Source organism: Nicotiana sylvestris, chromosome 10, assembly GCF_000393655.2.
Source record: "Nicotiana sylvestris chromosome 10, ASM39365v2, whole genome shotgun sequence".
NCBI lineage: Eukaryota > Viridiplantae > Streptophyta > Magnoliopsida > Solanales > Solanaceae > Nicotiana > Nicotiana sylvestris.
In genome coordinates this window covers 108,414,372-108,486,460 of record NC_091066.1, presented here as the reverse complement: position 1 = coordinate 108,486,460, position 72,089 = coordinate 108,414,372, and the positions used below count along the sequence as shown (strand labels likewise).

General features: G+C 40.8%; 1 protein-coding gene across 2 annotated transcripts; it reads left to right on the top strand.

Annotated features, from left to right (window-relative positions):
* Positions 1–51,808: 51,808 nt before the first annotated feature.
* On the top strand, positions 51,809–58,170 carry LOC104226814 (polyadenylate-binding protein-interacting protein 12-like). Of its 2 annotated transcripts, none has more exons than XM_009778890.2 (10): positions 51,809–52,836; positions 53,541–53,651; positions 53,750–53,794; positions 53,953–54,025; positions 54,237–54,349; positions 54,467–54,526; positions 54,621–54,668; positions 54,757–54,825; positions 57,675–57,736; positions 57,821–58,170. In XM_009778890.2, exons 1-10 carry the CDS (start codon positions 52,396–52,398, stop codon positions 57,876–57,878), a joined length of 1,080 nt encoding a protein of 359 aa, XP_009777192.1. In that variant the 5' UTR covers positions 51,809–52,395; the 3' UTR covers positions 57,879–58,170. The 2 variants fall into 2 exon arrangements, with proteins under 2 accessions (XP_009777192.1, XP_009777191.1); XM_009778889.2 differs by having other exon boundaries at positions 54,618–54,668.
* Positions 58,171–72,089: the final 13,919 nt, after the last annotated feature.

Here is a 72,089-nt window from a genome sequence, read left to right as displayed (position 1 = left end):
CATAATAAAATTGGCTCCAAGCACCGATCATTAGAGATCCTGCCTATAGGGTATAACTATTCGCTCTAAATTGTTAATGTTGAATTTCTCAAACGATATTTACTGCTTATTCATGCCACTATCAGAAAACATGGGTAATTCTGGGGTTTTCCAATAAATTTCATTGCTCCCTCTATTGCGTAAATAACTTAGACACAGTATCCCTATGGTTTAGAAACATGTAATCTCAAAAATCAGCATGTAACAACTGTGTAATCTAGTCTATAAGATGGCACCTTACATCTGAAACTGCCTACACGAGCTCACATAGAAACCATATCTATAGGGCTTAATGGATTTAATTTGACCCAATAATGAAACTGTTTAATGCTTAATGTGACAATTTGTTCGCGTGCATTTGTTGTCTAAGTGTGGAGGATAACTTGAGCCCATAATTACTTTTATATGAAGTTCAACTTGTTTTGTATGTCGCCTAGTTTTATTATTTTTGAGTAGCCTAAGTTAAGTCTACAACTATCCAAAATAGAGGTCCAAACGCCTCCTGGGCCATAGGCATAGGACTGGTAGTTCACGCATAAGGCACGGTTTAGAATCAACTAGTGGGCTTTAGGTAACAACTTAAAGATAGTAATCAGGTAGCAGGAGATGATAGTCTGTGCCTGCTGAATTAATACCCCATCTTGAGGGAGTTAGTATTATTTATTTTGCATGGGGTGATCCTTTAGGCTAAAAAATTTAGGATCCCCCCATCTTGTCTTTAAATTAATTATTTGTGTTTAATAAAACTTCCCAAACTTCTTGCTTTCTTTGTATTTGTTTGTCTGACTAATTCACATAATTCGGGTTCGGCCGGGACCCACAGTTGCGGACCTCGAAGAGTGCCTAACACCTTCTCTTCGAGGTAATTTGATCTCTTACCCGATCTTTAGTAATGTAAACTGGTAAACCAAAGTTATTTGCAAATAGGTGCCCTAACGCACCTAAAAGCTGTTATGTGGTGACTCTCTCTTTTAACACCTTCTTCTAAAAGAGTTATCACATGTCGAAACCTTATTTCGCGAGAAAAAGAGGCGTGACACATACTAGTAATATTCCTTATGTACTAACATCCCTTTTGCCAGGGACGCTGCATCTTTAATGGATGCAGGTGGTTCCAAAATAGGCGACATCGATCAGTGATAGCGGTACACCCTCTTCTCAGCTGACTTGGTGAGCCCCACTTCATTTCGGGGTCCTGTACCTTTTGTCCCTTATGTATAATATTTTGAGGTATAGCCGGGGCTTTATTGCCAGCACTATCATAGTACTCTTCTACATCCGTTAGAGGCTCCGTACATAGTGTCGGTTGTATATGGGAAAGTCAAACTAGAAATGTTGTATTTGTATCACATGTTCCACTTCAAACTATGAATGTGTAATGTATTTTGAGAATTATAAATGAAGTAACCAATGGTAATGAAATTGTCTTGTTCATATGATCTTCTTATTGTCTAATTAATGGAAATGCAACTTCACTTTATTCAAGGGTAAGTTTTGGTAGTAGGCATTGAATATGCTTGCTTGACTGGGATATCTCAATTGAGCACCGGTCACTCTCCCCAAGGTCGGGGCATGACATATTCCCTTATTTGATATTCTACACATCTATATTTATGGTTACGTAATTTTTTGGGGTGATTGGTTTGGTTTCGGGTGAGTTTTGAATTGATTTGGGACACTTAATCACTTGGTTGAAGGACTTAGTTGAGTGTTGACCGGAGTTTTACTTTTGTGTAGACAACTCTGGAATGGTGTTTTGATGGCTCTAATAGCTTTGTATGATGATTTTAGACTTAGGTATCTGTTTGGAAGTGAATTGGAGGTCCATAGCTTGTTTTGGTGTGAATTGGCGGAAGTTGGAAAGTTGAAGGATTGGAAGGTTGATAGGTTTGACCGAGGGTTGACTTTATTGATATCGGGAGATTGTGATTCCGAGAGATGGTATAGGTCTGTTGTATCATTTGGGAGTTGTGTGCAAAATTTGAGGTCATTCAGAGTTGTTTAGGCTTGTTCGGCACAAGTTTTGAATTTGGAAATGTTAATTAATTCATTAGACTTGAACTGGGGTGTGATTCATAGTTTTGATGTGTTTTGGTGTGATTTAAGGCCTAGAGTATGTTCATGTTTTCGCAAGTTACTTTCATGGTTTTACTGAAAATTTTGGTTTAATGTTTCTAGGCTTTTCTCTCAGGGTGCCTAGATTTACGGGGTTATCCTCCCACAAAATTTAAGACCTACGAGTCTAGTTTTCAATGCATTAAACTGTTCATCAATACGATATCGGAGTAGAGAGATGTTTGCTTTTTTTTTCCGAGACTATGCAGGTAGCCCCTATGGGAGCCACCTAGGTGGTGGAAGCTTATCCTTTTGTTGTATAAAGCTTATCTCTCTTATTTTCGACCAGAGCACACCCATATCTCCAAAGGCTCTCTAAGATCTCTCAAAGGCTTAAGTGTTATTTCTAAGATAAACTACCTATTTCTAAAATCAAGAACCTCGTAAAGGTATAGTGGAAAGTGCTTTTATGATGTTTTAATGACATTAAGGATTGTTGTTAGATAAGAGAAGCTTGTATTTAGAGTTGCAGTTGTTGTATAAGATAATTATATTATCTCTTTGCCTGTGATAAAGCTTTTACAAGTGTTTAAGGTTGTTTGAAGCAAAACACTACAAGATAGCACTTAAATACTCTAAGATGTGGCTATTGTTTTGTTGGGCTGTTTTAAGGTAATAAATATGATTTGTGACGGCTGGAAATTAAGGAATATAACATGATTATGTTGTGGCTGCTTTTTTAAAAATTATTCAGGTATCCCCAAACCCCACGGTGGGGGATAATACTGGGCATGTTATTGTTGTTGTATCAATTAAGTGAAATGAAGAAGAAAACATGTAAAAACTATGAGTTGAAAGTGAAGGTGGAAGTGTAAGCTTATGGACTGTTTTGGACGGATTTTTATCTAGGTTTCGGCTGGTTCTTTATATAGTTTCTTTGTTTTGTTATTGTTGATGTTGTCTTTATTGTTTTTATGCTGATTTGAGTTGGATGTCAATGGTATTTTATAGAGGAAATGCTGTCTAATTTTCTATGCGTGACCTACTAGCCTAGAAACATGTTTGTAAGTCCTTCAATGGCATTAACTACAAGTTTTACTATCTTAATGTATATTGAAGTCTTCGGGAAGATATACTATGAGTCGTTAGGCAAACATTAAAGGTATGTTAAGGCTCACTCCTTCTTTATTTTGGCATGATCTACAAAGATCGTAACCATAACGTTGTTACTTCAAAATGAACTCTATTCTCAAGATTAAAGCATTTGAACCTCATTGTTTCACATTGTTATAGTTCATGACTCCTACTGCTCTTTGTCGGGATCACTTCCGACCTTGATATCCTTTGAATCTTATGTCTTCGTATGATCCTTATTAGCTCTCGGATAATTGATACAGAAACAATTACATAATGATAATCGGAGGATAACAACCTTGAGTCACTCCGATCAAATCCATAAGTCCCTTCAGAGTTATTTCTTGCATTATATGTATCTATTTTCTTATCGATGTACTCTATACTTGATGGTGTACTGCACTTATATGTGCACACCATTGCAATTGGTTTTGACATTATCGAGTCCTATTAATGTTGGGTAAAACAGAGTCCTCGTCGAGGTTGGATATCGTATGATATGACATGAGACATTACCAAGTACTCTTCGAGGCCGGATACGGTATCATATGACATGATTTTCCCCAAATAGTGGCTTGATACTATATTATATGTTCCAGTTTAATGGCTTGATTTTTACAGACATGTATATAGATATATCCATGATTGTGACAGTGTATTGTTATGAGTTTCATATTGACTTATGTACTTTTCCTTCACATTCTATATTTTATTGATGTGTGTTACCTACCTTGTATATTCAGTACATATTTTGTATTGGTGACCCCTTGCTGAGGCACTATGTTTCATGCACAGAGGTACAGGTGGAGATTCAGACGATAACTCGTAGTAGGTGACTCGACTTAGCTAAAGGTTGTCATGCTCTCTTCTTCTGGAACTGTTTAGTGAGTTGATAGGTATGCTGGTCATATGTATATACATAGTTGGTTATGTCAGGGTCTTTCCCCTACAAGATGTTGTTTTTGTACTCTCTAGAGGCTTGTAGATAGTCGTTTTGTATATGTATTCTTGCGTGACTTTGTCGACCTTCTTAGTGGACTTGTTATGATTATATTGGCCTTGTCGGCCTTGTGGCATATATAAGTATGTTGGGCCTTTTCAGCATTTAGGTGGTTCTATCTTTTGATCAGCTAATCAGTAGTCAGAGGCCTTGTCGGCCCATGTATGGTTGAGTACATTACATGTATCAAGATTGGTACGCTCAGGCCTTAGGGCACCGGGTGATGGATACACCTCCTAAGGTTTGGGTGTGACAGTATGAGCCAACTGAGGTAGGATTACTTGGCCCCAATCGTGTGCATGATGCCTTGGAGAAGGTGGATTTGATTCAACAATGACTTAAGACCGCTCAAAGCAGACAAAAATGTTATATTGATGTACATCGACATAAGTTGGAGTTCCAAGAGGTTGATCAAGTATTCTTGAAGGTGTCTCTAATGAATGGTGTTATTAGGTTTGGGAAAAGGGCAAGCTAAGTCCTAAATTCATTGGTCCGTATCAAATATTGGAAAGGATTAGTGAAGTGGCCTACATGCTAGAATTACCTGCATCAATGGCTTTAATTCACCTATTTTTCATGTATCAATGCTACGAGGATACAAGATCGATCCCTCTCATATCATCTCAATGGAGGTGGTACAAATAAATGATTGTTTGACTTAGGAGGAAGAACCACTTGAAAATCCTGATAAACAAATTTGAAGGTGGAGGACTAAAGACATAGTTTCAATTAAAGTGTTATGACATAACCATGATGTTTAGGAGGCAACTTGAAAGGCCGAAGAGAATATGAAAATTTGATACTGGCACTTGTTCGTGACCACATGTATGACTATTTCTAGAATTCTCTTCTAGTTTGGTGCGCATCATATTTTCTCCATGGAGCGAATGAGTAACATTTTATCCTTAATATGAGTTAAGATTCGACGAGACCTAGTGTTTTAGTTGATTCATTTATTGCTTTGGTTGCTAGACTTCTCTTATTATAATTGACTTTATTCTTGTAATGTCGAGAGTGGCTATATGGTAACGATTTAGGTCATATGAGATTGTGGAGGAATTTATTGCTATAGTTATAATAAGTAGAGTTGTGTTGGGCCTTTTATATTGTATTCTTGCATCTTGCTGGCAGCTAAAAAATTTGGATAGGCCTAAAAATAAAGGAAACTTTATCAATTGTTTTTGAAAATTTGGGGAGTTGGTCAAAATTTGAGGCTTAAGGAATTGTAAGAGAAAAAAGGCTTCAGTATTAAACTTTTGGACTCGAATAAGATCAAGGAATGTCATTTGAGGATAAATGATTCTAAGTGGGGAGAATGTAGCGCTCCGAAGTTTTTTAATTTAGCGAACACTTTGATGCGCACTATGAATATAGGAAATATCATTTTTGCATGATGAAAGAGGTTATGGACTAGTAAAACATCATGTGAATATGATAAAGAGTGTAAAAGGTGTATTTAAGGTAATGTAGGGTCTAAGGAGAGACCTTGGGCCGAGCCAAGTTGGAAACTCTACGATGGACTAAAGTCAAACTAGTGCATACAAGACCTAACTTTAAACTAATATAAATCTAAATCTATAAAGAATTATGTTGTGAAATTGTAATGACCTGGCGGGTCATTTTGTGTATTTGAGCCCCGTTTCCTCATTTTAATGCTTTCTTGTCATGATCCAAAATTTAACTTATCACGATGGCGCCTATCCTAACCCGCTAGGTAAGCCAAACAATAATCAATACAACTCTACTAAGCATAGAAAGAATCAATAAATTAAATAACTAAATTTTTATACATCAACCCATGATTGGTAGTATGAGTCATGAGCCACTGAAACTTAGACAAAGCTGGTATAAAAATAAATACAACATCTGTTAGAAATATACATAAACAGATTACAAATCTAAGGCTACCAAGGATAAGAGGTAGAGATATTCGGAAAGCATGTACATCTTCAATGCTATGTCCCCACATACCCAGCAACATCAGCTCCAAGATCTGCACTCAAGATGCAGAAGTGTAGTATGAGTACAACCGACCCCATATACTCAATAAGCAACAAATCTAATCTCATATCGAAAGTAGTGACGAGCTCGGAAGATGGTCATATTCCAATGCCAGTAGCCAATAATATAATGAAGATATTAAGAGTGAATACTTAAAAGATATCATGCTCAGCTCGTTCACAATTACGGAAAAGTACACATGCTTTTCAAGTATAATAATCAACGTCCAAATCTTACCACTAAAATCAATTAAACATGAGTTTAAAAAAAAGGACTGTGTTTTAAAATTCACAACATCAGATAAGATTTTTTGCTTACTAGTTAGCAGGAGAAAAATACATCTCTATGCCCACATGTCAATATACATGTCAAGTCATCAAATGTCATATTACCATCTAGCATGAGGAAATACATCGCTATGCCTATATGTGAAATATACATGTCAAGTAAATAATTTCATAGTGATACCATCAAGAATAACCACACTTAGCACGCCCAATGTTCCTAGCTCAAATGCCCCGCCTTAATCACACACACAATCACTCGGCATTGTACGTGTACCTGGCATAAATTTTCCTCACCAAAGCATGTGTGTATTAATCACTATGTATGCCATCACTATAAATATCAGACTCCGTAGGGGCAGATCCTGACCCAAGTGCTAATCAATATCACATAGCCCAATCGGGGGGCCAGATGTACGCGTATCCTTAAAATCAGTACTATTTAGCCCAAAGTGGGGCCTGGCATAAGCGTCACCTCAATACCAATATAACTGTTGCAGTATGCAACCCAATCCAACATAACTCAGAATATGGCTTTACGGCCCACCTCAGTCATCAATCCACTCAAGTCTCCATATGCCAACATCTCACAGAAACGTAATCCAAGTATATAACACAGAATATCACAATGTGCCTCAAATACAACTCAAACTCGTGTCGCATACAATGACACCAATAACATGTGACACATTATATCAAAAGTGTATAGATACAAATATATAACATGCAGATGCAACTATCATAACTGTAGAGTATGACTACGGTTAAGGTAAATAGCTCAACATGGCGAAAATAGCCCTATCATATCATATCTCAACCAATTAAGTAGGTGGCCTAGACATGATTTCTAGCATGAATAATATCTCAAGTAGTCATATAAATGGAGAAAGTATGATATCAAAATAGCATGCTAGCAAAACAAGGCACATAATATCCTAAGAACTACATGAATCATGAATACCTCAATGCACGCACACACGCCTGCCACATAGCACGTGCGTCACCCCCAACCCATCTCAAATATCATAGTTCTTAGGGATAATTCCCTCCAAATTCAAATTTAGATATTCTACTTACCTCGAACAAGCACAACCATTACCGATAAAGCCAAAACAATACTCTAGAAATTCCGTCTCAAGCGAACAGACTTCCGAACGGACAAAACTAGCCAAAAGCAACTCAAAACATCAAATAATGCCATAGAAAACAAACCCAAACCATAAAGGTTGAATATTTAATCAAATACTAAAACTAAACCCGGGCCTGCAACCTAGAACTCAATAAATTCACAATTTCTGACAACCCATTAGAATACAAGTCCAACCATACTCATTTCACTCAAATCAGACTCTGAATCGATGTTCCAATCTCAAATATTCACGTTAGAAAAGTTTAGACAAAATGCCCAATTTATCTTTTAAATTCACCAATCAATTGCCAAATATGAAGATGAAATTACATAATATAATCAAATTCGAGTAAAAAATACTTACCCCAATCCAAATCGTGAAAATCGCCTCCAAAATTCCCAAATCCGAGCTTTATAACTCAAATGTGATAAAATAACCAAAACCTTCAAAATAGAGTACTTTATAACACTACTTCAGGGGTACCTATCGTGATCGTGGGAAGAGCTTCGAGATTACGAAGCACAAAAAGTCACTGCCACAAAATCCCTTCGCGTTTGCATCCCACACCTCGCGAATACGATGCACAACTCAGTTCACAATACGCGAACACGGACTCCAAGTCGCAAACGTAAAGCTTAAAGCACCCAGTCCATAAACAGCCTTCGCGAACGCGGTCCCTCTACCACGAATGCATAGAAAAAAACTCATCCGGCTCATTTGCCACTTCGCGAATGCGCTCGCCTGCTCGTGGTCACAATGTCTTACCTGATACCAGCAAACCAAGAACACAAAACCCATATGAAATTATCTGACGCCACCCTGAAACTCACCTGAGCCCTACAAGGCCCTGTCTGAATATACCAACAAGTCCCAAAACATAACACAGACCTGCTAGAGGCCTCAAATCACACATAATAACATCAAAATTTCAAATCGCACCTCAAATCAAACTTAATAAACTTTTGAAATTTCAACTTCCAAAACTCATGCTGAACCATATCAAACCAACTAAGAATGACCTCAAATTTTACACACAAGTTTTAAATAACATAACAAACCTATTCCAACTCCTAGAACAACAATCCGAAATCGATATCATCAAAGTCAACTCCTTGTCAAACTTATGGCTCTTCCAAACCTTCAAGTTGCCAACTTTCACCAATTATGTCCAAAACCTTCTAGAAGCCTTCAAATGCAAATTCGGGGATTATTTTTATGCAAATCTGAAGCCCTAATAATTGAAGTGAAATTGTCCCCGTCTTGATTTTTATTATTCGTATTTGTATTGTTGCTTGGTGAGGAAGAGAGAAAAGAACGATGGGTGTTTCCGTGCATTATGTGCATTCATTATCATATATTGAGAGATTTGAAAGTAAGAGTACGAAGGGTGATGCCGTATCGATAAGTAAAAGTACGAAGGGTAATTCCTTGCCATTATATTCATGATATTATATGGTGGGGAAGCGAGTAAAATTACGAAGGGCGATTCCATTTTCATTTCATTACCTCGTTCGATTTTCGACTTTGGTGATTTACTTAGTTACATTGTTCTTTATTTCGGAGGATGACATTCAGTGATTTCGTACTTGTAGTTTCTATGTTATCTCCCCTTCGCATGTTCCCTCCTAGTTAATATTTTATTATTTTTCTTGTTATTTTTGCTGCTTTATATATATATATATATATATATATATATATATATATATATGTGTGTGTGTGTGTGTGTGTGTGTATGTGTGTGTGTGTGTATATACCTGTACAGGGTTTTTACGTAGGTGTCTTGTCATAGCTTCATCACTGCCTCGTCAAGGTTAGGTTCAATACTTACGAAGTATATTGGGTCGATTGTACTCATACTACACTTTTGCACCCTTGTGCAAATATTGGTATTGGTGCCAGCAGTTCTTAGAGGTGTGTCGGCTTGGATCACTTTCACTTCAGAGACTTGAGGTAGATCTGCTGGCATTCGCAGACCTTGAAGTCCCCTTGCATTTCCTATTTTTACTGCTTATCTAGCTTCAAACAATTGTATTTGCTTCAGACAATGTATGTAGTATTCTAGTAGCTCATGTAATTGTGACTTCAGATTTGTGGGAGTAATTAGTATCACATTGCTTATATTTACACTGTATTAAATTCGGAATTTATTTCTCGTCAATTATCATTACTATGTTTTAGCTGTTAAAATTGGTTAATTACATTATTCACGTTTGCTTTTCTAGCAAGTGGATGTTAGGCGCCATCATGGCCACGATTTTGAGATTCTAGGCTGTGACAATTTCATTTTGAGTCATAGAGATTCCATAGATAATGGTAGTATTTAATTTTGGATTCTAATCTACGGTTACTCATATGGTATGCATTAATGAAACTCTTTAGCTTTATATAGTTTTCATTAAAAAAAAGGTTGACTCAAGACGATATTCAAGTATTTCCATTATTGCATAAATGTTGAGGTTTTGAAAAGCCTCCACATGCATCTATTAAGCATATAAATAGGCATTTTATATGGATTGGTTCACTTGGATCAGGTAGGATGCCGAATGCAGTTACATGATTTTAGGGCATGACAAGTATCATCATAGTTGAGGACAAATATATTGTATTATACCAATACTCAGTCAATGGTAACATCGACACTCATTGGTGGGAGCATCAACAACAATATAGCAAAGGTATTGCTCCAAGCAGTTCAGTGCTTTAGATTAATCTAAATGAGGATGGTATTTTGTACTCATAGCCAAAGTGGTGCCTTGAAACTGATTCAACTTTTTCTAGAAAATGTGTAAGAAGAGATGATCAAAATCAGTTACAACAAATCTTAGGGCTCCATGGAGATGAATGATCCCTGCCACAAAAGCTTCTGCTACTGATTGGGAGAGAAGAATGAAGGTGGGACAATAAAGTGCATGTACTTGGATAGTCTATCTACTATAGTCATAATGGTGGACTTTCCGTTCGACCTGGACAAGCACTTGATGAAATTCATTGAAATATCCTCGAATACCATGTTACTGGTAGTATTGACACTATTCTTGTATTTTCCTATTCCTAGATCTTTGTTATTACATGGCCATATACTTTTGTTGTCCTATTATCTTGATGATGTTATTATTTGTTTATTGCTTCCATTTTTGTCCCTAAGCCAGTGATAATATTCAATGTTCAATAATGAAGTGATAATGAAGAGATAATATTGAATGTTCAACCTTCCATGAGGAGACCCAGTGAATTTGCAAATTGCTCACTAGTGGAGGCTGTAATTGTAATACTACAAGAGGAGGATGGGACTATTAATGTCAGGGATCTGTTGGAAGACTACTTGATGAATCTAGAAAATGTGGATGGTAAGGAGTTGACAGAGTGGGTCATGGCTCTTGAAGGTCAAGGGTTCTAGAAAAGGGAACCCAAGTTCGAGCCCCTAAACATAGAAAAAAAGAACATCACCACTTGCGAAACCATCGATAGAGGAGCCACCACAGTTGGACCTGAAACCGCTTCCAGCACATCTCAGGTACGCTTTCTTAGGGACTAATTCTACTTTACTTATTATTATATCATCCGGTTTGCTAGTTGTACAGGTAGAGCAACTCCTACAGGTGTTACAAGAATGGAAGACTGCTATTGGTTGGACCATGGCATACATAAAGGGTATCAACCCAACTTTTTGTATGCACAAGATTCTCTTAGAAGAAGGGCACAAACCTTCTAGATAACATCAATGAAGGCTAAACCTGAATATGAAAGAGGTGGTGAAGAAGGAAGTGATAAAATGGTTAGATGCGGGTATCATCTTCCCCATCTTTGACAGCAATTGGGTCAGCCCTGTTCAGTGTGTGCCGAAAAAGGGAGGAATGACGGTCGTACAAAATGAGAAGAACGAGTTGATCTCGACTCGTACTATCACGGGATGGCGAATTTGCATGGATTATTGGAAATTGAACATAGCCACCTGGAAGGACCATTTTCCCTTGCCATTCATTGACCAAATGTTGGACATGTTGGTTGGGCGATCTCACTTCTGTTTCTTGGATGGATATTCGGGGTATAATTACATCTATATAGCCCCTAAAGACAGAGAGAAAACATCATTCACCTACCCATATGGCATCTTTTCCTTTCATAGAATGCCTTTTGGGCTTTGTAATGCCCCGGCTATATTCCAACGGTGTATGCTAGCCATTTTTACGGACATGGTGGAAGACATTATGGAGGTATTTATGGATGATTTTTCCGTGGTGGGGAATTCATTCGAGGACTGTCTTCACAATTTAAGAAGAGTACTCAGAAGATATATGGAGACAAATTTAGTGCTAAATTGGGAGAAATATCATTTTATGGTACAAGAAGGGATAGTCTTGGGGCATCGAGTGTCCAACAAAGGAATTGAGGTTGATCATGCTAAGGTTGACGTGATTGAGAATTTATCACCGCCCACTTCGATCAAGGCAGTGAGAAGTTTCCTTGGGCACGCTGGGTTTTACTAGCAATTCATAAAAGATTTCTCTAATATTGACTACCTCTTATGTAAACTCCTTGAAAAGGATCAGCCCTTTGTGTTTTCTAACGATTGCAGGTTGGCATTTGAGGAGCTAAAGAAGAGATTGGTAACTGCACCTATCATTGTTGCACCCAACTGGGAGCAACCGTTCGAGCTCATGTGCGACGCAAGTGACTATGCTATAGGAGCAGTTTTGGGGCAGCAAAAGGATAAGCTGATGCACCCAATTTATTATGCAAGAAGAACACTAAGCGGTGCATAGCTCAATTACACCGTGACCGAAAAGGAGATGTTGGCTGTAGTTTTTGCATTCAACAAATTCAGGTCATACTTGATTGGTTAAAAAGTTATTATTTATACGGACCATGCATCAATTAGGTACTTGATAGCAAAGAAGGAGTCAAAGCCATGCTTGATCCGTTGGATTCTTTTGCTACAAGAATTTGATCTGAAGATTTGTGACAGAAAAGGGACAGAGAACCAGGTAGCAGACCATCTCTCAAGGTTGGAAGGAGCTGAAAAGAAGGTAGAGGTTGAACAACCATTGCCATAGAACATCTATGGTAACGGTTACAACCGTTACAATAGCATTTAGGTGATATCAGCACACTTAAGCTATACAACCGTCGCAATTGTAAAACAATCGTTGTTATAGATGCATCTGGCGCAACTGTTATATAAACCGTCCCAATAAAACTATCTACGGGAATGCTTTTATTGTAAAAAATCTATTGAAACGGTTATTTTTTCCCTCCTTATTTCCCCCCCTGAATTTTGTTAAACCCTTCAAAACAACCCCTATTTATTTTATTTTTGAGTAATTTTAATAATCAAATGTATTAAGTAAAAAGACTTTTTTTGCCCTTTCCCCATTAAAACCTACAATATCCCCAATGCTATACCCCCAAATTAAGAACCCTCAGACAATTTCTTCAATTGCAAACACCTCTCTCTCTCCAAAAATCTTCTTCTCTCGTTCACTCTAAGAAATCTGTTGAATCTTCCTCTCTATCGTATTCCTTTCTTTCACTCTGTGAACTTGTTTTAATAGGTTTTTACAAATAAGTTTTGCTGATTTAGTGGGGGTGGCAAAATTTTGGGTATCCTAAAGGGGTTGGCAAAATTTTGAGGCGTCTGAGCAAACTTCCTCAAAATAGGTGCTCTCCCCAAATCCCTAAATCCAACACCAGTGATTTTAGCCATGTAAGTTATTTTGATATCTTTTTTTAACTCTTCAATCTATCCATAAAGGTTGTAGAATTGCTCTAGGACTGGTGTATTTTTATTTATATTGATTGCTTTAGGGATGTGAATCTGAATATTTTCTTGCTTTTTTTTAATTTTGTGGTGTCAAACCAGTTATTTTTTGGTGAAACAGTATTTGCTCTCCTTTTTTCTTCTCTCTTTTGCTCTAACAAATCCAAACATGCAAAGGTTAGAGTTAATTCTGAAATGTTGCTTGTTTGTTGCATCTGCAAGTGTGGATGAATTGAGATTTGCGTTTTAGCAGACATTTCAAATTAATTAAATTGTCAAGTTTTCTCTTTTTCTTCTTGCTCATCTTCTTTTAATTATAAAAGTGATATATGAAGCAGAAGGAAAGAGATGAACATGAATTAAGCCAAAGCAGAAAGATATAAACCTTAAATTAATTAAATTTATCAGACCCAACTTTGTGGGATTTTACTGGATAGTTGTTGTAATGCGCAAATAGTTAATTATGTTTGTTTCTTCTAGATTCAATTTAAACAAGAACCTAATCCTAATAGGTTGAGAATTGAGATATTAACTTTTGTAGTGGAGAAACTGTGTAGGAATTGTCTAGAAAACTACAAAACACTATCCATAAATTTGGAAATACTGAGCCGAAAGTGCAGTTATTGTGCAGAATTATTTCTGGCCAGATTTAAATGCTTGACAAGCTTTGTAAGTTCCTTAAAATTTGAATTCAATGGTTCATTCAAATGTGTGAGCTTTGTTTACCGTGAAAATGGTAATAACAATTAAATTTGTAATGAAATTCTAAAAATACGTGATCTATTCCCGAACTAGTTGTTAGAGCAGTTGATACTAATAATATGGAGTTTAATGATGAAATGCAAGATAAAACAAGATAGTAATCGAATCGAAGGGCCTGCTGCCCGGGTATAGGTCTGGTGGATGGGGGACCTCGGGGTCGATGTCAGGGTCGAGTTCGAGCTATCAGAGATAATCGAGAATGGGGCAACAATTTAGGATATAATTAAACAAGGCTCTTTACGTACAATACTAAGCTATATGATGAAGAACAAGTAAGAGAACGATGGATATAAAGGTGGCCTCGGGCCAGTGAGAGCAAGTAAGCTAGAAAGAAAAGAGAGAGAGAGAGAGAGAGAGAGATTATTGCACTCATGGAGAAAATGGAGCAACATCAGCCTTTTACAAGGTAGGGCGAGTCCCCTTTATATAAGAGGGGAACTCGGCTACAAGTACGTGGGCATTAATTACAAAGTATGGAGATGAGTTGGCTTGAAGTGATGCCTCATCATAGGCTCTGGATAGGCCGCCCCTGTCAGACTTAGTCGTGTGCCTTGGGAGCTTCCCCCTCTGTCCTAGCTTTGATCTCCGTCTTCTCTAAGTCGGGCCTCGATGAGCCCGGAGGTCGGGAACTCAGCCGTGGCTTCCTATCCTCGAGGTCTCAAGGCATTCTTCCGAAATGACTTGAGAGCGGGAAATCAAGTCCTCTAATTTTTCCGCGTACAGATTGTCTCCGCGTTTCCCAGAGCAAAGTGATGGAAAATGATTTTAACATTTGACTCCTTGAGCTCCTTACGGCGACGTCATACCGATGATGCGACTCCTGGTGCGAGCTTTGTGGTAATTGGGGCATCCACGGGCTTGTGTATTTTCGACTTCATTCAATGCACTCCTGATTCCCGCTCTCTAAGGCGAAGGTACCGCCATCGATTCAGTTTTCCAAGGATGCATTAACTGCGTCCGTCGGTCAATATTTCAAAGCCTCAACGACCGTGTTGTAACCCCCTATGAATGGGGGTGATTTGGCGTTGTTTTTCCTATCCCAGTACTATCATTGGCTTATTTGCCCATTCCCTCTTATCATCTTCTTCTATCCTTGAACATCATACTTGAGGCTCATGGCCTCAAGCCCGCTTGGCGGAGCTTCTTTAGATCGTATTGCAGCCCTCTGTCGGGGCTGCCTTTTGTCGAGCATAATCATGCTATCCTGTTAATGCTGTGGTCGTTGAGATGCTTGCCTTTGCCTGCTGCTGCTGGCCCGAGATGATGATGGATGGGGAATCAGTTTCCCCCCTATATAGACAGTTGTTCGGACTGTGCACCGCTGCTCACTCTCCTACCCAGGCATGGTGTGGCACTTCATCCCCTGGGTTTTTTCTTTTCCAAAGGATAAATTGGCACTACTGGGCCGTTGAGGCTAGGGCCTGCCGAATCTTCAACCTTTGGCTTCGGGGGGGCATGTCTCTTTTCTCTACCTCCTTTGCATCCCCTCCTTTTCATCTTCTTCATATCCTCCGGTGGGAATCCCTTGGGGGATTGAGCTGGGAACCTAGAGGAGGTGGAAGTAGATGGAATCGCCCGCAAGGATGCGTGCTCAAGGTGGAGGCGCTCAAGGATGCTGATACCGGAGATGGATCTTCGAGGGTGGATTGGGCCCTCGGGTTTCATCACATGTACATCCTTCCGTTCCTCCGCTTTAGGCGTAGATCTTTGTAGGCTTTTGTAATTGTATGTAAGGACCCCTCGAGGGCTGTTTGTACATGGATTTTTATGAATATGAATATACTTTATTGACTTCTGCTTTTGATCTTCGCCTTATTTCTGTATGCTCTCCTACCCTTTGAGGCCTTTTGAATGTCTTCTTTTATTGTCAACCGCTAATATCTAATTTGGGTGCGAGCATTTTTTCCGATCCTCTACCGATCGACATGGCTCTCTTCCAAACCCATCGTCGTACCGTGGACCAATCATGAATTACTCTGATAGGCTTGGGCTGTCGGGGCCCTCCGAGTTGTATGGAGATAATACACCGAATTTCGGGGCCTTCGAGGATGTTATCCTGCATGAAGGTCATCTTTGGGTACCTGGGGGTCTCTTTTGATCTTGATGCAGATAGCCTTTTTTTAAAACGTATAAGATAGACTTCTGCTAAGGAGTTGCATGTACTTAGGCACTGCCTCGGACCTTTGTGGAGCTTTTGTGATCGGAGGTTCCTGTGCTTATTCCTCTTTCTAAAAAAAGGGAACCATGAGACCAAGTACTGCCTCGCGTCGCGTGATGGCATGGAAAGCTTCCCGAAGTCCGACTTCTTTTTAGCGGCGATCCTCGAGGTAGAATGTTGTCTCGAGATTAGAGATAATACGGACGATTCCTCGAGTCCTGGCTTCTCGTCGAAGGATGCTTTCAGGATCGGGTATCACCCTGTTGATATGTATCGAGGCTATTGGCTTCTTGGGGCTCACTCCGGGTAGGCGAGTCGTCGCTGCTCCTCGCATATATATGTGGAGGCTTCGGCTTCTTCGCAAGACCTCACTATTTTTAGATAGTTGCCCTTCCGCTTTGGCATAGGGTTCTTCATTTCTACAGGAGAAAAAGGTGTTGGCGCATGCCCTTGCTCTGATCTGTCAGTTTTACCATAATCATGGCAACCACTTCGGGGTCGGCCCGACAAGGAGTGTGGAGTGCTGCTCCTGGCACTTAGGAACTATGGGAGTTCGCTCTGAAGACGGTGTCTTTGATAAAAGGGGAACTTCTGGAGATAGTAAGCAGGTACTGTGGATGGAGCGAGGGGATAGCGTTCCAGGTGCTTTCCCCGTATGAGAGCACTACGGAATCTACTGATGGATTTTTGAGCGTATACCTATATCCTTTCGCATTTGGTCCCCTTAATAGGGTCGAGCTTGATTTTTGCTTGAAGTATCCGGTTACTTTGGCGCAGATACATCCGTCGTTTTGGCGAGTGGTGTTGATGATGAGGTTCTTTGCGGAAAAGGCTAGGCTTGAATTTATGCTTAACCACCTCGTCAGGCTTTACCGGCCATTTCAACACCAGGGCCTGCTAACCCTGAGGTGCCGTTCGTCCACGCCCTTTGTAGTTGATGACGAAGAGGACGGGGATCGAGAGTGGGCCAGTTGGTTTATCCGGGTCCGAATGGTCGACATTATCCGTGTGGAGCTTTTGCCATTTCCCGAAGGGTGGAATTATGCACATGAGTAGAGTGTCTGGTGCTTTTTTAGATTTTGCCTATAGCAAAAATCAATTGAATAATAGTGTTTTCTCCCTTGTTGCAGCAACTTCATGGACGCCGGGCGAAGTCTTTGACTTGACCGGCTGGGTTCGGAGGCTGGTGACCCATTCGACCTGCGATGAGCGTCGGTGACGAGCTGTATTCCGTGCCAGATGGGGGGCAAAATACCAAGGTATGCGCGCACGCTGCCTTTGCCTTGGCCTTTGTATATTTGAGGTAACATTTCCCTCCTTTCTTTTGTACTAGCTTTGCTGTTTGTAGGTATTGGGCGTTTTTTCGGGATGACGCAGTGCTCTTCCAAAGGGGAGAAAGGGGCATTTGCCTCTGAGCCGAGGGACGACGGCGATAAACGGGATTGGCACCCGCAGTGTGATGGAGATTTTAGTGGTGCTGAACGGGCCTGTGTTTTCGAGGAGAGGGCATCGTTCGAGTCAGTTGTTCCCGGAGTATCCGATTCCTAGGCGGTGGTTCCTCCGAGTGAATATGCTTTTGCCGAGGTCGGTTCTTCTGGGGCCGAAGAGGCAGGATTAACAGGAGTGTGTTCTGACTTTGAGGAATTCCGTCGGCTTCACTTTGTGGTGAGTTTAGGCACAGTTTTCCTATATTTTGCGTCCTCCTCCCCCTATTCAGCTTTTCTTGTGCAGGCCTGTGATAGGCTTATGTCTGAGCTGCTCCGTCAAGGGGCCAGGCTTCAAAAAATTTTGGATGAGGGTGAGTCCCTTAGGCTCCTTAGCAAGGAGAAGGAGGTTGAGTTGCTGCATTGGCGATATGAGGCGTGCCGGAGCTCGAATTACGAGAGCTATTTGATGGAGCATGTAACTTTTTGTAGCTCGTGCTTTGCTCTCTTTGAACTTTAAGGTTAAGCCCCTTTTTGTTATATTAGCTGCAGAAAAAGACGGAGGCCTTAGAGTACCTCAAGGCGACATCGGCCGCGTTAGAACTATTTGTGGCGAGCTAAGGGCTCAGGTGCAAGCTCAATCTTTAAAGGGGACAGGCGCCTCGGCCAAGGTCCCTACCTTCGAAGCCCAACTCTGCTTGGCTCGTGACAATGCCAAAGTTCAAGCGGATATGATCGAGAAACTTGAATCTGATCTCTCGAAGATCAGGGCTAAGATAATTGATGCCCGGGCTGAAGCGGCACTAAGCCAAACCAAGGCTGATCAGGAGATGGCGATTCGTATGGAAGATGTTGCAGATGCTTAAGCTGAGCTAAAGAGAGACCTCGACTGGGAGAAAAGGATCAAGGAATATGTTCGTTGTAGATCCTGAAGAGAGGTACTCAAGGATATCGGTGCAAGGGGCTTTGTTCTCTCGGAGGAATTGGCTCGAGCAAGGGCGGACGAGCGTGACGCGTGGTCACTCTTTGCTGACGATGTGAGGAGCAAACCCGACAAGCTGTAGCCCTTTGAAGCGGAGTGTAAGTTTCGTCGTTTTCTCGCTTTGTATCTGATATATGTAGAGCATTTTTGTAGATGGATAGTGCGCTTTTTGCGTATGTCAGATAAGAGGAAACTTGAAGCTTTATTTCTTCTGCATCTCTTTCTGTATTGCTTTTGACCAGGCGAGCTGCTTTCGGTGTTTGGTGGGATCCTCGTAGGTCCGGAACTGATCGGGCAAGCCCGGAGGCTCTTAAGCATGATCATTGACGTGAGCAGGCGTTGGGGCCTCCGTGCTTTACCCAGTTGTTTAGGCTTAGTCTCCAAGTCAGGCCTTGACTCAAGCTTGCATGCCCTTAAATCATCTATGCCCGTGCGGGCAAGTAGTAATTGTTCCCATTTCTTGCCCTTGGGTATTTGCCATTTTGACTATTTTGGGTCCAGTCTCCGAGTCGCATTGCGATTCGAGCTTCACTTGACCCTTAAGTTCTTTTCTACCTTCATGGGCGGACGACGATGGCCTTTTGTGCTTTGGGTCAAAGTGACCTTACAGGTGGGTGGCCCGGAGGCTCACTCGGCTAGAGATAGTGGCATTTATGCCGTGTCCTTAGGCATATCGTAGTTTAACCATTTCAGGTCCAGTCTCTAAGTCGCGTTGCGACTTGAGCTTTAATTGACCCATATGTACTTTCAATTTTTAGACCGGTGATAGTGCCTCTTACGTTGTTTTGGTCATTGAAACCTTTTAATATGTGGCCTGAAGGCTTGCATGGTTAACTATTTTGGATCCGATCTCCGAATCGGGTTACGATTCGAGCTCATTTTAATCCTCAAGTTGTCAATTTTCAAGCTGGCGACAATGGCTCTTACATTGTTTGGTCGTAGAGACCTTTAAGTGTGCGGCTCGGAGGCTCGTTTGGCTGGCGACAATGGCTCTTATCCTGTTTTGCCTGTGGGCTTTTTGTAGGCTTTATTTTCCGCTTGTTAAGGTCTTTTGAAATAGTTTTGCCTGACCTATCGTCGGTTCTGGAAGAACCTCGATTTCAAGTCGTTATCGGCGATATTTTAAGCACCTCGGAAGGTTCATAGCTCGTAGGCTGAGTAGGTCGAAGCCTTGTGATTTGGAGCTGACATGGTCGAAGCTCATTTTTGCCTGTTGAGGGAAACTTGTTTTAACTGGTTCTTTCCGAAGTATATTCGAAGTAGTGGCTTGTGATTTTTGTTTAGCGACGGTCGGGCGTCCCCGAGTCACGTTAGTTTGGTTGTATCAGCCATTTTGACCATAGTCATATGTGTTTGGCCGGAGCCATTTTTGATCTCGAGTTATAGTTTAGGCGTCTACACCGAGGGTATACACTTTTGGGATTTTTACAAATGCGACGTATAGCCTAAACTTCGGAATTTTCATGCCTGTTAAGGTCTTACAGTTTATCATGCCTGTTGAGGTCTTACAGTTTGTCATGCCTATTGAGGTCTTACAGTTTGTCATGCCTGTTGATGTCTTACACTTTTCGTTGTAATGTAGAATAGATCTGGTTACACTGAGTCTGCCTGCTAGGGGTCTTACAGTTTTGGGTTTTCCAGCGCATGGCGATTAATGACAGTCTCCGAGTCATCGAGTTTGTTTAAGCTTGAAGACCGCTTATCGTGAGCTCGGAGTTGCCTTGTAGGGGATATATGAGCCCGGAGTTCCGACCCTAGGGTCGTGCGAGATGCATTTGGTGGAGGGGTCCCTATCGGGAGTATACTTTAGATTTCCTTGTCTAGAGAATAAGATGCTGAAAAGATATCTTTTTATTGCTTGGTGCAAACATACATTTTTTCATTGTCGTGGGCTTGGTCCGCACGGGCGTGGCTCCCCGGACCATTCGATCCGATACATAATTCCCAATTGAGACTTAGTTTGCCGTTTCCCGGCCCACCCGAGGGGACGGTGCCTTTAGAAGAAGATCATTGCTCGTCATTGGACTGTAGAAGAAGGCCTGCGACCTTATCGGATCCTCCTCTAGGGGGTACATTGCCCCGCTAATAACCTTGCTGACGAGGCCCTCCTCAGGGCGAAAGCCCGATTGAGGGGAAAGAGTGCGGTGGGCCCTTTTTAAGGCCTAGGGATCTCAGGGTAGAGTTAGAACTTCCGAATGTCCTAGCCAGCTGTCTGTATACAGGTTAGTGAAAAGATAACAAGGGAGTAAAGCAGTTCTTCCTCACCGCGGGATGCGTAGGCGACGTTTTGAGATCTGGTATGTTCTTACCCTTTCGACTGTGAGCCCTGATATAGCCCTCCGTTGTGTCTTATCAGGCTTGGCCGAAGATGTGGTTTGCTTACCCTTTAATCCTTCTGAGGATTGGGGTATTGATGCAGGCGATGCGCCATATGGTGAAGAATTTCCTCTCGTCGCGTATTGCTCTCTGCCAACTTATTTTAGTTCTACCCTTTGTGAGGGATTTCATTCTTCTGGCGAAATGGGGCCGACTCTATCCCAGGGTGGTGTGTTGGCGGTCGTCTGAATAAGACATCCGTGCTTTGCGCCTCCTTTGATGGTACAGAGCTCGACGTCCCGGCCCGAGCTTAGACGGGCCGTATCAAGAGAACGGTCTTTGTGGCAATTGTCATTTGGAATTCGCCAGGGATTCGGGATGTGGGAGCAATTTGGTCCGTTAGTCTGGACCGCCCCATTGACTTTGGTCCGACATTGTTGTTGTATGTGATCGAACCACCTGAATTCATGAAAACATGTTTTATTTGAAATAGATCAAATGACGGAGAGGGTTACCAATGCGTCAGTGTGATGCCGAGGCGGAGTCTCGGTGTCCTTTTCCCCGGATGTAAGGGTGTCCTCCGGAATATATCCCTGGACCCGTTTTTCCCTGACGGCGAACATTTTCACTTTCCATTTTAGGAGTCCTCGGAGGCTCTCATCGCTCATTCACTATTGTGGTAATATGTCATTGCTTGTTTTCTTTATCCTTCCCGGTTGCCTTCCTCCCTTGGGGCTGGACTCGAGCCTGACCGTTCGATGATACTCGGCAGTGATGTTTATTTAGTAGCACAGCTATCGTCCTTTTGAGATAGTGGCCATTTTTGACCTCATGGTCGCGTGCGCCCTGCGGTTCCCACGCCGTGTTATGGTTCTTTTGAAGGGGTCTTGGTCGAATGGGCCTTAGTCGTTCAGCGTCCCTGGTTTCTCTTATGGTGATAACGATGCTTGGTATAGAAATGTTGAAATCGTACTCTGTTGGGCAGGGTTTCTCTGTCGTCTATGCCTCGTCAAATCTGGTTCCACTGAAGGTTCCTCGAGGATGTTGCCCTCGAGCTATTTCCCTACCGTTGCGAGGTAGGTTGCATCTTGCGACGTTCTTCCCATCTACGGCGCATGGATGGTATCTCCATCTGTTTGGCATTAGTTTCTTTTCCGGGAGCCCCCTTGGGTATACCGAGCTCGTAGAAGTTCCCGGACGGTTGTCCATGGCCCTGATTCGTGGTTGGTGCCGGGTACGAGCATCCGACCAGATCTCGGCTGGGTATCTGATCAAGCTTCATTTGAAATGACCTGGAGTCGTCGGGCATGCTTCGTTTAAACTTCGGGCGAAGGCCTGTATTGCTTAGTCATCCAAAATCGGGAGCGATCTCATTCGTCCTATTAGGGAATGAGGCATGACTTCCTGTGGTATTTCATTCTCTCTTCGTTCGGCCTCAGATGTGTCGGGCTCTTCTGTTACTGCTTTAATGGCATTGACATGTGCTTCTGCGGAGGATTATACTGGTATGGTAGTGAGGTCAGGTGCTAGGCTGCGGTGCCATATCATGGTTTCTTTCAAGAGTGTTTCCCCAAACTTCTTCATCGAGACAGGCTCGAAATCATCATCTTGAGGGTCATTGCCTTTTTCCAAGCACGTGTAAGCGGTGGTGTGCTCGTCGGGGTCTGAGGTCCTGTCATACCTTGGGAGTTCCGGCGTTCCGGCGTTCTGGATTTCCATGAAACGGGTTCCGGGACCGCTTCCCCGGGGGACAACTATTACATGAACCCCCACGAACCTGACTCGATCCTCTTGGAGAGATTCCAAGCATCTTCGCTATGGTAGGGTCTATTATCGATCCGTTGTTGCTTGATATTTCGGGTACTCGTTCGGTGCAAGGAGCTGTTTCTGGTGCCGTTGTGCTGGGAGTCTTCGGATTGTTTTGCATCTGGGCAATGGCCATTTGCTGTGCCTGCAACATTTCAAAAATAACATGAAGACTAACTTCCTGTTCTTCCCAGGTCGGGGTTATTTAAGCTTCGTGTTGGTCGTTGTATCGTATGCTCTTGTCGGTGTGAGAAGTTTCGTCGACTTGCTGTGCGTCCTGTGAATCTGCATCAACTAGAATCGGTCCGGGCGCGTTATTGGGATTTTGTATTGGTGCTCCAGTGGCCGGGACAGCCATGCCATTTTCCCCATGATTTTCGAGGTTGTCGTTCTCGACTCCGTTTATCGAGCCAAACATTTTGACCTGAAATCAAAGGATCTTGGACAAGAAAAAGTATGAAAGATAATGTGCATTTGTGCAATGAAACCAGCAAGAAAATAATCACTATTATTTTTATCCCCACGGTGGGTGCCAAACTGTTTATCGTGAAAATGGTAATAACAATTAAATTTGTAAATGGGATTCTAAAAATACGTGATATATTCCCGAGCTACTTGTTGGAGCAGTTGATGCTAATAATATGGAGTTTAATGATGAAATGCAAGCTAAAACGAGATAGTAATTGAACCGAAGGGCCTGCTACCCGGGTATAGGTCCGGTCGATGGGGGACCTTGGGGTCGACGTCAGGGTCGAGTTCGAGCTATCGGGGATAATCAGGAATGGGATAACAGTTGAGGATATAATTAAACAAGGCTCTTTACAGCCAGTACTAAGCTATATGATGAAGAACAAGTAAGAGAACAATGGATATAAAGGTGGCCTCGGGCCAATGAGAGAAAGCAAGCTAGAAAGAAAAGAGAGAGAGAGAGATATTATTGCACTCGTGGAGAAAATGGAGAAACATCAGCCTTTTACAAGGTAGGGTGAGTCGCATTTATATAGGAGGGGAACTCGACTACAAGTATGTGGGCGTAATTACAAAGTATGGAGATGAGATGGCTTGACGTGATGCCTCAACATAGGCTCTGGATAGGCCGGCCCTGTCAGACTTAGCCGTGTGCCTTGGGAGCTTCCCCCTCTGTCCTAGCTTTGATCTCCATCTTCTCTGAGTCGGGCCTCGACGAGCCCCGACGTCGGGAACTTGGCCGTGGATTCCGGTCCTCGGGGTCTCTAGGCATTCTTGCAAAATGACTTGAGAGCAGAAATCAAGTCCTCTAATTTCGCCGCGTAAAAGCTTTATGAGCTTTGTTGCACTGTTGATGCCTTAACAACATGAATTGAATTTTTGTGGTTCCAATGTTGAAATCCAATGCTTTGAACTTTGTTTTGTCTCTAGTTTTAGAATTTTTGTTCACTGCTGCTGTAGTTCCTTGAAATTGAACTGGATTACTGATTTCTTGAATAGTCGTTGATCTAATTCGTGTTCCTCATATTCTTTTTTGCATTCTCTCTGTGACATCAAGAAACCAGAGAGTGTGATTTTGTGATTTTCCCTATTATGTCTTCTTCTTTGGTTTAATTTCCAATTACATTACCAAAACCAAAAGTAGAACAACTTTCATCCATTTCTAAATAAACATTACTTTCTTCATACATTTCTTTCAAAGTAGTCTCAAGGCTTTGCCACTGTCAAAGTAGTCTATGTTGTATTAGAAAATCAAAGGTACTGTGCCAAGATTTTAAACTTCCCTTATGCTTATTCATTCACTTTATGTTTGATATATTCTCTATAATCTCTTCTAGTGGTCTACAAACAATGACTTTCTTTATTTCTTTCTGAACTGAAGTTCAAAAGTCTTTTGGTGATTTAAAGCAAAAATTAAATAGCTGTTTCTTTGTCTTGAAAATTATTTTGTCCTTTTACCAAGTTCAATGGTATGCAGTGCTGTTTTGTGTGAGTGATAGATTTGTTCCAAAAAGAGAGTGATAGCAAGATTTATCTGAAAAACTATCATCTTTGCTTGGGAGGCAAATAATTAAACTGCACACTGACTGTGCCACTCGTCAACTTCCTACTCAAACATATTCCTTCCAAAATTATTGTAGCACATAGAGAAATATAGTTCAGTGTCTAACATGCCAAAGAGGGAGTATATAACTTTGGGTGTGACTCTGTAGAATGAGGCTTTGCAAATAATTTAAGTAGCTATGCTACTCTCTTAGTAGGCAAGATATCATATTAATAATATATCCGAAAAATAAATTAATAACAAACAAACAAACAAATAAATGAATGAATGAATATACTATATACAGTTAGCTATCAGTACATGTTCTCCATTAAAAAGATGCTCAAAAAGTTTGAAATTCAACTTGGGCTTTGTTCCCTTAGCATATTGTGACATCCACGTTCTGATTTTGGATAGATTCGACGCGAGTGGATGTCGATTCGAGGGGAAAAGGCATCGCGAGCTAGAGATTTGACCGGTTCGAGATAAATAATGATTGTAAATGATGTTTTGAGGATTTGAAACCCCAGATTGCCCATCGTAGTGCTATATTGAGGTGAGGCACATGCTTGATGACGAGCGTGGGGTTGTGCACTATTGGGGATTGTGACTTGGTCCGTCCCGATTGATGGTTTTACAGCTTATCTAACTGAAATCTATTTGATATCATCATTATTTGGGCAGAATGCCATATTTGGGCTTCGTGCCAACTATTTGAACCCTTCGGGGATTTTAACTGGTATTTCCTCACTGTTTTGACTTTATACACGATCTTTTAAATGATATTTTGGGCTGAAAAATATGTTTTACTACTGCCTGAGTGGCTTGTGAGGATTTTTGACTGAGTAAGGCCGAGGACCTATGTTGTGAGGAAACATTTGATACTGATTATGAGGTCGAGGACCTGATATATGTACGCCACGAGGTGGCTTGATTGATATGAGGCCGATGACCTAGTGATGATGCCACGAGGTGGTTTGATATTGCGCTTGGGCCGTAAGGGGCCCCTCCAGGAGTATGTACACCCCCAGTGAGCGCGGGTACCCATTGTGATGTGAGATTGAGCCCGAGGGGCTGGTGTTGTTCTATGTGACTGCCCAAGGGGTTGGTATTGTTCTGAGATGTTGCCCGAGGGGCAAATTTGTTGACACTGTACCCGAGGTGCGAACCTTTATGTGTTTATATTCTTAATTAACTGTCTATTACCTGCTTAATTATTGAAAAGGGTTTTTCATGAAATTACATTTGATATAAAGGATATTTGCCTATCTTTCACTGATTCACTGGTTTTTAAATGGTTTTACTGCTTCATTATAGAATGTTTTGTGCTTTACGTGTTTTCTTGCTTTCAGTCTTTATTTACATTTGTTACTCACTGAGTTGGAGTACTCACTTTACTCCCTGCACCCTGTGTGTAGATTCAGGCATTGTGGATCCTGCCAGTGCGAGTTGAGAGCTCCTGGCAGATATCGGAGTCCACGAGGTAGCTGTTGAACTCCGCAACCCCGTATTTCTCCCTCTTTATCATTTCTATCTCTTATAAGACATTTGTAATAGTTTGTAGACTATTCAGACTTGTATTAGTTTTTATAGATGCTCATGACTAGTGACACCCCGGTATCGGGCTGTGTTGGGTTATTTTCCGTGACTTATACTATCATTTGCTTAAACTTTGGTTTATTTATTCATGTTTAGACTATTTATAAATGCTTAATTGTTAATAATTGGATATGGGAAGTGTCGGTTGGCCTTGTCTTCACGAGAGGCGCCATCACGATTGGGTTTAGGGTCGTGATAAGTTGGTATCAGAGCCTAGGTTACATAGGTCTCACGAGTCATGAGCCGGTTTAGTAAAGTCTCGCGGATCGGTACAGAGACGTCTGTATTTATCCTCGAGAGGATGTAGAACCTTTAGGAATAACTTCATATTCTTGAAATTCTTGTCATGCGAATTTGTTGATCCGAGTATTAAACTTCTGTTATTCTATTTTTTCACAGATGGTGAGGACAATCGCTACTTGTCAGGATAGACGACCACCAGTACCACCAGTCATGGCCCTTAGAGGCCGAAGATGCGGTTGTGGTAGAGGCAGAGCAGCTAGGGCAGCACCTGCAGATCCACCAACTGCCCCAGTTCAGGATCAGGTCCCAGTTATAGACGCTCCACCAGCACCAGCTCAGGCACCAGCTGTGCCCATTGTGATTTTGGGTCTTTAGGAGGCCTTGGCTCAGATCTTATCAGTTTTCACTGGCCTAGCTCAAACGATTTCAGCCACTACAACCGCAGCTACTTCTCAGGCTGAGGGAGGCAATCAGACTCCCGCCGCTCTCACACCTAAGCAGGTCGTGTAGGAACTTCAGACACCGGTGACACATCTATTCCAGCCGGTTGAAGCTCCTCAGGACTATGTAGTTCCTGCCATGCCGGAAGATGAGCAGCGTAGATTGGAGAGGTTTGGTAGGCTGCAGCCTCTGACCTTCAGTGGTGCAGAGGGCGAGGATGCCCAGGGTTTCTTAGATAAGTGTCAGAGGATGCTTCAAACGGTGGGTATTTTGGAGACCAGCGGGGTCGCTATCACTACTTATCAGTTTTTGGGAGCTGCCTTCACTTAGTGGGAGGCTTTTGAGAGGCGTAGGCCTATTGGTGCAGCACCCCTTACCTGGCAGCAGTTCTCCGTTCTCTTTATGGAGAAGTATGTGCCGCAGTCCCGCAAAGAGGAGCTACGTAGAGAGTTTGAGTGGTTGCATCTGGGAGAGATGACTTTGATGCAGTACGAGATGAGGTTCTCCGAGTTAGCTCGTCATGCTATTTGGATGATTCCGACAGATAGAGAGAGGATTAGGAGGTTTGTTGATGGCCTCACTTATCGGGTTCGTATTATCATGACTAAGGAGAGGGTGATTGGTGCTACTTTCGAGGAGGTTGTGAATAATGCCCGTGAGATTGAATCTGCTCGTCGCCGGGAGCGAGAGCTGAGGGAGGCCAAGAGGCCTCGAGGATCTGGTAGTTACAGTGGTGCTCCTTCGAGAGGTCAGTTTCAGAATGTCAGAGGCCGTCCATTCAGGCATGCTCAACCAGCTCGCCCAGGTTACATGGGGCGTCATCGAGTCATGGTTCTCACAATTCTCATCAGGGCCAGTCATCACTTAGTACCCTTCCAGCTCAGAGTTTGTCCCGTGTTCCATCAGTTCAGGGCTTTTCTATGCTGAGCGCATCTTCTAGTCACTCCGGTACGAGGGGTTCCCTTCAGCCCCCGTCTCCAACACCTGGGAGTTGTTATGAGTGTGGTGAGATAGGTCATATGTAGAGGCAGTGACCTCGTCGTCTTGCGAGTTCATCTCAACAGAGGGGTCAGTCATCGGCTTCAGTGCCAGTTACTTCACCACCACCCGCCCAGCCAGCTAGGGGGGAGGTTAGTCAGCTAGGGGTTGCCCCATAGGGGGAGGTCGATCAGGTGGCGATCAGGCCCGTTTCTATAAACTTCCAAGCAAACCTGATGCCATTGCTTCAGATGTTGTTATTATAGGTATTGTTTCCGTCTTCCACAGAGATGCATCTGTATTATTTGATCCCGGTTCCACCTTTTCTTATGTGTCATCATACTTTGCTCGTTATTTAGGTACACACCATGAGTCTTTTGCTTTACATGTTCATATATCCACCCCGGTGGGCGATACTGTTGTTGTAGACCGTATGTACTAGTCGTGTGTGGTGACTATTGGGGGTCTGGAGACCCGTGTGGATCTATTATTATGTATAGTGGATTTTGATGTCATTTTAGGCATGAATTGGCTATCTCCGTATCGTGCTATTCTGGACTGTCATGCCAAGACAGTCACATTGACCATACCGGGTGTGCCATGGATCTAGTGGCGAGGTATGACTGATTATGTTCCCAATAGAGTAATCTCATTCTTGAAAGCCCAGCGTATGGTTGGGAAGGGTTGTCTTTTGTATCTAACCTTTGTGAGGGATGTCGGTGCTGAGACTCCCAATATTGATCCTGTTCCAGTTGTGAGGGATTTTCCCAATGTGTTTCCTGTAGACTTGTCGGGCATGCCACCGGACAGGGATATTGATTTTGGTATTGACCTGGTACCAGGCACTCAGCCCATTTCTATTCTGCCATATCGTATGGTACCAGCGAAGTTGAAGGAATTAAAGGAGCAGCTTCAGGAACTCCTTGATAAAGGGTTCATTCAGCCTAGTGTGTCACCTTGGGGTGCGCCGGTTCTATTTGTGAAGAAAAAGGATGGCACTATGAGGATGTGCATTGACTATAGGCAATTGAACAAGGTAACAATTAAGAACAAGTACCCTTTGCCTCGCATTGATGATTTATTCGACCAGCTTCAAGGAGCGATGGTGTTCTTCAAGATTGATCTCTGTTAAGGCTATCACCATTTGAAGACCAGGGACTCAAATATTCTTAAGACAGCTTTCAGGACCAGAACGGTCATTATGAGTTCTTGGTGATGTCTTTTGGGCGGACTAATGCCCCAGCAGCGTTCATGCATTTGATGAACAGTATGTTCTAGCCTTATCTTGACTCATTTGTCATAGTCTTCATTGATGATATTCTGGTATATTCGCGTAGTCAGGAGGAGCACACGGAGCATTTGAGAGTGGTGTTGCAGAGATTGAGGGAGGATAAGCTTTATGCAAAATTCTCCAAGTTTGAGTTTTGGCTCAGTTCAGTGGCTTTCTTGGGGCACGCGGTATCAAGCGAGGGTATTCAGGTTGATCCGAAGAAGATATAAGCGGTTCAGAGTTGGCCCAAACCATCCTTAGCCACATAGATTCGCAGCTTTCTTGGTTTGGCGGGTTATTATCGTCATATTGATGTGATCCATATTGTTTGTAAACCTAGGACCCCTTCCCCTTTACTCATTATCCCTTTTTTAATTGTCCAGACTATTTGCTTAAGATTTCTATTTCCTTTATCTTTCTTCAAACTTTCAATTCACTTGCAACATTATGTGTAAATCCCCTTCTATTTGAGACTTTTATTTGCTTACTTGTTAGTTAAAGTCACAATTGTAACATGGCCGGGAACCACACTAGTGGATCTTGGGGGTGCCTAACACCTTCCCCTCAGGATAATTTTTAGCCCTTACCCGAACTCTGGTTTTCCAACTCGAACTCTTCTTTAGTGTCCTAATGCACTTTAATCATTAGGTGGAGACTCTTCAACCCAAAAAACCCAATTCCTAAGAGGGAACGAGTTTCCCTCCCAAATGTCATAAACCCGATTTCGCTTTTAGAAAAAGAGGGTGCGACAGATGGCAGTCAATCAGTTGATGTGTTTGCATCCATCATGGAACATGAACATCCAGGACGCCTAAGATTGTATGGACGTGGGGTTACCAAGACTTCCTTAAAAAGAAAAGTGAGAGATATTGGAAACTCTTTAAGTTCTACCGATGAGCTGCTGCAACAAAAAATGGTGGAAATGGAAGAAAGGATGCAACAAAGAATGTAGGAAAAGTTCAATGCACAAAAAGATGCCATGGAACTACAAGTAGCAGTTAACATCATTTCACAACTTAAGCGTCTGAATCCAGATTTACAGGTTGATCCTAGCATGCTAGCTTTCAATGCTCGTTCACCTGGAGATGTTTCCTCTGCACGACAAGTTGTTGTGCAACTAATCAATCGTCTATCTACTGGGAGTAATAATCGAGGTCAGTACGTACTCTTCCTCCTCCTCATCCTCATCCTCATCCTCCTCCTCATCCTCCTCCTCCTTCTTCTTCTTCTCCTTCTATTGCTTTTCTACCACTGCTCTCTCTGATAAGGCATATTGACTGTTTGACGGGAAATATTTTGGTAGTAGAGCTGGAAATATTTTTGATAAGCAATAGAGTGCAAATTGGTGTGTTCACGTGAAAGTAATTGCTAAAAGATTGGCTTATATGAGTTATGTTGCAATTGGATATGAGTGAAAGGGGATATACTTATAAGACATGAAGAAATTTTAAAAAGTGGAAAATGTAGTGGCAAGTAGTGTTTCTTGTATGATCATTTATGTGAACTTGATTAAGCTTGATCCAATGCTTTACTATACTTATGGAAAGAGTGGTGGAAAAAGAGAGGTCTGAGCTAAACCATGAATAGAGAAATAGACTCACATGGGTGGCCCCAAGTTAATGGATTAATGTTTAAGTGGTTTGATTTCATTCATTTGATCATGATAGTTCTATTTAACTATGTATCTAAATGTATTTATCTTGTTTGCTAACTTTAGGATGTCTTGACATTGGATGGACTTCACAAAAGTTAGGCATTGGCCTTGGCAGTAGGATTTTTCATTTACCACATATCCCCCATTTTTTTGTCGTTTGCTCTTTCCCTTATATTTGGCATTGGCTTATAAAAGCCAAGACTAGAATGGTTAAAAGTTGTTATTAGTTGTTGTTTAGGGCCATGGTCTAACTTTTCTTTGTATCTACTGATTTATAGAAATCATTCTCTAGCCAACAAAGGCTAAAGTTATTTATCTTTCAGACGCATTAGGAACTTCCTATAGTTTTCTCTTAGATGCTCTCTTCTGCATCTTTTATCAAAGTTGAGAAAGTTTTCACAACTAGAAAATATATTGGAAATAATACTGATCTACTCCTGCTTTTCTTCTATATATATATATCAAGTAAACTTCAGTTTCTGATATAATTAACCTTCAAGAAAAACACCCTATTACATTGAAACAATAAGCAAGAAAATCAAAGGTACAAGACGGAAAAAAAGTTTTAATTTATAGAGAATTCAAGAAATGGCGCCAGTGAAGAATAAAGAAAATGCTGGAATGTTAAAGGTGAGAAGAGTAGTGAAGAAACTAGTTTCTAAGGCATATTCTTTTGGTAGCGATATGAAGAAAATAGCAGAAGATGATCCAAATAAAATTGTTCATTCAATTAAGGTTGGATTGACCATTGCCTTGGTCTTATTATTCTACTACTTGGAACCTTTCTTTCATTATGAGGGATTTGGTGTTTCTACAATGTGGGAATATATATAGTATGCATCTTTCAGAAGCATTAAGAACTTCCTGTAGTTTTCTCATAGATGCTCTCTTCTGTATTTTTTATCAGAACTGAGAAAGTTCGCACAACTAGAAAGTATAGGGGAATCTATACAGTATTTGTGTGACATGGGTGGAAGGTCTGATTACTATAATGCATTCTGATTGAAATTAACTCTACTTTTTCTCATTCATAATGGAATCTTAGATGCATATTAGGGATATGTCTTGACCTAGATGTTTGTATGCATGCAGTTCACAAGCATATACCTGAAATCAGCTACATATCTGGTCTTTATAATTTTATAATTTGTTAGTCATAGCAGCGATGTAATCTTAGGTTGTGATATTTTTGCAGTGATAAAGATTAGCATCTTTGCGCGTGTCCCATTCTCTTCTCCAACCCTGTTGAAAAGGTTTACTATATCAAAACTATAGTTGAAAACTCGGATGGAGGTTAAGCTATGGGTAGTAATTTACTGGACATGTTCTTGTGAGGTTAGCAGATGAAAAATTGAGTGGAAATTCTCGTGTCCTACTTTGCAATACTTTGTTTACCTAGCACATATCGAAAAGACCAACACAATCAGCCCCTATTGGGAATGTGATCCTAAAAAGAGTTGGAAACATAATCTCTTGGCTACTTTATATTACAACAAATTATATTCTTTAAGAGATATGACATGTTGTGTCTAGTCTACTTCAAAATTGCCTGTTTTAAGTGTTGAAATGTTGGAATTTTCATAACTTACAAAGTTATAATTAGAAGAATGAAAGGGAAGATGCAACAAACCCAATCTCTACTTACAAAGTTACAATTAGAGAAAATTCTACTATACTCATTCTTATTTAATGACTTTATTTATTCTCCTTTGTAGGTGGAGCAACTGAAGAAAGGGAAGATGGAGAAGGTGGAGATACTAAACAAGGGAAGATGGAGATAGTGAAGATCTACACCTTACTTAAGAAGAACTTTGAGTTGTTGTCGATATTCTTGGAGTCTTTTGTTATAACATTCGAAACTTTAACTTTTGAAGTGTTGAACTGTAAAACTTATGTAATTAGGTTAAAACATTTTGCTATTATCGTTATTCTTAGCTTATTGGACATGAAAGATTATGAAGTGTTTTATCTTTTTATTTATATAATTTCCATGTTATAGTTACAAATATTTCTAGGTAGAAATGTCAATTAAATGTTTAAAATAGCCTAATAGAACCGTTGCAATAAGCACAAATGTCGTTGCCATAGACATTCTAAATCGTTCCGATAGGTCTTGCAAATCGTTCCAAAAAGTGTGACAAACTAATGCAATTGGAAATTGAAACTGATGCAATAGAAACAAAACCATTACTGTAGCGTAATGAAACCATTACAATAGCTGTAAATAAATATTGCAATAGCATACATAACCGTTGCAATAAACTATATTGTAACAGTTTCCAACCATTGCAGTAAACTATATGGTAATGGTTTTCAACCGTTGCAGTTGAAATGAACACTTGCTGCTTCAGACAGAGGAAAAACCATTGCGATAGCTGGATCTATAGAAACGGTTTGGTCAACTGTTGCTATAGATCTATTGGCATGCGAGCGGATGTCACGATCGTTGAACTGTTCCAATACATCTATGGCAACGATTGACCTATCAATTGCAATGGTTTACCTGCTGTTGCCATAGGCCTATTTTCCAGTAGTGTATAACAGAGACATTCCCGAATGAACAGTTACTAGCAGTGACAATGGAGGAGACACCATGGTATGCTGATATTGCTAATTATTTAGCAAGCGGTATTGTACCTTATGAACTCTCTTCAATTCAAAAGAAAAAGTTCTTTCGCGATTGTCTGTTTTATTATGGGATGAACCTCTACTTTTTAAAATATGTATAGTTAACATGATCTGGAGGTGTATCCCTGAGAAAGATCAACCTTCTGTTTTGCAGGCTTGCCATGCTTCACCATATGGTGAATACTTTGGAGGGATTCAGACAGCAGCTAAGGTGTTGGAATCGGGTTTGTATTGGCCAACTCTGTTCAAGGATGCCCATGCTTGGGTGAAGAGATACGATAAGTGCCAAAAGATAGGCAACATATCTCGACGTCACGAGATGCCGATGACTACTATTCAAGAAGTGAAGGTATTTGACATGTAGGGGATTGACTTTATAGGGCCATTCATCAGTTAGTATAGTAACAAATACATACTGGTGGCAGTTGGCTATGTCTCCAAATGGGTTAAAGCGGTGGCTCTCCAAACCAATGATGCAAAGGGGGTGACAAGATTTCTAAAGAAAAGCATCTTCATACGTTTTGGCACCCCGAGAGCTATAATCAGAGATGGTGGAACCCATTTTTGCAATAGAGCATTTGCACGGTCATTGGAAAAGTATGGAGTTCGTCATAAGGTGACCACCCCTTATCACCTACAGTCAAGCGGGCAAGTTGAAGTGTCGAACCGAGAAATCAAAATTATCCTAACCAAGACAGTGAATGCCACAAGGACTGATTGGGTGAAGAAGTTGGATGATACATTATGGGCATACCGCAAAACATTTAAAACTCCAATTGGTATGTCACCATACAAGTTGGTGTTTGGAAAGTATGTCACCTTCCAGTAGAACTCGAGCATAAAGCCCTTTGGGCACTAGGACAGTTGAATTTGGATATGGAGACTGCAGGCACCAGTAGAGTCACTAGGTTACATGAACTCGAGGAATTCAGGTTCCATACATTTGAAAATGCAAGATTGTACAAAGAAAGAATGAAAATGATGCATGATAAGCATATTCTAGATCAGAACCTCAAACCTAGAGATCTAGTTTTATACAACTTGAGACTAAGATTATTTCTGGGTAAACTGAAGTCTCGATGGTCAGGACCCTTCAGACTAGTGCAAGTGTTCTGAAGTGAAGCTGTAGAACTTGAATTCGAAAATGGAACAAATAAGTTCAAAGTGAATGGGCAAAGGTTGAAACATTACCTTGGAATGGTCGAAGAAAAGGGGGATAGAGTGGTGATATCTTTGGAAGAGCCCCAATATATGAGTGAAGAGTAACAATGAAAGCCTGTGTCGTGTCACGACGTTAAATCAGGCGCTTCTTGGGAGACAACCCATGGTTTATTGTAAATCGTCGTTCCCCAATGTTAAATTAGGCGCTTTTTTGGAGGCAACCCATTATTTTTCTTTGTTCTTATTTTTTCTAGTTGATTTTAAGGTGCAGGAATGAAAGCATGCGTAGCGGAAGGACTCGGGGTGACAAAATTATCCCGAAGATAGGTAAAAATGTGAAAAAGCAAAAAAAACATTTTGGATGCCTAATACACAGCCGCAGATCTGACCGCGGATCGACCGCAGAGTTTGCAGATGTTCTGTCCGCGGCCGTGGATCTGACCGCGGATCCAGCCGCGGACCTTGCGCCATTCAGGTTTAATTTTTTTTTCTTTTCTTTTCTTTTCCCTTCTCCCCTTTTTAATTAGTTTTTTTAATTTAGCCCCCCTCCCACCGCATATGATACTTCTCCCCCCCCCCCTCCCAAAAAAAATGATATAACAAAAACAAAACCCTCCCCTCCCCCTTCCCCAATTCAGAAATAACGAAACCCTCCCCTATCTTCTCCCTATTTTTTTTAACTTCACTAAATATCCTCTCTTTCTCCCTCTTCTCTACTCAACCACTACCCAAGCTCCATTCTCACAAGATTCTCAAGTAAGTACATGCTTCTACTTTCTTCTTTTAGTTTTTTTTCGATTTGTTTTCATTCTTTTTCTCTTCTATTGTAAGTGTGAAAAAGTAGAAATATGAGTACTCTTATCTTTGTTGTATTTGTTGGTATATATGTTGGTATGTGAGGACATTAGAAATGGTTGGTTTGGGAAAATATTGTTGAGTGTGAAGAATGGAAGTAATTGTGTCTTTGGGTACATTGGAGGGCCTAAGCACATTATGTGTTTGTTGAATTGCCACAATGAGATTTTTAGTATAAATTGTGACCAATGGTGCGGGTGAAGTCTGCCTGTGGTTCACATATTTCGCCGATTATTGATAGTGGTGGTTGTAATTGTGTAGGTACTATGAGATCTTCAAAGAAGAGACGCACTACAGGTGCCTCATTAAGTGGTCATGGAGGCTCATCCCGAGCACGGGCACCAGCTAGTTCACCTCAGTTTGATCGCACCAGGTTTGTCTCCAGAGCTGCCCAAGACCGCTTCAGTTGGAAGGCTATTAGAAAGCATGTACCAGAAAGGGGAGTTGAGAGGGCTTCCCTCCAGACTGAGTGCCCCAATATGTATAGGAAATTGGTAAGGTGCAGGCTAGACATCTTCTTCGAAGAGTTGGAGGACGATAACTTGATGTATGTTAGGGAATTCTACGCCAAATGTTCTGAACATGAGGATCACATCTGCACTGTGCGACAAAAGAAGGTGAATGCCTCGATTGAAGCCATTAGGAGAGTGTATCTCTTGCCTGCATTTACAGGGGCGGTGGATTACTATGATACTTACAAGCGAGAACCCATAAATTGGTAATTGTTTTTCCAAACTATCTGTGTCCCAAACAAAGAGGTAGTGTGGGTTGTACCGGGATCGAAGAAGCACTTTGCCTCACTCACCTTTGAAGGAAAATGTTAGTTATACATTATCAATAGTCGGCTATTGTCGTCCCATAACACCACTGAGGTAAATGGTCCGAGAGTTGCTTTGATCTAGTGCTTTATGAATGACTACGATTTTGATGTGGCCAAGGTTATCCAATCTGAGATGTTCATCCGTTCAACACTGAGGAGGTATGGGTTCTTCTTCCCATCTCTGGTCACTAGATTGTGTCGGGTTGTGGGGGTGTCAGAGAACCCCACTATGGATGGAAAGGTGAAGAAAGAAACAAAGTTCCAGGCATCCAAAGTGACCATTGGGAAAGACACGGTGGCACCCGGTTCAACTGATAGTGATGATTCTGAGGCGTCAAAGGAGAGCGATGAAAAGCAAGAGGAAGTTGGGCCTTTTTCAACCCCACAGGAACAAGTTGGGTTGTCCACACCCCCACAGGAACAAGTAGCTGCGGTTGAAGGTTCATCTACAGTCAAATGGAGTACGCGGATGATAGCTTTAGGATAGGAAATGGCAAGGATGCGCATTTTCGTCACGAATTTAGGGACGAGAGTTTATGCCTTGACCACCCAAAATGCAAAGTCAGAGAAGAAAATCATGGGCTGGTTGTGTTCACTGGGGAGGGTGTCATCTAGATCCTGACACTGTCTCCGATCAACACTGATCTTCCAGGGAAGTTCCTTCACCTCAATTTACTTTATTTTGTTAGACATGGGGTTATGCCATCATTTTAAGTGTGAGGTGGGGGATACTTTATGGTATGTTGTATGTAGCATAGTTTTTTAGTTTATTTACATAAATCATTTTCGACTTGTCCCAACAATGGATATCATTCGACGGGTTTCTTATGGACTAAAGTTGACGAAAAAAAATACAAAAAGATTTTCTTTTCTAGTAGTGTATCAATTCCCCCTTGGTTTTTCTTTAAGCCGCGGTTCTTTTTCAAGGGTTTCATTTGAACTGGGTGTAGTTAGTTTTTTTTATTGTAGTAGGAACTTGTGGGCTATGGGCGAAAATAGGCATAGGATCTCGTAATGTTGGAATACCTTGAATATAGCAGGTACTTTAGTATGATGCTTAGGCTCAGTTGTCGACTCTTGTAAGAATGCCTTAAACTGTATGTTCTTAATTTGGCTAAGTAACCTAATTAGAGTGTTTGATGACCCAATCTAGAGTGATTCATGTGCCATGTATGTGTGAGGCTTGTTGTGTTCCGTGCATGACATTAGATGCCTAGAACTTGCCTTGTGTATCTGCAAAGCGAAATAGTATTCTTGTTTAGTCTGGGAAGTAATATAGGCATTTCTTTGTTGAACCATATATATACTTCATCCACCCATGTGTTATGTGTTGTAATTAACCTCGTTGAGTTTATAATCCTGTTTCTTTGGCAACACTACAAGCTTTATCCATTTGTTTGATTTAACCATATTTGAATCTTTTCACCTCTCATGAGCACTTAAATTGTATGAACTTTGTAAAAGTTAAAGTGTGGGGTGGTTGGTTTGACCTTTGAGTGGAGCTAGTGAAATAAGGGGAAAGGTGCACAGTTTTGCCAAAGTAAGAGCCACTTGAATTGAAAAAAATAAAAATATATATATATATATATAAATAGTTGGATTGTTGTGAAAAGTATTCCTTAATAAGTGGTGGCTCTTGATGTAATTGTACTTAAAAAAGAAGGGAGTTAATATATAGTGATGTGAAGGTGGACTCATGGTTTGACATAAGTGTGGAGTTTTAAATGTTAACGTATATGTATTAAAGTGCTTAGGGAGGTGTAGCCACCCGTACACTACGGGCAAGCCTATGGTACATCTTTTGTGGCATATGAATGTCATTTCTGAAGGTGAGTGAATTTTGTTTATATTGAAGTTCCTCAGTGTGTGTGCATGTTATTGATTGTGGAATGAGTCTGTTTTGTTGTGAGCAGGCACTTGATTCATGAAGGAGAGGTAAGTTTAGACCTCTGAGTTAGGGTAAGTAAGCCGGTTAAGAATATGGCGTGGCTCGTGGGAGTCAACTCTTGAGGTGTGGATGTTACACTAATGTACTCAATCTATGAGGAATATTCTTGGTGGGATGAGTCAGGGAAGTCACTTGGGGAAGATAGGCCTCTGTAGAGTGTGGTTTGATTGCTCGAGGACGAGCAAAGGTTTAAGTGTGGGGTGTTGATAGTAGATGATAATTATGCAATTTAGATACTATTTACACTTTAATTGGCTGCACTTTATCAATGTTTGAATGTAAAAGATAACAAAATACTCTAATTAAGAGTTTTACGTTTTGTAGGAGTTACTCCGAGCTAGGAGGAAGCTAAAGAGTGTTTTGGAGTCGATATGGAGCATGGAAGGCCAATCGGAGGATAGCATGGTCGAAAAGGAGAAAGAAGAGCAAGTACCAGCTCCGCGGTCAGATCCGCGGCCGTGAACAGAACAATTGTCAAATTCACAGTCTATCTTCGGTCCAATCCGCGGCCGCGGACGGGCAGACGGGAGCCAAGAAGCCAGGTCAATTATGTAATTTCCAAGGCATCTAACCTAAACCTATATGAAGCCTAATTCGTCCTAAAGAGAAAGATGTTTTTAGAGAGATTTTGAAGGCAAGAACATGGAAGAAAGACAGAGAATTTTCCTTAGAGTTTTATTCTTCTTCTTTGTAATTCTATTGATGATTATGACTTTATTTAGTGAATTTTTATCTCTTAGTATGAGTAGCTAAACCCGTCATCTAGGGTTGATGGAACCAATTGTTGGATGAAGTCTTGACTATGTTTTGATATAATTGAGCAGTTTTTACTCTATGATTGTTCAACTACGTATTTTCTTGTGATTAATTGAAAGGGCCCTTGATTAGTCATGTCTAGTTATCTTGTGTTGCTTTAGAAAGAACACTTGGTTAGATTGTTGTTGAATAACACCACTTTTGGGTAAGTTAAGAGATTAATTAATTGAATTTAAAAGCAGGGTTAGAGATAACGAAGCTTTGGTGGGATAATTTTGAGTTGCATAAATTGTTAGCTAGAGTAGTTCGAGAGAATGCTTCTAGTAAATTATCGTAATTGATCGAGAGATAATTGCGGTAACCTAGAACTCATATTTCTTATAGAGTGTTACTGTGAGATTATAGCTATTGTGTCCGAAATTAATCTGATAGTTGGGGAAATCAATAACCCTACACCATTCTACCATTGAATTCAACTTTAATCTAGATTATTGCTAGTTTTATTGTTCTTTTTCCGTAGTTAACTAAATTCTACTCATTATCCATCAAAAATATTGCATCCGAAAATTGTTTGAGCTTATCATAAGAATTGGTAAAAGTTATAGTAAATAGGTTAGTTACATGTGGGATTCGACTCCGGACTAAATCAGATTATATATTTGCAGTGACCGCTTAGTCCTTTTTATAAGGCATAGTTGGACGTGATCACCAACGCATGATGGGAAGTAGCCGATTGCTACTTTACTTCTAAACATTGCGTTTCTTCTACCAATATGTCATCGGAGACAAAAGGATCTAGTAAGGTCAGTTCAATATCGGACCTATCTGTGAGAAGCAATAATTATGGTGAAAATTTGCATTTGGGCCTGACTGTATATTTCTCCTTACAACAATAATAGTGTCCATTCTCACGGCGGATCTGAATTTTAGCATATGTGAGTCATTTCAGTAGTGGTCAAGCCGCTGTTTAAACAGAGAAATTTGAGAGTGCACATGTTGTGGAGAAATATTTACATAACTATGTGGAATTAGGACGGAGTAAAAGAGGGGTACCTTTATTAACGAAGCCATGTTAAGTTTCTGATCGTCCTAAATCCTGTAACAATTAAAATAGCATTCATTTATGCCATGAAACCAACCAAACACCATAGGTGTTGGCTTATGCTGGAGAGTGGTGGTTGTTGATACATGTTCTTGGCAAGGGACTTCCATCATTGGATCACGCCGGTGAGTTCCCACTAGAGCTTTGTTCAAAAGGAATCCTTCACTTCTCGAGTTGAATTATCGATAAATGCCTTGAGTATTTCTTGGTCCTTCATTAGAGAGCTCTCGATGAAAGCACCAATGAAGCAACCTAGATAACTCACCAAACAAACTGATTGTATTAAAATTGAATAGAATTATAATAACCATGTTTACCTTTAAAATAGATAACAGTTGAATTTATATGCGTTTTTTAAGGATATGTGGATTGATTCAACACAAATAATCAAGAACGATAGATAAATGAGTTAAATATAGAATGAATAACCAAACCAATTGTGATGTTACGTCCGGGGTCGGATTTAGGCTGAAAATTAATTTTACCCTCGATCGGACCCTTGGGTTCGAAGCCAAATGTATATAAAGAACAACAATAAAATAAAAACTTTTCAATAGCTAGAAAGTAGAAAAAAAATTTATATTGCCTTGGTTTGCGTGTTAGCTTCCCCTTTATATAGTAGGAGAGTTTCATCCCTAGTACAATTCCAAAAAAGGTAAAAATCCTCCTTTCTCATTAATTATTGATCTGTTACCGACATCGGGAGAGATCTGCGCCGTGATATCCGGTTGGGTGTGAATATCACGGTCCTCTGTTAGTTGTGTGCAGATATTTTCCATGTTTTTTGAGGTCTCGGAGTTTGTTCTAGGTTCGGGGAGTATTGTCTCATCATGTCTAATGGTGAGCATGCCATTTGGGCCTCGATCGCAGCTTCGATTTCGATCTCATATATTCATACTCTTACCTCATTTGATTCACCGGGAAATCAGGGTGTGCGTTAACCTCGGTTTCACCAGTATACAAACCAAATAGCAATAGAATAACAGAAACAGTACTCAGGGAAATAGGAAGGAGATGAGAAGAGAATTACATAGAAGAGATAGATGAGAGAGTATAAACTCAATGCAATGATAGCCTAGCCTACCGTTTACCTTGAAAATGGTAACTACAATTATTATTTATTTTATGAATCTAAAAATATGTGATTTATTTTAATACTAGTTATTAGGTAGTAGATATTAGTTATAAGTAAAGAAAATAAGAAATGCAAACCAACAGGGTCACACGGCCGGGCCTCGAACTGGCTGGAGCAGAGCCTCGAGGTCTAGATGAAGCTTATAGAAACGAACAATTGATGAAGAATTAATGGTAATGAGGGCCTCAAAGGTGGCCTTTTGCGGTTAGTAATAAGCAATAAATGAAAAACAATAAATGAATAATGGATGAATAATGAAAGAATAAAAAATAAATGTGAAGAACAATTGTGTTAGCAAATAGCAGAAAATAGTATTGCATTCAATGTGAGTGTATTCAACGATTATCCGAGCGCGCTTACAAGATGATAAGGATCCCCCTTTTATAGGAGGGTGAATCCCAACACAGTACATGGCTAATAAATGATGAAACAATGCTACCAATACAGCTATATAATAGCTCAGTACAGATTTGCACTATTCTTGCAGACTCTGTCAGTCCTTATTGTGTGCTCTCGGGGTTTTACGCCTTTCCATAACGGACATCGATTTTCATACTACCTCGAGGTACACCATGGTGAGTCTTCGACGTACTCTGCCGAGGCGAGCACTTCGAGGACAGGCCGCGGACCGTGTTTTGATCCCAATGAGGCCAGGCTTGAACTGCCACAAAAGCCTCAAATCGGTCTTCCCTGATTTTGACCGTATATAGATAGTCCTCGCATTTCTTAGAATAGAATGATATGAAGCGACTTTGACCTCGATTTCCTCGAGCTTTCCATGATGATGTCATGCTTGTGTATAAGCTTTCGGGGTGACTGAAACATCCCATTGGTTCATCTCCCTAGAAGTATTGAATATATTGTCGGTTCATTTTCCCAAAAGCGGTGATTGTACCGCCGATCCGTTTCCCCAAAAGCATTGATTGCGTCGTTGACACGTTTCCCCAAAGGCATTGATTGCACCATCGGTTACATTACTGTCTCTCTATAGATGGAGGATTGCTTGAACCAAGACTTCACTCAGTCCTTCTTCAACAGCCTTTAGCCCTTTTCTTCTCTTCATCCTCATCCAAACTCCTATTTCTATGGTTCAAAACCGTGACCGTAAGCTCACACGGCAGCAGTTTTGTTAGTTATGCCATGGTTCTTTTTAGAGCCTTTCCCCATTGAGTGGGATTATACTGGGTTGTTGTTGTTGTTGCTGTTGTTGTTCCGAAATAATGAGAGAGAGGACTCAAATTCTTCCCGCATCAGAAGATATGTGGATTGTAAACCGCTGCTCATCTCTCTTAACTTCAACCTGGTGTGGTGCTTCACTCATTTTGCCTTCCATGGAGTAAGGTGGAGATATATACTAACTTTTACATCCCATACCGGTGAAATGTCTCAAGATGTGGCTTCACAATAGTAGTGCTGACGAAACCCATACTCGCCAAGTATTTCACCAGGCCACAATTTTCAATGCTTTCTAAGAGCTTTTCTCTTTAATATGCTATAGCCTCTTCCTCGTCTATTGCTTCCTTGGAGGAGGTCCTCGAAGACAATGCTCTGAAGATCAAAATGGGGTCCCCGAGGAAACTGTTCTCGAAGAGCCGTTCCCAAGGATACACCCTCGGAAGTAGATTAGGCTTTTTAGTTGTTGTTTTTGCTTCTTTATTTCTATGTAAGGACCCTTCGTGGGTCTTTCTAATCGTCTTTATTAATATAAGAGTTTCTTTGTTTTGCCTTCAATTTTGGTTGAACTCCGTTTCGCCTTTGTTTGTGAGAAATCCAAGTGTATGACTTTACCGATTGGTCTCAATACTGGAATCGGTCATAATAACCCTTAGGTTTTTAATTGGTTAACATGACATTCCTTGGAGCTCTCTGCTATCCCTTAGACTAATACTGGATTGATTTGATGCGAACTTACGTCATCGGGGGGCTTCTAGGCCCGAATTGAGTGAGAGCAGGGTCTCGATTTTTTTAATTAGGCCTTGCTAATAATCCTCGAGTGGTAAGCTCCTCGAACTAAAGTATCTTTTAGATTTCTCAACCGGGGGGCATTTGCTTGATCATCCGAAAATAAAGACAGCCCTTAGGCTTTACAAATATTCCCCGAGCGAGAGTTTGCTCGAACTTGGGCAGCCCGCAATTTGAGCGAAAATCTATTCAAACTTAGAGTAAAGATAGCTCTGAGGCCTTATAAATGGTCCCTGAGTGAGAACCTGCTCGAACTTGGGTAGCCCATGGGCTAAATAATCGAGTGAGTGTTCGCTCGAACTTGAGAGAAAAAGTAGCCCTAAGGCTTTATAAATAGTCCCCGAGCGAGAACTGGCTCGAACTCGGGTAGCCCAGAGGCTAAATAATCGAGTGAGCATTCGCTCGAACTCGAGAGAAAGAGTGGCCCTGAGGCTTTATAAATAGTCCCCAAGTGAGAATTGGCTCGAACTCGGGTAGACCGGGGGATAAATAATCGAGTGAGCGTTCACTCAAACTTGAGAGAAAGAGTGGCCCTAAGGCTTATAAATAGTCCCCGAGTAAGAACTGGCTCAAACTCGGGTAGCCCGGGGGCTAGATAATCGAGTGAGCATTCGCTCGACTCGAGAGAAAGAGTGGCCCTGAGGCTTTATAAATAGTCCCCGAGCGAGAACTGGCTAGATTTCAGGTAGCCCGGGGGCTAAATAATCAAGCAAATGACTGCTCGAGCCAAACTCGTAGATTGTTCTCAATAATTTCTGACAATTCGATTCCTGATGCTTTGGTTCTGATGCCAACATCATGATGTAAGAGGTTGAAGCGACTAAAGGGTTCCTTCAACACGACTCTCAAAATCAGTAATTGTGGGCGGCCAACGGTCGGCCTTCTGGCTTCCTCAGCACGTTCAAAAAATTTTTTATAAATAGGCAAAATCTTACAACTTTGCCGATATTACTCCCTTAGTGCTTCTGAGATTTCATTTAGCCCCTTTCAATTTCCTTAAACTCTCCCTTTTCTTTTCTAACAATATTTTCCATTTTTCGGATCTTTCGCTTTAGAAATAGCGAAGACCTCTAAAGTTGTTCCTCAAAAGGAAAAAGCTCCATCATTTTCTCGAACGACCAAAGGTAAACCGATAGTTCCTCCTAGTATCGAGGAGTGTAATCCCAGTCCTTGTGACACATCTTCTGATTTCCATGTCGAAAACCCATCCTCTATTTCGGGATGATGCAAACCCATGTCTCGATATGTTAGTTTAATAACTGAAATCGAGAAGTTGAAGGCTGACTGCCATTGTGGGAAGGTGGTGCAACTAGAGATTCCTTCACGAGGAGAAGACATAACCAAGCACAAGGCCGGTTTCCTTAGTGTATACACATATCCTTTCACCTTATGCCCGATAGAAGCCTCTTCACCATTGATAGATCCAGTGATCCTTGATTTCTGTAGCCAATATCAGGTGACACTTGGACAAATTTACCCATCATTCTGGCGTATTGTTTATATGATTAGGTATTTTTCAAACATGGTTGGGGATGCCTTTTTCCCTCGACCATATAGCCCCTGACTTTATCGAGGTGGCCTGATTAAGCTGAAATGTCGATCCTCGAAGGCCTTTTTGCTAGCATCAACGAAGATAAAGACTGAGGATGGATGAGCTGCTTCGTCAGAGTCAGGACCCAGGACCTGATCTCTACTGAGAGAATGCCATTCCATGAGGAATGGAATATGAGTAAAACATGTTTCGCTTAATCTAATATCTTTTCTTGCCCTTTCAATTAACCTCTTTTGATGATACAGCCGCCAAGTGGTACCGCGGTGCCGTCGAGGATCTCCCAGGATGGATCCAATGACTCGATTCGTCTGCCGTATGCTAAGCGCGTGTGGTGCGATCTGGCTAAGGCCCATTGGGAGGCCAAAAATCATGGTGAGTTTTATCTCTGTTCATACTTGAGCTCTATAGAGAAGGTATCTCTCGCTAGTATTCTCATCCTTTGTGCTTATACAAGCCTTGGAGAGGCCGTTTTGATGAGGGAACCCCCGCCTGGGGAAGCAGATATCCCGAAGCTTGCTAAGGAGAAAAAGAGAAAGAAAAAATCACCGGTCGAGTCCCCGAAGCCAAAAAAAGCTAAAGTTCAAAAGCTCGAGACCATTTCAATGGCCTCAACTCGGGAGGCGACCGAAAGTCTTTGTGTCGAGGGTGAAGAGAGTGATGACTGCCCGCTGATACTCAGGGGGAGAAGAAGTGATGTTGCCTCGAAGTATACTGATCCGAAGTCAGCTGAGCTGGAGGCTGCTGGAATAGAGGTCGTAGAGGTAGTCCCGACCCGAACTGGGGGGCTAGACGAAATCCCCAGGCCGACCATCAACCAAAACACATCGGGTGCCGAGGGGCATCTAATTGATGAATGCGAAGAAACTAGCAATGAATACCCTCGTAGGAGAGAGAGGTCCCCTATCGACCCAATCGAGGTGATCAACGTAGATGAGCCTCTATCGGGCCTATCATTCTCTCCTAGGCAAATACGGGATGCCTAAGATATGAAAACTCCTGTTGCGGTGGCATCCCTCGAAGAGAATAGTATGTTTGAAGGATTTTTTGTAGGGGTTGAGGAAGGCCCCGATATCGACGCCTAGTTGATCTATAAAGAAGTTGAGAAGCTTCGGCAACAGGTAATATTGATTTGACCGCTGTATATTGAGTTTCGATTCTTGCTTTTCTGACTCCCTTTTTTTGTGTTTTCAGGCCTTCAATCTCTCCAACTAAGCCTTTTCCAAGTCACAAGCAGTGTTGGCTCGTTGTGAGGACGAATTTAGGAAGCTTGTTTCTAAATTGGACGAACACAAGGCCCTTCATGCCCAAAAGGAGGGGGGGAGCTAGGTAATCTTCGAGCTCATTTGGAGAGGATATCTTGAGAGCAGGATGGTCTCGATGAGAAGTAATACGACCTTCGCGGGCTTATTTTTGTGCTTAAGTAATTTGAGCGTTTGATACCTTAATTTGGCTTTTTTCAGCTCAAGCAAAAAAATGACCTAATGCGGGAAGAGCTTAGAGTGAGAGATACCGAAATTCTTGGGCTGAAGCAGCGCTTAAATGAGTTGTCTTTCGATAAAGAAACTCTTCGAGAGAAGCTGACCTCGGTTGAGTGCCAACTTCAAGGGGCGAGGGAAGAGAGCCATGAGTTCAAAGATCTCCATGCCGAATCAGTTGCTGAGCTATCTACAGCTAAGTCTGAAGCCACTGCGCTCATGTCCTCGTACACAAAAGATGCTACTACTGCAAATGCTTGAGCTAGGAAGGTATCCGAAGAGGCCGAGCTTAAACTCTCTCTAGCATTGGAACATGCCTGATTAAGATCTCGGAGACAGGCTCTCGAGGTTGTATATATAGGGGACATCAATTTGTCTGCCGAGATTGAGAGGGTGAAGGCCCTAGAGGAAGAATCGGCAACTTTGCTTTCTCCTGAGGATGGTTCAGCCAGTGGTTCGACCAGCGGCTCTGAGGATGATGAAGATGAAAATGAAGTCCCCAAGGGGGAGAAGGTCGTCGATGACCCGGGGGTCGAGGACTAGGTCGTTGAAAGCACAACTTCCGAGGGAGCTCCGTCTGGTCAAGTAACCCCGATGGTAGATTAGGTTTTCATTCATTTCCCTTTTTGTGTAAGGGTTCCAGGCGCAAGCCTTGTAGATATGTCTTCGTGAAACTTTATCATATATATATATATATATATATATGTGTGTGTGTGTGTGTGTGTGTGTGTGGATTTTTGCCTTTTGTCATTTCTTGTTTTTCCTTTGCCTTTTTGGAATAAATCTCGATGTTTGTTGATAACCAGTTCAGTGTTCGATCCTCGAGTCACATTTTGACTCGGACTCATTGACCCTTAGTTTTTCAACATATTGGCCCTTAGGCTCTTACACATTGTCCCTTAGGCTCTTTAGGCTGGCCCTTAGGCTCTTACGCATTGGCCCTTAGGCTTTTTAAAAAAAATTTGGTCGATGCAACCTATAATATAGCTATAGTTTTTCCCTTATTTTGGCTAAAGATTTTTGAAGTTTTGATTATGCCTTGTCATGTTTTATGTTCGTCCGACTCTTCGATGGCTCAAACGAGAACCTCGATTATGAGTCGATATGTGACGATAGCTGAGTACCTCAGAAGGCTCACTCGAAGGTTTAGTTTTCAAAACCTTTTTATCAAAGGCTGATTATTTTCGAAGCCTTTTTATTGTTCGGAGCTGATGTTATCGAATCTCTTTTGCTTATGCCGAGGGTATCCTGATTAACCGGTTCTTTTCGAAGTGTTTTCGAAGTATTTGGAGGCCTTTAGTTTTATGGCGGTAGTCGAACGTCTTCGAGCCGCTTAGTTTGGCCGGAGCCTTTTGATACGACCGTAGTCGATAGTCCCCGGGTGGGATGACCTCGACGTCTATACCGAGGGTATGCCTTTTAGGGGTCTTACAAGTTCGATATATAGCCTCGGTCTTAATATCGGGGTTATGCATTTTTAAGGTCTTATAAGTCTTGTCATGCCTCATTGAGGTCTTACAGATTTGGTGTTGCCTCATTGAGGTATTACGAGCTCGAAATTGCCTTATTGAGGTCTTACGAATTCGAGTTTTCAATGGTTGATGAGCTGACTATCGATGACAGTCCCCAAGTGTTCGAGGAATTTTGGCCCTTGAGCCGTTTTACGTGAAAACATTGAATTTCTTTGAGTGTTTTGATAAGCAAAGAGGTTTCCTCAATTATTTGATATATGCATACATGTTTTTTGCCTTCAGAGGCCCCGGTTATTCTACATAGACATGGTTCATTCGACCGTTTGGCCCAATACATCGTTCTACTATCGGGGTCCTCCTTGGCATGGTTTGAGTTCTTTGAAGAGGCGACCTCCCGGGGTGACCCCCCCAGTATTTGAGGTTGATCGAAGGGAAGCCTCAAATACTTGATGAGTTCTCATTAGGTAGCATATAGGTGTTGCCTCGTTAAAAACCTCGCCAGTAAAACCCGTTCGGGATAAAATCCGATCTAAGGGAAAAAAGTGGAACGCATGCTTTAAAACCTAAGGTCTTCGAGCTGGAGGGTGCTTCAATTCCTCTTAATCGGACACCTGCAATAAGTTAGTACAAAATATAAATGAAGAGGGAGAAAGTTGTACCTTAGCATCGATAGCGTTAGAGCTTCGGTCCATTTTTTATTGCTTGCTCCGAGGACACGGCACAGTCCTTTATTTACTAATTCGAGTGAAACCGAGAATGTAGGTTGTGGTTGCTATTTGTCTGTTTGCTTGTCTTTTGGATTCGTTGATATGGAGGGCATAGATGTCGGCGCTGCGTCGTATACTGCGAACATCTTTCTCGCTGTGTGTTGCTCCTCGTACACAGCTTTTACTCCATCCTTGGTTGGAAATTTCATCATTTGATGAAGGGTTGAGGGTACTGCCCTCATACTGTGTATCCATGGTCTTCCAAGTAAGGCATTATATCTCATGTCACCTTCGATGACATGAAACTTGGTATCTTGGATTGTTCCGGCTACGTTGACCGGGAGGATGATTTCCCCTTTTGCTGTTTCGCTAGCCATGTTGAATCCATTGAGGACTCGAGAGGCGGTTACGATCTAATCGATCAGTCCGAGTTTCTCCACCACCCTCGACCTGATTATGCTAGCCGAGCTACCTGGATCCATGAGCACACGTTTAATCTGAATTTTATTCAAAAGAAAAGAACTTACCAGTGCGTCATTGTGAGGCTGAGACAAGGTCTCGTTGTCTTTTTCGCTGAACGTAAGAGCATCGACCCCTCCAATGATCATGTGGATGACATATTATGGTTCTTCTGGTTCGTTTTTTCTGTTTGCCTCTCTTTCCCAAAATTAGTTTTTAGCTCGGTCGCTGAGGAATTCTCGAAGGTGCCCCTCGCTGATCAGTCAGGCTACTTCCTCTCGAAGCTGTCTACAGTCCTCGGTCCTATGATGGTGAGTGCCGTGATATTGATACACCAAGTTAGGGTTCCTCTGTGAAGGGTCTGATAGTACCGGTTTTGGCCACCTAACATCTTTGATTTTCCCTATGGCCGATACGATGCCTGAGACATCGACGTTAAAGTTGTATTTAGATAACCGGGGTGCCTCTACAGGCCCAGTATGCCTATCGAACCCGGCTTTACTCATGAGTCCCCAAGTGGGATGACCCCGATATGCCCTTCGATTACCTCGAGGCATATGACGCCTTGGTGCGTTTCTTCGATCTTCTGTATATGGCTAGTATATTTCTTTGTTTGATCTTGGCTCCCTTTCTGTAAACCTCTACTCCTTTGTAAAGAGCCTGCTGGGATATACTGAGCCCAAAGGGGCTCCTAGTCGGTCGTCTTCGACCCTGATCTTTGATCGGTACTTGTTGTGCACATCCACCCAGGTCACGGCGGGATATTCGATCAAATTTTGCTTTAACTACCTTGAAGCTACCGAGCTTCGTTCGTTCAAGCTTTGAGTAAAGGCTTGTACTGCCCTGTTGTCGGAGACCAGTGGTAATTCCATTCGCTCCATCTGAAATCGAGATACGAATTCCCTTAGCATCTCGTTCTCTCTCTATTTGATTTTGAAGACATCGGATTTCCTAGTAGCGACCTTGATGGAACCAGCGTGTTCCCTCACAAAAGAATCCGCCAACATGGCAAATGAGTCTATTGAATTCGGGGGTAGGCTATGATACCACATCATAGCCCCTTTTGACAGTGTTTCTCCAAATTTCTTCAATAGGACAGACTCTATCTCGTCACCTTTTACCGCAAAAGTGTAAGCTGTGATGTGTTCATTGGGGTTCGTAGTCCCGTTATACTTCAGGACATCAGGCATTCTGAATTTCTTCAAGATGGGCTTCAGAGCTGTACTTGATGGGAATGGCCTCTGTACGAACTTCTTTGAATCTGCTCCCTTCAGAATCGGGGGTGCCTCGGGGATCTGATCGACCCTCGAGTTATAAATCTCCATTTTTTTATCGTTATCTTTTATCCTCTTTTCTCCTGATTCGATTCTTTTGGTGAGATCCTCGAGCATCTTCATAATAACGGGGTCTGGTGCTGACCCGTTATTGCTCGATCTCTCTGGTACCTGTTCAACTCGAGGAGCCGTTTCCGGTGCCACTGTGTTTGGGGTATTTTGTTGACTTTGCAGCTGAGCAATAGCCACTTGTTGTGCTTGCAACATTTCAAAAATGACTTGGAGGCTGACTCCTCTTTCTTCCACTCCTCGTGTTTCTTAGCCTCCAGCCTGGTCTTCCCTGCGTCCGTTCCTTACAAGGTCTGCGCCTGCTTCCATGTTTAGAACATTGTGGGAGCTGATATCAACTGGCTCCACGTTTGGTACTCCCTTAGGGTTTACATGTGGTACACCTAGCCCCATGCCGCTATTTTCTCCATGTTCTTCCCTGTTGTGAAGAGGTGTATTTTCCGTGCTAGACATGATTAAGCCTGAAATCAAAGAATCTTTGACAAGAAAAGTGTGAAGAGTAACGTGTGTTATCAGAAAACTAGCACCAAACACAATCACTATTATTTTTAGCCCTATGGTGGGCGCCAAACTGTTTACCTTGAAAATGGTAACTACAATTATTATTTATTTTATGGTTCTAAAATACGTGATTTATTTTAATACTAGTTGTTAGGCACTAGATGTTACGTGTAAGTAATGAAAATAAGAAATGCAAACCAACATGGTCACACGGTCGGGCCTCGAGCTGGCTGGAGCAGAGCCTTGAGGTCTAGATGGAGCTAATAGCAACGAACAATTGATGAAAAATTAATGATAATGAGGGCCTCAAAGGTGGCCTTTTGCGGTTAGTAATAAGCAATAAATCAAGAACAATAAACGAACAATGGAGGAACGATGAAAGAATAAACGATAAATGTGAAGAACAATTGTGTTAGCAAAGAGCAGAAAATAGTATTGCAGTCAATATGAGTGTATTCAATGATTATCCGAGCGCGCTTAAGATGATAAGGATCCCCTTTTATAGGAGGGATGAATCCCAACATAGTACATGACTAATAAATGATGAAGAAATGCTACTAATACAGCTGTATAACGGCTCAGTACAGATTTGTACTATTCTTGCAGACTCTGCTAGTCCTCATTGTGTGCCCTCGGGGGTTTCTCACCTTTCCATAACGGACATCGATTTTCATACTACCTCGAGGTACACCATGGAGTCTTCGACGTACTCTGCCGAGACGAGCGCTTCGAGGACGGGCCGTGGACCATGTTTTGATCCCAACGAGGCCGGGCTTGAACTGCCACGGAAGCCTCAAATCGGTCAATATTGATTTTGACCGTATACACCTACTACATTTGCTATTAGCAATTTATACTATCATATGCATCCCCCATGCTCTACCTTCACGTTTTTCATCAACTAGCTCCAATAACGAAATCTGTTAATCCCTTGGATGGGATCCTCAATTCCTCATGCGTTTGCTCCTTCTCACAGCTTCAACGTCTTTGATTGAACATGGAATATGCGCTATGGTTGGGCATATGCATCTACATAGGGACTGTTAATGATGACGTAGGGGAAAGAAAGGTCCAAAAAGAAGAACCCACTTCTTTCTTTCTGTCACTAATCTGAATAGTACAGTAATGTCATTTATCTCTAGTCGTATTTCTTCTCAGATGACCGACCCAGTAAAAAAATAAAATAATACACACACGCCCTCCAACAGAGAAAAAGGAGAAATCCTCCCCTGTATTTGCTCCTCTTTTCTTCTTTTTCTATCTATTATTGCTTCTATCACTTTTCATATCCCCAGCGGACGACCTTAGAGTTCGGCGTATGTTCACTGATTAATAGACACTATTTTCAGGTGCCTAACTAAAAACCCCAGCTTAATCAATATCTTCTCTCTCTCTTTCTTTTTGTAAATTAAGAAGAAGAAGGGTCATTTTTTCTATTGGACAAATTTTCAAGCACCATAGTTCCTGAAAAATTATGGCAGTGGTTGAGAATGCTGATACGAGCGTTGTTGGCTCATCGATTGGGACTGACGGGAATCTTGGAAACGGCGTCAGTGTCGATCATCTGTCAGCAAACAAGAACGAGAACGGTGTGACAAGGTCAACGATACAGAGCGATGAGAATTTCAATACGATCACTACAGTGGCTCATCATAAACTGAACGGTGTAGATTTAAGAAGAAATGGAGGAGGAGAGGAGTTTAGGAGGGAAAAAGTTAGGGATTTTGAGGAAATGCTTTCCAAATTGAAATTGAATCCCATGGCTAAAGAGTTTGTGCCCCCTTCACACACTAACACCAATCACATACTGATGCCTTTACCACCCCGTGCCAGCGGTGGGCAATTTGGTTATGATCCCAGTAATTTTCTAGTTCAGAGTAGCCCCAGATTTGCCAATGGAAATTTTAACAGAAGGGTATCAATCCGATTACTGTTCTCCAGTTTTAATTTTGTTCCTTTGCGGGGTTTTACTTATTTGTATAACATGTAACATGATAAACTGTTGTATAGTTTTAACAACTTCGTGTGCATTACCAATGTATAATTATTTACACCGTCTTATCAAGTTGACCTGCAACAACTGGTAATTATTTGTAGCTAGCTTGCTATGGTAATTGTTGTATAGTTTTCTTTTGATAGGTTAGGTAATTGTATAGTTTTAACAATTGGCTTTTACTTTCTGTCCCTTGGAAGTTTGTAATTGTTTGGACATCAGAAGAATTCAGTACACTGTACGTTTATATAAGTTAATTTGTGTAATCAATGCATTTTACCTCATTATTGCAGTTTACTTGCTATATTTTCAGGTTATCAACTTATCCTTAAAATTTATGGTTATCAATAGTTGGCTTTAAAATGATCCAATAGCTTAAAAGATTATTGCACTATCAGTGTGTAAAGGTGAAAGTCTTTTCTTTTTCTACTTGGTCTTGTCTTTGCTATTATGCATGAATATAAAATTAGGAGGGTTTAGCCATTGTAGCATTAAGATGGAGGGTTTTGTGGTTCTCTCTTTCTCTCTCTCTCTCTCTCTCTCTCCTTCCTAATCACGTTTTCTTTGTAGTAGATTGTAGTTCATGAGTCCTAGCTAATGATTTGAGTTTGAAATGCTGTGTACAGAAGAAGAATGGCTATGGTTCTGCTAGGAGAAAAACGAATACTCGAACAAGCATGGCCCAACAAGAAGAGGTTATAAGGAGGACAGTTTATGTATCTGACATTGATCATCAGGTATCAAAGAGATGTCCTTGGTATTTTGTTGTTGCTAATTATTATTGGTTTATCTCATTATCATTTTACTTATTGGCATTATGTTCTTCTTTGTGTAGGTGACTGAAGAGCAACTTGCAACACTCTTTCTTAGTTGTGGACGTGTGAGTGTCTTTCCTTTTGGTCATGCTGCCATACTCATTCATGGTTATCATCGACCTTTTTACTCACACTGCTTCAATACTCATCATGGTTAATGTCGGCTTTTTCCGCTACACTAATGTAATTTTTTGTTTATCTGGCCGGCCTTACTGTTCTGAAGGTTGTTGACTGTCGTATATGTGGTGACCCAAATTCTGTACTTCGTTTTGGCTTCATTGAGTTCACAGAGGAAGGTAGGTTGAACCGTGATTTTTTTCTGTTTTCACCATATTCTAGTTAAACTCTTGTATTTAAGCGGAGAAAGGTAGAGGAGCCGGCCCATCATCAACCGAGTTTCGAACCAGGCGCTAGCTTAGCCCATAGGAATTTTTGGTTATAAACAAAAAGAAAAAAAAAGAGAGTTCTTGTTGTCTAACTTCATGTTGTCCCAAATATGGTCTGCAGACAGTGCGAGGAATGCTTTGACTCTTGCAGGAACTATGCTTGGGTATTACCCTGTGAGAGTTCTTCCCTCCAAAACTGCAATTGCACCTGTTAATCCGACTTTTCTTCCAAGGGTGAGGAATTGTCTAAACCTGTGACATTTACCTTCTGTAACATTGCCTTTAGGGTCAGTAGTTGCAAAATTGAATGTTGCTGCTACTAAAGATTTCACTTGCGATTCTGATATTCAGTCTGAAGATGAAAGGGAGATGTGTGCAAGAACTATTTACTGTACAAACATTGATAATAAGGTAGTTTTCTTGTTATTGTCTTAACTTCACATGGTTGATTAGCCTCTATATGAAAATGGTTTTGACTTGAAAATCTGTATGATCTGTGAAGCAGGTTACTCAAGCAGATGTCAAGCTCTTCTTTGAATCCACTTGTGGAGAGGTTTGTAGCTGCTCATTAAACAAATCTGAAAGTGCTGGTCCTACCCAAAGTACTAACTCTATGTTATGGAACTTCTTCTCTATTATAGGTTCAGCGCTTGCGGTTGCTTGGTGACCATCATCATCCGACTCGTGTAGCTTTTGTTGAGTTTGTCATGGTAACTTCCATGGGCTTCTGACTTGTAATGTGTTCTGATATATCCTTGTGCAGTGGACCTTTGCTTCGTTCGATTCTTGAGAACTACTAAAACCAATTGCTTTGAATGTCTTGATTTTGCAATGCTTGCATTTGGCTGATATTTTGTTCAAAACACGTTTTACTGTTTACTCTTTGTGCTTGTGTGTTAGCAGAAAGGATTCTGATTATGGGGTTCTTTTGCAGTCAGAAAGTGTAGAACACCAGCTTGGGTACCTATTTTGGGTAAATTATGATTGGGCAAGTTGAATTGTTTTGGGTGACGTTTCACCCCTCAGAGTTCTTAATAGTATTCAGTATTCACATAGAATATTTATCTTTACCACCAGTAATCAATCCTGACTTTCTTAGTAAAAAGCATGATGTAGTTAAGCTCTGCAATGTAATCTTTGACTATATTTGAACATTTTTGTTATGAACAAAGGTTATCATCAGCCATTCAGTTGTCACCATTCTGGAAACTGCTTTGCTTGCGTTTCCTTTTTGGGATAGGCTAGTGTGCTTTCTATTTAGTGCTTAGTTTTGTTTTAGGGTAGTAGTGTTGTAGAGTGAACAACATATCCAGGACTATGGATAGCCGCCTGCAGTTATTATGCTCAGTTGAGGTATATATGCTTGTTGATCGAGTCTAAGTTGCTCGTACACGGGTGCGGGTGTCCCACACGAGTGCGGATCTAGAGGTCGTATTCTTCGAGATGTAAATTTTAAGATTCGGGGAACGGATCCTAGTATGGATATGAGTGCGGGGATCCGGCTAAAAATAAATCAAAAAAAAGATAAAAATAAAAAATTATCTCTAAACTATGAGAAGTTTTGTGGAATACTAATATATAACTTGTAAAGTGTGGATTTCTTTTTTATTCTCAAGTTAGATAAGTAAAGGATTGATTTCACAGATAAGATATGCTATTTTCTTCAAATTTACCCTAGTTCTGGTCCTGATTTCGGGAATCATATTGTATATCGTCTAGAATTTTTTCGTCCGTCGTGGTCAAAGTACCCAAAATTATTTGACCAAATCCGGTACGGATCCCATACCCACACCCATACTAGTGTCGTGTCAACACGGGTGCGGCCCCTAAACCGCCATGTCAGAGCAACTTAGGATTGAGTAAATGTTGGAAAGGGAATACTTTTAATTCCTCGGCGAGCAGATGAAAATGGAAGAGGATCTTGAGGGGTAGGGGAGGGGTTGAGAGTGTAAGTACAAGCATTTCTTTTGGCCAAATTTTCCACCTGTCTTTGGAGGAGAAGAAATAGATTATATGTTAAATCCTAGTGACGGCCATTTTCGCTGAAGAATGGGAGATGAGGGGTATGTTTGGCATAGTGTAGGAAATTCTTTATGGAAACTGTTCTCTGTGAAAAATGATTTATTTTGAGAAATCACTTTCTAGATGGTTGGGTTGGATACAAAGTAGGTAACATATAGTAATCTTATAAGGTGAAAGAGAAAATACAAGGATAGTGTTTCAGTGATTATTTTGAGTATTCAAGGTTTACAACAGTGCTTAAGTGTTGTTTATTGGTTTAAGTAAAGCACCCAAGGAATGAAAGGAACCACAGATGTTTTGATGGAATTTCAACTCCGACACACACTTTGAAGGCTATCTGTTTAACCAACATATACAACCGGTGTACTCTTACCCCTGTAAATTGCCCAATTAATTTTTTGGATTTTGTTAGCTCCTGAAACTTAGCTTAGCAACCATCGTACTGGAGCTAACACTATTGCTTTTGTATCTAATCTGCATCTACTTGATGCCTTTCAATGATATCTTTCTTACTTCATTGGAAAAAAAAAAAAAAAGTAAAGCACTCAAGGATGTGGCCTAGTGGTCAATGAACTGGGAAGATAACCATGAGGTCTCGGGTTCAAATCTCAGAGTTGGCAAACAATACTAAAATATTTCTCCCCTTCTAACTTAGCCTTGGTGGACAGGGTTACCTTATATTTGTGCTAGTGGGAGGTAGCAAATACCCAATAGAATAGTTGAGGTGCGGGCAAGCTGGCCGGACACAACCGTCATAAAAAAGAAGTGTTGATTAAAGTAAAGTGATGGAGAAAGAGTTGGGATATCGGTTAAGGAAAATGATATTTCCCCTTTTGATGGAAAAGAGTTTCCTTGAATAGCACAATTTCAACAGTTAAAATTACCCTAACTATGAAAAAGTCTTGCCTTGTATTGGCGTCTTGGACATTAATTACCTTTAGGGTGTCATTTTGATGGCAAGCTGTAACAGCCTGTACTATGTCAATCTGTATCTCTTGACCACTTAACTGAAGTCATGGAAGGGCTGCATACTTGGCAGTGCTTTTAAACTTCGCAAAAAACTATATAAGCTTTTTAACTTAGCAAAAAGTAGATAATACTTGCTACCTGAGCAAACTACCTGAGAATAACACTTTCTGAATTTGGAAATGATAAAATTTTCCTTCTCTTAACATGCTCTTCTTTGCTATTTTTATGTTCTTCATCCAGCAGTATTTCAGCAGACTCTTCAGCTTAGTTAATGACAGATCGCACATTAATGGTGTTTCTTGTTTGCTTATGTAATATTTTTTATACGTATTTCGTATGATATTAGTGTGCATAGACATTTTTCTTCTGTGATATCAAGGGCTGGTCTTAAGTATCTGAAGATTTCCCATGATCTTGTGTAACATTTTGTGTGGGATTTCAGGCTAGAAATATTTTTTTGTTCCCCCATTGTACTAATTGTTGTCTATGTCTCCTCCGCAAGGAATCAGGCACATGGCAATTCATGGTTACTCTGTAAAGTTTCGTGACAAATTTTCTTCTGTTGCAGGCGGAGAGTGCAATTGCAGCTCTGGACTGTAGTGGCGCAGTCCTGGGATTACTCCCTATAAGGTTGCTTCTTGAACTTTTCACCAAAGCCTCCTGTTAAGTTTCTGAGATTCCCCAGTGGTCTCATATTATATTTGTCTACTACAGGATCAGCCCGTCGAAGACTCCTGTCCGACCCCGGAGTCCTCGCTCGGGAATGCTGTGATCAATGTCTTTGGCAGTGTCTTTTGGCTGATCTTCTGCTTATAATCATCTAAATACATGTATAGGTACAGATACCAAGAGTACATGTTGCCTTTTAATATTTCGAATTGTATCTCAGTTGCGCATCTGTTATCCACGGGGTACTTGTCAGGTCTGTCAAGCTTGAGTGGTTTATGAGTGCGTAAATTTACGTAATTTAAGCTGGTAAACAAGTAAATTATGTTTCTGTACGCAATGCCTTGACGTATTAATAGTGGTTGACGTTATTAACAGTGATGGTCATCTTCTCAAAATCCCTCTGGCTCACTATCGTTGATTCTGTGTTATGCTGCTCTTTAACTTTCTGCTAGTTCACTGCTGTCGGGAATGAGTTTAACATTGGGTGTCAATGGAGATGGATGGGACCGACCAGTTTGCTCATTTTTTCTTCTGTTCCGTTATTTTCTCCTTTTCTGGGTTTGTTTGTGGTTTCGTAAAAGTGATTACCGACAAGATTTCATATTTTGACTCTGCTAAATAAGGGACATGAAACTGAGCTGATTGGTGATGTTTTCTTGTTGAGGTAGGCTTAATTCGGAGTGCAGTGATCCCTCAACTCTCAAATATGAAAATAGTGTTCTTAAAAGTCAGAATTTAAAAGGTTTTGCGTCCTGTGGACTAAGCTACAGTTTGTTCTCTGGGTAGGTGTATAGGGTAAAATCGGTTCACATTAAATGCTCGAATGACAAAGTGACGACATCTTCGCTTGGCATCTGGTAGACTCTGAAGGGAACATTATTAATGAGAGCAAACAAATATTTGTCACCAGATGACATTCAATGAAGAATATTTTTCAATATTAAATATGCATCCGTTACAGAGAATTTTGGCATTCATGACCAATCGTTATATATTCATTAATGGCGCTCATTATTGTCATTCAAGAGGGGTTTGATCCTAGGATCTTGTTCCCTAGGTATTGCTATAAATAATGACTTCAACAACCATTGTAACATACAAAAATTCTGAGAAAACTTATGCTACACATTATTCCAAGCTGAATAATACTTTATTTTCTGTCTAACGTTATTCTTATTGCTGCCCTCGGAAGTCTTGCTCCCGGAACCAAGCTATATGTTGTTTTATCGCGATTTCAATGCTAAGTCTTACATTTTATTTAATTTATTTATCATTTTAGGATCAAATCGATTCGCTTGTCTATAAACCACACTATAAATTCAATTGACTGTTTTACGGGTAAATAGTTTGGCGCCCACCGTGGGGCTTAGACAGTTGCGTAATTGAGTTGATCTATGTATCTATTACTAACCTGTTTGATTCTTTGTTTCTTATCAAAAGTCGTAAAATATGGGAGCTACCTATGCCAACATCGCACACAATGTTGAGGCACAAGAAAACTTGCCTTAACACGAGGATTCGATAAGTTACACCCGCAATGAGGAGGATGTAGCAACGCCGGTTCATGGCGGGCGATATCCCCGACACGTACGGGAGCCTACTCCTGATGATGTTGAGGATGAGCACGTTGCGAAAACGTTGAGGATCATGAGAGAACATCAAAAGGCCATCATGGGCCATCTCTCACGACAAGACCAGGCATGACAGAATTAAGGCAAGCATTGTCGGGTGCTTCCAACAACACGAATGGAAGAGGCCCAGTTCCTCCCGATGCTTCTGCAAATCAAACAGGGCAAAGGGTTGATAACAACACCCCGAGGGGTGAGGCCGGCTTCGACGGGGCCGGGGGGATCGACAACGGATCTGGTAACAACAATAGTAATGATCCCTTCAAAATCGAGCTCATGCGATTTATGAGGAAAATAAACTCTCGAATGGACCAAATTCCGGGCACACCACCAATGTTGAAGGGCCTGGACTCAAAGAAATACACCAGTTTCCGTTCAAATAAAGCGCATCACCATAGTTAATTCCGAAGCGGTTCCAAATGTCAGATGTACCAAAATAAAATGGGACTTCGGACCCTCAGGAGCACATCACCACCTATACAACAGCGGTGACAGGAAACGACTTAGCTCCGCACGAGGTTGAGTCGGTCCTCCTGAAGATGTTCGGACAAACCCTCATGATGGGGGCCCTAACATGATACTCACTCTTACCCAAACACTCAATAGATTCCTTTGAGATGTTCATAGACTCTTTCATCAAGGCCCATGCCGGGGCCAGGAAGGTCCATGCCTGGAAGGCGGACATATTCAGAATTTCGCAAGGAGAGTCCGAGTTGCTATGTGAGTTTGACACCAGGTTTCAGAAAGAAAGAATGTTGCTACGGTTGTGCCAGATGAATGGGCATCTGAGGCATTTACTAAAGGGTTGAACTCTAGGAGCTCCGACACCTCGCGAAAACTGAAAGAAAGCCTACTCGAGTTCCAGGCAACTACACAGGTGGATGTCCATAACCATTATGAATCAAAGATAAGATAGAAAATGATCAGCTCGGGTTTCCAGCATCAACTAAGGGTCGGGATCGAGAAAAGAATAGGAATAAATCGAAGGATGATTTTGATGCAGATCGGAGATCTTCTAAGGGATGATTTTTGCCATACAAAAGGGTCAAAGGATGCAGTAGAGGGGGGGGGTCCGGTTGGCGGATAGGTTCGCTCCCGATAAAAGAACTGACTGTGGCCAGAATAACATGTCACTTCAAGACAAAGAGGTATCGAGTTCCTGGGATTCCACCAATCCCATGTTGTCCGAGTACAATTTTAATGTCACATTAATGGAGCTGGTATCGGCAATGAGGAACATCAAGGAAGCGCAGCTCCCGAGGCCGACGAGATCTGATCACAGCCAGAGGGATCCTAATTTATGGTGCGAGTATCATGGGACTAACGACCACCATACTGGACTGCCGACATTTGCGTGAGGAGGTGACAACGTTGTTGAAAAACGGCCATCTCAGAGAGTTTTTAAGCAACCGAGCTAAGAACAATTACGGCTGCAACTGGGACAACGTAGAGCCCTCGAAGATAGGTGAAGACCTTCCCTGACTAACCATCAACATGATTTTCGGGGGAAACGAGATCAATGGTGTAACCTTCTCGGCAGCAAAATAGACAAAGGTATCAGTGACTCATAAAAAAATACTCTAGGAAGTCGCCGAGGCTGACATCACCTTCAAAGAAGAGGAGGCCGACGGACTTCTACTACCGACTATGCCTTGGTAATTTCTCTTAACATTCTAGATTTTAAAATTAAACGTGTGTTGGTGAGCCTAGAATGTTCAGCTAACATCATTCAATGGAGAATGCTGGAACAAGCTAAGCTAACCGAAAACATCATTCCGACAACAAAACTCCTCGCCGGGTTCAACTTAGCAAGTGTTACAACCCGGGGGGAGATCTTGTTGCCCACGAATGCCGAAGGGATCATGAAGACCACCTTATTTGAAGTAGTAGATGGTGACATGGGCTACAACATAATTCTTGGCAGACCATGGTTACATGAGATGGAGTATCACCAACTTCTGAAGTTCCCAACTCCAGAGGGAATCAAACAAATAAGAGGAGATCAACACGCAACAAGGGAGATGAACACTGTCTCGGTTTCCAGTAGTAAGGGGAAGGAACACGCGGTATAGCAATTACAGGAACCAATGCCTGCTCCTGAACCTAACGAAGATAAGAAATGGGATGAGCCATCGGAATCCCACCAGGTACCAAGATATTTCCAAGTGCCGGAAGAAACGGGCGCAACCAAATCCACAACGGAAGAACTCGAACAAGTGGCATTGTTCGAAAGTTCCTAGAATGCGAAGGAGTTTCATTGTTACACCCCATATTTACGTATGTAAGAATACGTCGCAAGTCAATTGATGTATGCTTAGAAATGAGGTCATCTTTAAAAGTACATAAAGTAAGTTAATCGTGTTACCGTGGAGGTTACAAATATTTAACATCATGAATAACAAGTACCAAGATGGCTGGAAGGCTTAGAAGCTAAATGAATTGAAGAAAATAAGTTTTGTCGAAAGTCGACAAGTTGGGAACCTTATAACATGTAGGTTTGGGGTACGACTAAGGTTATTAACATGATAAAGAGGTTATGCATGATTTATTTTAGTGATATGATAGTCGTGTGTTATGTTTTGAAGTCAAGCGAGTTGTGGAACAAAAGTTGGCCAAGGTCATCACAAGTTACATTCATAAATGTGCTGAAAATTAGGTCAAATGTAGCTGAGCTTTTCTCCCAATATACTTGGAATTACAAGATAATCCACCTACCAACTTGAATATCTACGAGTCTAGTTTCCAACGTATTAAACCGTTTGTCAATATAACATCGGAGTAGAGAGATATTTACGTTTTTGCAAGACTGCACAGACTGGTAGGTGACAAGTAGGTGTGTCACCTACTTGTTTAAATGAAGCGACCAAATAAATCTCCAAAAAGGGGCGGTCAAGGGGCCTTTTAAGGGATGAATTAAATCATTTCATTCACTCATATTTCAGAATAAGAACTTCATATTGAAACCCTACAACTCCTCCCCCATAATCCCACACAAACCCTAGGTGGCTTCGGGGTGATACGAAGTGATTCTAGTACCGAAAAACCCGAACAGCTTGCTAATTTCCCTTTCCCTTTCTTGTAGATGCATTGGGGTACTGGTTTTTGATGAAGAGGGACTAGGTTTCGTGGGTTCTACTTGGTCCATGGTAAGTTTGTGCTTCTTTTTCCCTTATCTAGGCTTCTACGAGTTGTAGCTCGATTGTAAAGACTAGAACTTGTGAGTTTCTAAAGATTAGTATGTTGTTTGTTGTGGCGTCACTATTGGCTAGTTATGAACTTGATTTTAAGTTGAATTCATGGTCGTTTTATATGAGAAGAGGATTAATTATATATTGTTGGTTGTGTTTCCCGATTTAAAAGAAAAGACAAGTCGGAAACGTGTTTTAGTAAACTAAAAAATAAGTTTTGAGTTGTTGAACTTGTGGGACTATTATGGGGTCATTTTAAAGTTGTATTGTGACTGAAAATTAGTATGGATAATTGAATATTTGGCAATTAATATTATTGATAAATTATAGAACGAAGAAAGGGTTTAAAACTATAGTTATTTAGTCACAAATCGAGCTTGCCGCTCATCGGGATTGTTAAACTCTTTTGAAAAGCTTATTATGAGTATTGTTGATGTAGTTTGGGTTAATTTTAGTTGTTGTAACTGGTGGGAAGTCATATAAACAGGGGATGTGCTATCCGTTTTATCGTAGAATAAAGTGTGTCATTCAAATGCAATAAGTTATGGCATTCGTATTGTGATGAAAGTATTGTTCGTTGCTTGTAGACACAGAAGTTGTAGGTTAAGTTAGCTTGAGGATTGGAAGGTATATTTTGAGGTCTGCAAGGTCTTCCTTTCTTTTTTATGTCCGTAAGTTATGTTGCCCTTATAAGGAATAGGAGATGTGGCTTTGTATACGTGCTATATCGACGATTAAGGTCCGTTCACAAGTATAGTCATATGAATGTTGAAATAGATTGTGTTGGTCGCAGTTTCATGTATTCTTAAGGAGTAAATAGAGCCTTCCTAAAGGTCCTTGTCTTTTATATGTAAAAAGATGTCTAGATGTTAATTAAACATTACGTACGAATGGTCTGATGAATCAGGAGGAATATAGTGTCCGTATAATGAGGGATAGTTATATACGGATAGTTCAACAAAGCAGCATAATGTATAGTTTGCAGCATGATAAGAATGTTTCGACCTAAAGAATGGTTATGATATGCCTTGAATTGATTGCTAAGTTTCATACTATTATGTTTCTTATGTGTATACCCCTTTGTGAGCTAATTAAAGCATGTTGGAGGTTACATATAGCTTAATCCCCTGATTGAACATGATAACTACTATTTTTGTGATAAAGTTGCCTAATTTGAGCTATGGTAGTACACTTTGCAGATGCATACACCTTAGATGTCACTTTTATCAGTCCATGCGTATGTAATTTTATATTCATTATTCATGTACATGTATTCTTGTATATGTTTTTGTGTGATATGGACTGGACTAATAACACGTGGGTTGTCTGTGTGGATCCAAGTTATGATAGTATGTGAGTTGTCTATGCAGTTATTATTATTGGCATGTGAGTTGTTCGTACGATTGTTATTACTGACATGTGAGTTGTTCGTGCAGAGTTATTATTGGAACGTGAGTTATCCGTGCGGTTGTTATTATTGGCATGTGAGTTGTCCGGACACCGAGTGGATAAGGATCCATCCCCCAAGGGTCACCTTTTCATGTTTCTCTCTTGATGGTGTACACGCAGGTTGTGAGAAACCGACGGGTTTCTGGTTAATATGGATTTTGGTAAGGTTGATCATGGTTGGACTTTGCATTTCTTCTCTATTAGCAAACTCCTTGGATGTATACATGATTTTTCTACATATCTCTCTCTATGCTAGCTCTGGAGTATATACATGCCTTTATGCGTATCTTCCCTGTATGCTACCTTACTTGATGAGATGAGACACGGTACATATCTTCTCAATATGTGAATCTGTGTGAATTGACTTGTTTAATCACGCATATCTTCTCTATATACACTTGTTGAAGGATTAATTGTTGTTTCACGCATATCTTCTCTATATGCAACTGTGGAAGGATTTTTTGATACTTTACGCATATCTTCTCTATATGCAAGGTTGACGATTTAATGATATTGGACACATGTCTTCTTTATATGCTGGATTGTTAACTAATACATGATTAGCACATTATTTCTTTATGTACCGATGTGGTTTAATTTATGTTATATGATTAGATGACGCCATTACTGTGTACTTGTAAAATTTAGGAATTGAACAAGTGTTAGCGAGTATCATTAATAATTCTTACCAGTATAACTTCGCTAAGGTTAGTTATGATACTTGCCGATACATGGGGTCGGTTGTACTCATACTAAACTTTTACACCTTGCATACAGATCTTGGAGCTGTGTTGTTGTGGATGACGGGAGTTGGCATTGAAGATGTACCTGCTTTTCGCTTGGTAGTTTTGGATTCGTACTCTGTTTGTGTAGATTGCAACAGATGTTGTATTGAGGAAACGACGGAGTAAAGAAGGAAATCAGAGATCTTGCTAGGGCTTTGGGGGTTAGGCTGCTAGGGTTAAAGTTTCGAAGGTTAAAGGATTCAAGGGCGGATCAAGAGAGTGTTGATACCCAATTTTTCCTTATGTATTTTCATATGCAAAATACTTTCAAAATAGCATATATATGCATATATAAGTATGTCCAAATATTTTAGTATTTTTCCTAATTTTTAAAATATTTTTAAATCAATTTATTGCCCTATTTTAACAATAAAAAAACCAATAATTGTTCCTCAAATTATCATTTTAGTGATTAAATTATTTTATTCTCACATTTATACCAAAATATAGCTAAGGTAATTTTTACGCATTTTTACAAATTTATTTAGTATTTTTAAAGCTAAATTGCATATAATTGCAATTTTAGCCTATTTTAAGATTTAATAGCATTTTATAATTAAAAAATTGATTTTAGTATTTTTAATTTAATATTTATATATTATTAATTAATTTAGTACCTTTAATTTATTTTCAGAAATCATTTTACTATTTTTTATAAAATAAAAAGGGAAAAAGTGGCTATTTAAAACTTAGCCCTAAATATTTCAATTTTAGCCTAAAATCAGCCCCAATTAAACCCCAATTCCAATTCAAATGGACCAACCCTATTCCTAAAATTAACCGCCCCCAACCCGTTTATTTTACCCGCCCGACTTCCCTTTTTGATCTAGGCCGTTGATCAAACCCAGAATTCCCTATTTCCTTTTTAATTCAACAACCCCCAACAACCCTATCCCATTTCTCACCAACCGCCGCCTTTGAAACCCCTCCCCTCTCCCAAATTCTCTCGAACATTCCCTAACCCTAGCCGCCTCTCACCGTCTTCAACCTGGATACCCACCGAAATCCATGGCTTCTCAGGCCATGGGAGCCCTATACTCACCTCTCCTTGCTCTTATACGCTTGATACTTGAAGATTCGAGGCATGACCTCGAAGGTTTTCGCCCAAACCTCTGCTGATTCAAGGTTTCACGACCATCTCCGGCCTTGCTCCGGCATACCATGGTGTTTTGAGCCTGGTTCTGACTTCTCCGACTCAGATCGGACCTTTTCCAAGCCTTTCTCATTTCTAGGGCTCTTCTGAAACCCTAACTCTTCGAGGTTTTCTCCGATCTTTTCAGATCTTTTATGTATCTATGCTCTACTTGAGTTTTCAAAACGATTTTCCTAACTTTTCTTTCAAAATTACTTTTCAAAGTTCTTCTTTTACGATCTAGGATTTTTTTTGAAAATGCTTAAATGCCTATCTGATCTTCTTCTCCTTTCCTTTTGTATGTATTTGACGCTACTGTGTCTTTATGCTTTCCTTCTACCACATATGATCTTTTGTGCTTTCTATATTCCATTTTCCTACTGTGTTTCTATACCATGTTCTCATATGTTTATCTCACTTTGTTTTCCTATATGTTCTTTTGCTATACTTTTTCGGTGTTCTTGTGTTCTTCTACTGTATTTTTCAACTAAAGTTTCTTTGTTTGCCTTCTACTGAACCTTGGTTAGTTTTTTTTTTCTAAAAACATGTTTCTTCTACTATTTCCCATTATGTTCTTTGAATCCCTCTACTGTGTTTGCATCATGAGTTCTGAAAGAGGCATGTTAGAAGCTTCAGCTCTCTTCTGAAACCAATACACATGTCTCAACTCAATTTGCTTGCCCTTTCCTCTTTATTTTCTGGTTTGTTTGAACTAGGGATTCATTTTAAAGACCCCCTAATTATTTCAGACTAACTCTGAGTCTCTGAACTAAGTTTGAACTTCTTTGTTTGCATAAAATTTTGAACTTTTTTTTAATCCTTCTACACTAGGTTCTTCTACCGATTGGCATGACAATTTTCTTTCATACTTAACGTGTCTGTATGCTTTTTATATGTGATGAGTCATTCTTCAAAAAGGTTTTCCAACTTGTGATTGGTTCAGAATTCCTTTTTAATAGGACTAATTGATTATTGCTGATTTTCCTTAATTTAAAACCTTTTCCACCTTTCTGACTCGGTTCATTCATAACAAATCTTTAACTTCTGATTTTTTGGCTGTTAATTGATTTCCTTTCCTTAAATTGTACAACAGTGTATTTCAAAGACCTTGTCCTTAAATAACCCTTATGTATTTGCCCCTAATTTTCTACTTTGCACAAAGGGTTTGATTAATTTCTTTCCTTAATTAGTTTATACCCGTTTGAATCTGAATCCCTTAATTAAGGAAAGCTTAGTGTAATTGATTGGCAATCAACTTTTCAAACTATTTTCTTACCTTATTTCTTCTTGTTTTCTACACTATAAAATGGCACGACCCCTTTTCACTAGCACACACTTCAGATTTCATAGTTTCACAATCTCTTCTGAACTCACACTTTAGTATTCTGACTTCCTGTTTGCACTTTGGCTTTTACAAGACTACTGCTTTTTCTACTTGTTTTCTTTGAGACTGGTATGTCCTAATTTAAGTTTCAGCGTCGCCCTCAATGTGTTTACTTACAGATTTCTATATCCATGCCTACTTTATACTGCTGCAGAATTAAATATTTGACTAGTTTGTTAATTTCTTTTGCCTGTTTCTGCTGTGAATCCCTGTCCCTGTTTCCCTTTATGTGCTTTGAGTTATAGTTTAAAACATGGCAATATGCAAGTTATCGTTCATGGGTTGAACTTGACCCCTTAGGGGATCCTAACCTCTAAAACAATGTGTTCTAACAGGCTTATGAGGTGTGCCAGCATTTCCCGTTGCTGGGTATGCCCACTAGCCTGTCCTTGCTTCTTTACCACTTCCCCTTTCCCCTTCTCAGAACTCTGCACTTGCACTCACTCTTAGCTTCTAAGTTCTGCACCCCCCTCCTATGAGCCTTGCCTTGGGACCTTGAGTTCCCTCTGAACTTGAAAACTTGAGGGCTGGACCTTCCGCACCACACTATGTCTTAATCCTGTAATGCATTTGGGTGTGAGCACTGCCCGGAGTCCACTTGAGGGTCTTAGGGAACTCTGACACATCTAAATGAAAGAAAGGTTTTGGATCTTGATCTTTGGAGTTGGTTTACTTCATGCTTCAGATAGGAAGTCTTAATCAGGCTCTCCTTGGTTGTAATTTTCAATTTCTGATGTATTTCCTTTACTTTACTTTTGGACTGTAATAAATTTTTGGGGTGATTAGTGAAAAGGGAGGGGTAACCATGCATGCAAGGGGTAGATATCCTGCTCATAGGGTTTTCTACATTTCTGCATTCGTATAGATATCCTGCCTATAGCTTCTCCACTCCTGCATTCATATAAATATCCTGCTCATAGGTTTATTTTTTGCATTTCTATATTCGTATAGATATCCTGCCTATAGGTTTCTGCACTATCTCATATAGATACCATGCTAGAAATCCAAATCTTGCATATGCATCCGTCACTAGGCAAACTTGTTTATAGGGCTTAAATAACTAACATCATTTAGATACCATGCCTATAGGATTTCTGCACTCTTGCTACGTCTGTAAAAATTGTTTAAAATCAACAACGCCTAGAAAGCATGCCTATAGGAACTATTAACCAAATCTGAATCGTTTCACTTTCTTATAAGTCTGAAATCAGTAACAATAATGCCTAACGTCTGCAGAACTTAAACTCGCCTTTCCTGATTAACTGACAATTTCTTTTCCTAAAATCAGCATACTTATTTTTGAAATCAGTAGATATCATTCCTATAGGTTTGGTCTAACACTTAGGCAAGCCATAAGGTAAACTTGTAAACTGAATCAGATTTTGTTAATTACAACCAGCAGGCAGGCCTGATTCGGATTTCTTATTTCAAATATGTAATAAATTAGTCTGCCTCAACCTTTTAAGTTTAATCAGACCTTAATTAGTACGTGCAAGACATGCTAAACTATATGCTTCTTTGATTTAAGGAGGTCTGTTTGGGCCTTATTTGTTTATGTGTCTCCCCATACTTGCTATACGTGTTTTTGTTTATCGCCCTAGTATTTTTACCTTTAAAATCACAAATAAGCCAACTTTCCCTCCATTATAGAATTAGTAGTCCCAAGTACCTCCGGGGCTAATAGGATTGGGGTGGGTAATAGCATGCAATAAGTAAACGAGACTATTCCGCACTTTAATACCTTAACGGGGTGGGAAAGGGTAGATATGAATATGATGACCGCGCGATAATGTCACGTGTAACCCCTCATCGAGGAGCGATTACCGGACATTGTGTGGGGTGATCCATATTATTTATAAACCTAGGACCCCCCTTTCCCTTGTTTATTTTATTGTTTACCTTTCATAATTTCAAACCGTTTTTCTCAAATTTCAGCTTGCATTTCACTTCTTTTAATTTTATCTATTTGCAACCATTATGTGAAAACCCCTTTATATTTGAAACACTTACTTGCTTACTTAAAGTCACAATTATAGTATGGCCGGGAACCATACTAGTGGATCCTGAGGGGTGCCTAACACCTTCCCTTCGGGATAATTTCAAGCCCTTACCCAATCTCTGGTTTTCTAAATCAAACTCTTCTTAGTGTCCTAATGCACTTTAATCATTAGGTGGCAACTCTTCTCTTTTCATAACCGTTAAAAGAGTTGTCAATGTCATAAACCCGATTTCGCGAGAAAAAGGGGGCGCGACAGCATGACGACTATGCTGGGGATATTGTATGCTTTTACCATTTCATGCTATTTGTGACCTTACGTTTGTTTACGTGTCTTCTTTTAATGCCTTTAAGCATTTAATTCTTTCTTCTACTACGAAACTGACTTGGCTCTTTGTTTCTTTCTTTTCTTTTAACGCTTTCCTTTACCGCTTTCCTTTAATACTGTTGTAAATTCTGAGAAATTGTTGTAATTATTACTTTATGAACATGCAAATACGTGATAACTTGTTTGATTGTTGTAATTGCATATTCAACATCATATTCCACTCGTGCCAAACAAAATACCATAGCAACACTTATAATGAGTGCTTGCACCCTTCCGATATTATCACCCCTAAATTTGGCAAAGGCATATTTGCGGTAAAACTAGTCGATCAACGGTGTAGTAGAAGGTTCCGTGCCTTTCCCTCTTGAGTTGTCCGCTCAAGGGTACCAGTCTAATACCCCATAAAAACCTTTAATCTGTTTAACTGTGCATGCATCTTGGTCAAACCTAGCTGAGTCAGTTATGTTGTTCGCACAACGACTCTTTAAGATATCCGTGTCCCAAGTCCATTGGGTTTCCTTGAAACCCAAAGAGGACACTACCACGTTTTGTGCATTTATTTAGAGAACTAAATGTTTTTATGCCAATTATTGATATTTAATAGTCGAGTCTGGTGGGGGTAAGGGCCTAACATTCTTGTCTTGCAGAAATATGAGGCATGAAGTCCCCAGATTCAGCATGGTCACTAACATCCATCCAAAGTTGTTAAATTGGGGGGAAGATCTCCATTCCAGTGATCAGACTCTTGTCCGGAAATACCTAGGAAATCTACCTTCTCTTTTGGAAATCCAACCCAACAACAAAATCATAGAAGCGACTACTCTATTTTGGGATGGTAATAGGTCTGTGTTTCGCTTTGGAGAGTTTGAGATGACACCTTTGCTAGAAGAAATAGGAGGACTGACTGGTATACAATGGGAGACTCCGGGTTTGTTAATGCCGGAAATTCGCAAGGGTAGAGGTTTTCTCAAAATGATGGGCCTAAAGAAGAATCCATACTTGACATGTTTGAAGGAGTCCTACATTCCCTTTGATTATTTGTACGAGAGGTACGGTCACAGCAAATCCTACCGTACATATCCGGATGAGTTCACCCTTACATCGTTGGGGCATATTCATCGAAAGGTCTTTGTCTTTATTTTCTGCTTCTTGGGGATGATAGTGTTTCCAATAAAGAAAGAAATGATCCACACCAAGATAGCCATGGTCACCAAAACATTGATGGAGGGAATTGGTGGACAACCATTTAGCATAGTGCCCATGATCATCGAAGAGATATACCGAGCCTTGGAAAAATGTCAACAAAGAGCCCTACACTTCGAGGGCCGTAACTTGCTACTCCAACTCTGGCTTATGGAGCATCTTCAAAGGGGTGAATATCGGCAAGAGATTCGGCGTAGAGACTGGGACAATCATATAGCCTTCCATCAACCAAGGCAAATGAACTACATGCCCAACATGTTTGCTCAGCCAGAAGATGCCAATGGGTGGGTGGAGCTGTTTGAAAATCTAATTGAGGATCAAATACAATGGATGTTCTAGTGGTTCCCTACTGAAGAGTTCATCACCCGATCCAGGGACACACCATTTCTAATACTGATCGGTTTGAGAGGAACCTGCCCTTATGTCCCTCTCCGAGTTATGAGATAGGCTGGTACGAAGCAGGTTATACCAAGGGTCGACAAGATGAGTCACTTCCGGGCTGACTTCCAAGCTGATGACAGCCCTTACAAGTGCCAAGCTCAACACATGTGGCACTGCAAAATCATCATGGGAAGAGATACCATTGAGCCGGATAGGTACCATGTCGGTTGTTCTCCATACTATTCAGGCTGGGTGGAATATAACTACAATGGTCTGGGTCAACCCGGGTTTGTTCGAGGTCATAGGATCATCGATGAAAAGGCTGAAGCGCAGGTTAAGTACAACCAAATACGCAAAAGGATTTGGGAATGCGAAAGTGAGCATCGCAAAATTCAAGAAGCCAACCAAAAGTTGATTGAAGATTGGAAAGACATGGCTGTCAGCACCAACAAGTGACTGGGGTACTTGGAGCGGGGCTTAGTAGAGCTGGAGAGGAAGTTTCTCGAAAGGGTCGAGGAATGCCAGAATGCTGAGGGAAACGAGGGTGGACACCTGGCTAGAGCCTACTTGTTGCTGGGACTTCACGAGCTGGTGAAGCTGTTCGATGGAGCCAAAGATGCCGAGTCTGGGGAAGGTCCTTCTGGGACAAAGTAGATAGGAATTTACCTTTCCGTTTTGTGAATGTAATAAGGCCAATGGCCATTAGTGACATTTTATTTTCTGTTATTTAGTGTCGTTTTGGGATTCGTCTTATTTTTATCAATAAAATGAGGCATTTAGCATTCTAAGTTCTCCAAATCAACTTGTTGCTAGGCCTACCTCGGGCACAACGAGGCTCCC

What these genes read in the sequence shown, in the direction of transcription:
- LOC104226814 (XM_009778889.2), top strand. Translation starts at nt 52,396, where the DNA reads ATGGCAGTGGTTGAGAATGCTGATACGAGCGTTGTTGGCTCATCGATT. An exon ending in CTTTTGTTGAGTTTGTCATG is followed by an intron (nt 54,826 to 57,674) that starts GTAACTTCCATG and finishes CTTCTGTTGCAG; the next exon opens with GCGGAGAGTGCAATTGCAGC. An exon ending in CTGGGATTACTCCCTATAAG is followed by an intron (nt 57,737 to 57,820) that starts GTTGCTTCTTGA and finishes TGTCTACTACAG; the next exon opens with GATCAGCCCGTCGAAGACTC.